We start from the raw sequence: 71,109 nt of genomic DNA, 5'->3' as shown, positions 1-71,109 counted from the left end.
CAGGAGGCAGCAGCGGTGGAACAGCCGCTGAGTGGACAGGTGGGACAGACCAGGTCAAAGTAGCAGCGGTGGAACAGCCCCTGAGTGGAGAGGTGGAGCAGCTGCTTGGTTTTGCAGAGCAGGATGCAGCAGCGGAGGTGGAACAGCCGCCGGATGGAGCAGAGCAGGAGGAAGGATCGGAGGTGGAGCAGCCACCGGGTGGAGCAGAGCAGGAGGTAGCAGCTAAGGGTGACACAGCCTGCGGGTAGAGCAGAACAGGACGCAGCATCGGAGGTGGGACAGCCGCCGGGTGGAGCAGAGCAGGACGCAGCAGCGGAGGTGGACCAGCCACCGTGTGGAGCAGAGCAGGAGGCAGCAGCGGTGGAACAGCCCCTGAGTGGAGAGGTGGAGCAGCTGCTTGGTTTTGCAGAGCAGGATGCAGCAGCGGAGGTGGAACAGCTACCGAATGGAGCAGAGCAGGATGCAGCAGCGGAGGTGGACCAGCCACCGGGTGGAGCAGAGCAGGAGGCAGCAGCGGTGGAACAGCCACTGAGTGGACAGGTGGGACAGACCAGGTCAAAGCAGCAGCGGTGGAACAGCCCCTGAGTGGAGACGTGGAGCAGCTGCTTGGTTTTCCAGACCAGGATGCAGCATCGGAGGTGGAACAGCCGCCGGGTGGAGCAGAGCAGGAGGCAGCAGCGGAGGTGGACCAGCCACCGGGTGGAGCAGAGCAGGAGGCAGGATCGGAGGTGGAGCAGCCGCCGGGTGGAGCAGAGAAGGATGCAGCATCGGAGGTGGAACAGCCGCCGGGTGGAGCAGAGCAGGATGCAGCAGCGGAGGTCGACCAGCCACCGGGTGGAGCAGAGCAGGAGGCAGCAGCGGTGGAACAGCCGCTGAGTGGACAGGTGGGACAGACCAGGTCAAAGTAGCAGCGGTGGAACAGCCCCTGAGTGGAGAGGTGGAGCAGCTGCTTGGTTTTGCAGAGCAGGATGCAGCAGCGGAGGTGGAACAGCCGCCGGATGGAGCAGAGCAGGAGGCAGGATCGGAGGTGGAGCAGCCGCCGGGTGGAGCAGAGCAGGAGGTAGCAGCTAAGGGTGACACAGCCTGCGGGTGGAGGAGAACAGGACGCAGCATCGGAGGTGGGACAGCCGCCGGGTGGAGCAGAGCAGGACGCAGCAGTGGAGGTGGACCAGCCACCGTGTGGAGCAGAGCAGGAGGCAGCAGCGGTGGAACAGCCCCTGAGTGGAGAGGTGGAGCAGCTGCTTGGTTTTGCAGAGCAGGATGCAGCAGCGGAGGTGGAACAGCCGCCGGGTGGAGCAGAGCAGGATGCAGCAGCGGAGGTGGACCAGCCACCGGGTGGAGCAGAGCAGGAGGCAGCAGCGGTGGAACAGCCGCTGAGTGGACAGGTGGGACAGACCAGGTCAAAGCAGCAGCGGTGGAACAGCCCCTGAGTGGAGACGTGGAGCAGCTGCTTGGTTTTCCAGACCAGGATGCAGCATCGGAGGTGGAACAGCCGCCGGGTGGAGAAGAGCAAGAGGCAGCAGCGGAGGTGGACCAGCCACCGGGTGGAGCAGAACAGGAGGCAGCAGCGGTGGAACAGCAACTGAGTGGACAGGTGGGACAGACCAGGTCAAAGCAGCAGCGGTGGAACAGCCCCTGAGTGGAGAAGTGGAGCAGCTGCTTGGTTTTGCAGAGCAGGCTTCAGCAGCGGAGGTGGACCAGCCACCGGGTGGAGCAGAGCAGGAGACAGCAGCGGTGGAACAGCCGCTTAGTGGACAGATGGGACAGACCAGGTCAAAGCAGCAGCAGTGGAACAGCCCCTGAGTGGAGAAGTGGAGCAGCTGCTTGGTTTTGCAGAGCAGGATTCAGCAGCGGAGGTGGGACAGCCGCCGGGTGGAGCAGACCAGGAGCCAGGATCGGAGGTGGTGGAGCAGAGCAGGATGCAGCAACGGAGGTTTTCCACCTGTCCACTCAGCAGCTGTTCCACCGCTGCTGCCTCCTGCTCTGCTCCACCCGAATGGTGTTCAACCTCTCCAGTCAGCACCAAAGCGGGAGGCAGCAGCGGAGATGGAACAGCCGCCGGGTGGAGCAGAGCAGGAGTCAGCAGTGGAGGTGGAGCAGCCGCTGGGTGGAGCAGAGCAGGATGCAGCATCGGAGGTGGAACAGCCGCCGGGTGGAGCAGAGCAGGAGACAGCCGCGGTGGAACAGCCGCTGAGTGGACAGGTGGGACAGACCAGGTGAAAGCAGCAGCGGTGGAACAGCCCCTGAGTGGAGACGTGGAGCAGCTGCTTGGTTTTCCAGACCAGGATGCAGCATCGGAGGTGGAACAGCCGCCGGGTGGAGCAGAGCAGGATGCAGCAGCGGTGGAACAGCCGCTGAGTGGACAGGTGGGACAGACCAGGTCAAAGCAGCAGCGGTGGAACAGCCCCTCAGTGGAGAGGTGGAGCAGCTGCTTGGTTTTGCAGAGCAGGATGCAGCAGCGGAGGTGGAACAGCCGCCGGATGGAGCAGACCAGGAGCCAGGATCGGAGGTGGTGGAGCAGAGCAGGATGCAGCAACGGAGGTTTTCCACCTGTCCACTCAGCGGCTGTTCCACCGCTGCTGCCTCCTGCTCTGCTCCACCCGAATGCTGTTCCACCTCTCCAGTCAGCAGCAAAGCGGGAGGCAGCAGCGGAGTTGGAACAGCCGCCGGGTGGAGCAGACCAGGATCCAGCATCGGTGGTGGGACAGCCGCCGGGTGGAGCAGAGCAGGATGCAGCAGCGGAGGTGGAACAGCCTCCGGGTGGACCAGAGCAGGATGCAGCAGCGGAGGTGGACCAGCCACCGGGTGGAGCAGAGCAGGAGGCAGCAGCGGTGGAACAGCCGCTGAGTGGACAGGTGGGACAGACCAGGTCAAAGCAGCAGCGGTGGAACAGCCCCTGAGTGGAGAGGTGGAGCAGCTGCTTGGTTTTGCAGAGCAGGATGCAGCAGCGGAGGTGGAACAGCCGCCGGATGGAGCAGAGCAGGAGGCAGGATCGGAGGTGGAGCAGCCGCCGGGTGGAGCAGAGCAGGATGCAGCATCGGAGGTGGAACAGCCACCGGATGGGGCAGAGCAGGGGGCAGGATCGGAGGTGGAGCAGCCGCCGTGCGGAGCAGAGCAGGATGCAGCAGCGGTGGAACAGCCCCTGAGTGGACAGGTGGGACAGACCAGGTAAAAGCAGCAGCGGTGGAACAGCCCCTGAGTGGAGTCGTGGAGCAGCTGCTTGGTTTTCCAGACCAGGATGCAGCATCGGAGGTGGACCAGCCACCGGGTGGAGCAGAGCAGGAGGCAACAGCGGTGGAACAGCCGCTGAGTGGACAGGTGGGACAGACCAGGTCAAAGCAGCAGCGGTGGAACAGCCCCTGAGTGGAGAGGTGGAGCAGCTGCTTGGTTTTGCAGAGCAGGATGCAGCAGCGGAGGTGGAACAGCCGCCGGATGGAGCAGAGCAGGAGGCAGGATCGGAGGTGGAGCAGCTGCCGGTGGAACAGGGCAGGAGGCAGCAGCGGAGGTGGGACAGCCGCCGGGTGGAGCAGACCAGGAGCCAGGATCGGAGGTGGTGGAGCAGAGCAGGATGCAGCAACGGAGGTTTTCAACCTGTCCACTTAGCGGCTGTTCCACCGCTGCTGCCTCCTGCTCTGCTCCACCCGAATGCTGTTCCACCTCTCCAGTCAGCAGCAAAGCGGGAGGCAGCAGCGGAGATGGAACAGCCACCGGGTGGAGCAGAGCAGGAGGCAGCAGCGGAGGTGGGACAGCGGCCGGGTGGACCAGAGCAGGATGCAGCATCGGAGGTGGACCAGCCACCGGGTGGAGCAGAGCAGGAGGCAGCAGCGGTGGAACAGCCGCTGAGTTGACAGGTGAGACAGACCAGGTCAAAGGAGCAGCGGTGGAACAGCCCCTGAGTGGAGAGGTGGAGCAGCTGCTTGGTTTTGCAGAGCAGGATGCAGCAGCGGAGGTGGAGCAGCCGCCGGGTGGAGCAGAGCAGGATGCAGCATCGGAGGTGGACCAGCCACCGGGTGGAGCAGAGCAGGAGGCAGCAGCGGTGGAACAGCCGCTGAGTGGACAGGTGGGACAGACCAGGTCAAAGCAGCAGCGGTGGAACAGCCCCTGAGTGGAGAGGTGGAGCAGCTGTTTGGTTTTGCAGAGCAGGATGCAGCAGCGGAGGTGGAACAGCCGCCGGATGGAGCAGAGCAGGAGGCAGGATCGGAGGTGGAGCAGCCGCCGGGTGGAGCAGAGCAGGATGCAGCATCGGAGGTGGAACAGCCGCCGGGTGGAGCAGAGCAGGATGCAGCAGCGGAGGTGGACCAGCCACCGGGTGGAGCAGAGCAGGAGACAGCAGCGGTGGAACAGCCGCTGAGTGGACAGGTGGGACAGACCAGGTCAAAGCAGCAGCGGTGGAACAGCCCCTGAGTGGAGAGGTGGAGCAGCTGCTTGGTTTTCCAGACCAGGATGCAGCATCGGAGGTGGAACAGCCGCCGGGTGGAGCAGAGCAGGAGGTAGCAGCTAAGGGTGACACAGCCTGCGGGTGGAGCAGAACAGGACGCAGCATCGGAGGTGGGACAGCCGCCGGTGGAACAGGGCAGGAGGCAGCAGCGGAGGTGGGACAGCCGCCGGGCGGAGCAGAGCAGGATGCAGCAGCTGAGTTGGAAAAGCCGCCGGGTGGAGCAGACCAGGATGCAGCATCGAAGGTGGACCAGCCACCGGGTGGAGCAGAGAAGGAGGCAGCAGCGGTGGAACAGCCGCTGAGTGGACAGGTGGGACAGAGCAGGTCAAAGCAGCAGCGGTGGAACAGCCCCTGAGTGGAGAGGTGGAGCAGCTGCTTGGTTTTGCAGAGCAGGATGCAGCAGCGGAGGTGGAACAGCCGCCGGATGGAGCAGAGCAGGAGGCAGGATCGGAGGTGGAGCAGCCGCCGGTGGAACAGGGCAGGAGACAGCAGCGGAGGTGGGACAGCCGCCGGGCGGAGCAGAGCAGGATGCAGCAGCTGAGTTGGAAAAGCCGCCGGGTGGAGCAGACCAGGATGCAGCATCGAAGGTGGACCAGCCACCGGGTGGAGCAGAGCAGGGGGCAGCAGCGGTGGAACAGCCGCTGAGTGGACAGGTGGGACAGACCAGGTCAAAGCAGCAGCGGTGGAACAGCCCCTGAGTGGAGAGGTGGAGCAGCTGCTTGGTTTTGCAGAGCAGGATGCAGCAGCGGAGGCGGGACACCCGCCGGGTGGAGCAGACCAGGAGCCAGGATCGGAGGTGGTGGAGCAGAGCAGGATGCAGCAACGGAGGTTTTCCACCTGTCCACTCAGCAGCTGTTCCACCGCTGCTGCCTCCTGCTCCGCTCCACCCGAATGCTGTTCAACCTCTCCAGTCAGCACCAACGCGGGAGGCAGCAGCGGAGATGGAACAGCCACCGGGTGGAGCAGACCGGGATGCAGCATCGGAGGTGGGACAGCCGCCGGGTGGAGCAGAGCAGGAGGCAGCAGCGGAGGTGGAGCAGCCGCCGGGTGGAGCAGAGCAGGATGCAGCATCGGAGGTGGAACAGCCGCCGGGTGGAGCAGAGCAGGAGCTAACAGCGGTGGACCAGCCGCTGAGTGGACAGGTGGGACAGACCAGGTCAAAGCAGCAGCGGTGAAACAGCCCCTGAGTGGAGAAGTGGAGCAGCTGCTTGGTTTTGCAGAGCAGAATGCAGCAGCGGAGGTGGACCAACCACCGGGTGGAGCAGAGCAGGAGGCAGGATCGGACGTGGAGCAGCCGCCGGGTGGAGCAGAGCAGGATGCAGCATCGGAGGTGGAACAGCCGCTGGGTGGAGCAGAGCAGGATGCAACAGCGGAGGTGGACCAGCCGCCGGGTGGAGCAGAGCAGGAGGTAGCAGCTCAGGGTGACACAGCCTGCGGGTGGAGCAGAACAGGACGCAGCATCGGAGGTGGGACAGCCGCCGGGTGGAGCAGAGCAGGACGCAGCAGCGGTGGAACAGCCGCTGAGTGGACAGGTGGGACAGACCAGGTCAAAGCAGCAGCGGTGGAACAGCCCCTGAGTGGAGAAGTGGAGCAGCTGCTTGGTTTTGCAGAGCAGGATGCAGCAGCGGAGGTGGACCAGCCACCGGGTGGAGCAGAGCAGGAGGCAGCAGCGGTGGAACAGCCGCTGAGTGGACAGGTGGGACAGACCAGGTCAAAGCAGCAGCGGTGGAACAGCCCCTGAGTGGAGAGGTGGAGCAGCTGCTTGGTTTTGCAGAGCAGGATGCAGCAGCGGAGGTTGGACAGCCGCCGGGTGGAGCAGACCAGGAGCCAGGATCGGAGGTGGTGGAGCAGAGCAGGATGCAGCAACGGAGGTTTTCCACCTGTCCACTCAGCGGCTGTTCCACCGCTGCTGCCTCCTGCTCTGCTCCACCCGAATGCTGTTCCACCTCTCCAGTCAGCAGCAAAGCGGGAGGCAGCAGCGGAGATGGAACAGCCGCCGGGTGGAGCAGACCAGGATGCAGCATCGGAGGTGGGACAGCCTCCGGGTGGACCAGAGCAGGATGCAGCAGCAGAGGTGGAACAGCCTCCGGGTGGACCAGAGCAGGATGCAGCAGCGGAGGTGGACCAGCCACCGGGTGGAGCAGAGCAGGAGGCAACAGCGGTGGAACAGCCGCTGAGTGGACAGGTGGGACAGACCAGGTCAAAGCAGCAGCGGTGGAACAGCCCCTGAGTGGAGAGGTGGAGCAGCTGCTTGGTTTTCCAGACCAGGATGCAGCATCGGAGGTGGAACAACCGCCGGGTGGAGCAGAGCAGGAGGTAGCAGCTAAGGGTGACACAGCCTGCGGGTGGAGCAGAACAGGACGCAGCATCTGAGGTGGACCAGCCACCGGGTGGAGCAGAGCAGGAGGCAGCAGCGGTGGAACAGCTGCTGAGTGGAGAGGTGGAGCAGCTGCTTGGTTTTGCAGAGCAGGATGCAGCAGCGGAGGTGGACCAGCCGCCGGATGGAGCACAGCAGGAGGCAGGATCGTAGGTGGAGCAGCCGCCGGTGGAACAGGGCAGGAGGCAGCAGCGGAGGTGGGACAGCCGCCGGGTGGAGCAGAGCAGGAGGCAGCAGCGGAGGTGGGACAGCCGCCGGGTGGACCAGAGCAGGATGCAGCAGCGGAGGTGGAACAGCCGCCAGATGGAGCAGAGCAGGAGGCAGGATCGGAAGTGGAGCAGCCGCCGGGTGGAGCAGAGCAGGATGCAGCATCGGAGGTGGACCAGCCACCGGGTGGAGCAGAGCAGGGGGCAGCAGCGGTGGAACAGCCGCTGAGTGGACAGGTGGGACAGACCAGGTCAAAGTAGCAGCGGTGAAACAGCCCCTGAGTGGAGAGGTGGAGCAGCTGCTTGGTTTTGCAGAGCAGGATGCAGCAGCGGAGGTGGAACAGCCGCCGGATGGAGCAGAGCAGGAGGCAGGATCGGAGGTGGAACAGCCGCCGGGCGGAGCAGAGCAGGATGCAGCAGCGGAGGTGGACCAGCCACCGGGTGGAGCAGAGCAGGAGACAGCAGCGGTGGAACAGCCGCTGAGTGGACAGGTGGGACAGACCAGGTCAAAGCAGCAGCGGTGGAACAGCCCCTGAGTGGAGACGTGGAGCAGCTGCTTGGTTTTCCAGACCAGGATGCAGCATCGGAGGTGGAACAGCCGCCGGGTGGAGCAGAGCAGGAGGTAGCAGCTAAGGGTGACACAGCCTGCGGGTGGAGCAGAACAGGAGGCAGCAGCGGTGGAACAGCCGCTGAGTGGACAGGTGGGAAAGACCAGGTCAAAGCAGCAGCGGTGGAAAGTCCCTGAGTGGAGAGGTGGAGCAGCTGCTTGGTTTTGCAGAGCAGGATGCAGCAGCGGAAGTGGAGCAGCCGCCGGGTGGAGCAGAGCAGGATGCAGCATCGGAGGTGGAACAGCCGCCGGGTGGAGCAGAGCAGGATGCAGCATCGGAGGTGGACCAGCCACTGGGTGGAGCAGAGCAGGAGGCAGCAGCGGTGGAAGAGCCGCTGAGTGGACAGGTGGGACAGACCAGGTCAAAGTAGCAGCGGTGAAACAGCCCCTGAGTGGAGAGGTGGAGCAGCTGCTTTGTTTTGCAGAGCAGGATGCAGCAGCGGAGGTGGAACAGCCGCCGGATGGAGCAGAGCAGGAGGCAGGATCGGAGGTGGAGCAGCCGCCGGGTGGAGCAGAGCAGGATGCAGCATCGGAGGTGGGACAGCCGCCGGGTGGAGCAGAGCAGGAGGCAGCAGCGGAGGTGGGACAGCCGCCGGGTGGACCAGAGCAGGATGCAGCAGCGGAGGTGGACCAGCCACCGGGTGGAGCAGAGCAGGAGGCAACAGCGGTGGAACAGCCGCTGAGTGGACAGGTGGGACAGACCAGGTCAAAGCAGCAGCGGTGGAACAGCCCCTGAGTGGAGAGGTGGAGCAGCTGCTTGGTTTTGCAGAGCAGAATGCAGCAGCGGAGGTGGACCAACCACCGGGTGGAGCAGAGCAGGAGGCAGGATCGGAGGTGGAGCAGCCGCCGGGTGGAGCAGAGCAGGATGCAGCATCGGAGGTGGAACAGCCACCGGGTGGAGCAGAGCAGGTGGCAGCAGCAGTGGAACAGCCGCTGAGTGGACAGGTGGGACAGACCAGGTCAAAGCAGCAGCGGTGGAACAGCCCCTGAGTGGAGAGATGGACCAGCTGCTTGGTTTTTCAGAGCAGGATGCAGCAGCGGAGGTGGAACAGCCGCTGGGTGGAACAGGGCAGGAGGCAGCAGCGGAGGTGGGACAGCCGCCGGGTGGAGCAGACCAGGAGCCAGGATCGGAGGTGGTGGAGCAGAGCAGGATGCAGCAACGGAGGTTTTCCACCTGTCCACTCAGCGGCTGTTCCACCGCTGCTGCCTCCTGCTCTGCTCCACCCGAATGCTGTTCCACCTCTCCAGTCAGCAGCAAAGCGGGAGACAGCAGCGGAGATGGAACAGCCGCCGGGTGGAGCAGACCAGGATGCAGCATCGGAGGTGGGACAGCCGCCGGGTGGAGCAGAGCAGGATGCAGCAGCGGAGGTGGAACAGCCTCCGGGTGGACCACAGCAGGACGCAGCAGCGGAGGTGGACCAGCCACTGGGTGGAGCAGAGCAGGAGGCAGCAGCGGTGGAACAGCCGCTGAGTGGAGAGGTGGAGCAGCTGCTTGGTTTTGCAGAGCAGGATGCAGCAGCGGAGGTGGAACAGCCGCCGGATGGAGCAGAGCAGGAGGCAGGATCGGAGGTGGAGCAGCCGCCGGGTGGAGCAGACCAGGATGCAGCATCGGAGGTGGGACAGCCTCCGGGTGGACCAGAGCAGGATGCAGCAGCAGAGGTGGAACAGCCTCCGGGTGGACCAGAGCAGGATGCAGCAGCGGAGGTGGACCAGCCACCGGGTGGAGCAGAGCAGGAGGCAACAGCGGTGGAACAGCCGCTGAGTGGACAGGTGGGACAGACCAGGTCAAAGCAGCAGCGGTGGAACAGCCCCTGAGTGGAGAGGTGGAGCAGCTGCTTGGTTTTCCAGACCAGGATGCAGCATCGGAGGTGGAACAACCGCCGGGTGGAGCAGAGCAGGAGGTAGCAGCTAAGGGTGACACAGCCTGCAGGTGGAGCAGAACAGGACGCAGCATCTGAGGTGGACCAGCCACCGGGTGGAGCAGAGCAGGAGGCAGCAGCGGTGGAACAGCTGCTGAGTGGAGAGGTGGAGCAGCTGCTTGGTTTTGCAGAGCAGGATGCAGCAGCGGAGGTGGACCAGCCGCCGGATGGAGCACAGCAGGAGGCAGGATCGTAGGTGGAGCAGCCGCCGGTGGAACAGGGCAGGAGGCAGCAGCGGAGGTGGGACAGCCGCCGGGTGGAGCAGAGCAGGAGGCAGCAGCGGAGGTGGGACAGCCGCCGGGTGGACCAGAGCAGGATGCAGCAGCGGAGGTGGAACAGCCGCCAGATGGAGCAGAGCAGGAGGCAGGATCGGAAGTGGAGCAGCCGCCGGGTGGAGCAGAGCAGGATGCAGCATCGGAGGTGGACCAGCCACCGGGTGGAGCAGAGCAGGGGGCAGCAGCGGTGGAACAGCCGCTGAGTGGACAGGTGGGACAGACCAGGTCAAAGTAGCAGCGGTGAAACAGCCCCTGAGTGGAGAGGTGGAGCAGCTGCTTGGTTTTGCAGAGCAGGATGCAGCAGCGGAGGTGGAACAGCCGCCGGATGGAGCAGAGCAGGAGGCAGGATCGGAGGTGGAACAGCCGCCGGGCGGAGCAGAGCAGGATGCAGCAGCGGAGGTGGACCAGCCACCGGGTGGAGCAGAGCAGGAGACAGCAGCGGTGGAACAGCCGCTGAGTGGACAGGTGGGACAGACCAGGTCAAAGCAGCAGCGGTGGAACAGCCCCTGAGTGGAGACGTGGAGCAGCTGCTTGGTTTTCCAGACCAGGATGCAGCATCGGAGGTGGAACAGCCGCCGGGTGGAGCAGAGCAGGAGGTAGCAGCTAAGGGTGACACAGCCTGCGGGTGGAGCAGAACAGGAGGCAGCAGCGGTGGAACAGCCGCTGAGTGGACAGGTGGGAAAGACCAGGTCAAAGCAGCAGCGGTGGAAAGTCCCTGAGTGGAGAGGTGGAGCAGCTGCTTGGTTTTGCAGAGCAGGATGCAGCAGCGGAAGTGGAGCAGCCGCCGGGTGGAGCAGAGCAGGATGCAGCATCGGAGGTGGAACAGCCGCCGGGTGGAGCAGAGCAGGATGCAGCATCGGAGGTGGACCAGCCACTGGGTGGAGCAGAGCAGGAGGCAGCAGCGGTGGAAGAGCCGCTGAGTGGACAGGTGGGACAGACCAGGTCAAAGTAGCAGCGGTGAAACAGCCCCTGAGTGGACAGGTTGAGCAGCTGCTTTGTTTTGCAGAGCAGGATGCAGCAGCGGAGGTGGAACAGCCGCCGGATGGAGCAGAGCAGGAGGCAGGATCGGAGGTGGAGCAGCCGCCGGGTGGAGCAGAGCAGGATGCAGCATCGGAGGTGGGACAGCCGCCGGGTGGAGCAGAGCAGGAGGCAGCAGCGGAGGTGGGACAGCCGCCGGGTGGACCAGAGCAGGATGCAGCAGCGGAGGTGGACCAGCCACCGGGTGGAGCAGAGCAGGAGGCAACAGCGGTGGAACAGCCGCTGAGTGGACAGGTGGGACAGACCAGGTCAAAGCAGCAGCGGTGGAACAGCCCCTGAGTGGAGAGGTGGAGCAGCTGCTTGGTTTTGCAGAGCAGAATGCAGCAGCGGAGGTGGACCAACCACCGGGTGGAGCAGAGCAGGAGGCAGGATCGGAGGTGGAGCAGCCGCCGGGTGGAGCAGAGCAGGATGCAGCATCGGAGGTGGAACAGCCACCGGGTGGAGCAGAGCAGGTGGCAGCAGCAGTGGAACAGCCGCTGAGTGGACAGGTGGGACAGACCAGGTCAAAGCAGCAGCGGTGGAACAGCCCCTGAGTGGAGAGATGGACCAGCTGCTTGGTTTTTCAGAGCAGGATGCAGCAGCGGAGGTGGAACAGCCGCTGGGTGGAACAGGGCAGGAGGCAGCAGCGGAGGTGGGACAGCCGCCGGGTGGAGCAGACCAGGAGCCAGGATCGGAGGTGGTGGAGCAGAGCAGGATGCAGCAACGGAGGTTTTCCACCTGTCCACTCAGCGGCTGTTCCACCGCTGCTGCCTCCTGCTCTGCTCCACCCGAATGCTGTTCCACCTCTCCAGTCAGCAGCAAAGCGGGAGACAGCAGCGGAGATGGAACAGCCGCCGGGTGGAGCAGACCAGGATGCAGCATCGGAGGTGGGACAGCCGCCGGGTGGAGCAGAGCAGGATGCAGCAGCGGAGGTGGAACAGCCTCCGGGTGGACCACAGCAGGACGCAGCAGCGGAGGTGGACCAGCCACTGGGTGGAGCAGAGCAGGAGGCAGCAGCGGTGGAACAGCCGCTGAGTGGAGAGGTGGAGCAGCTGCTTGGTTTTGCAGAGCAGGATGCAGCAGCGGAGGTGGAACAGCCGCCGGATGGAGCAGAGCAGGAGGCAGGATCGGAGGTGGAGCAGCCGCCGGGTGGAGCAGAGCAGGATCCAGCATCGGAGGTGGAACAGCCACCGGGTGGAGCAGAGCAGGAGGCAGCAGCAGTGGAACAGCCGCTGAGTGGAGAGGTGGAGCAGCTGCTTGGTTTTGCAGAGCAGGATGCAGCAGCGGAGGTGGGACAGCTGCCGGGCGGAGCAGAGCAGGATGCAGCAGCTGAGTTGGAAAAGCCGCCGGGTGGAGCAGACCAGGATGCAGCATCGAAGGTGGACCAGCCACCGGGTGGAACAGAGCAGGAGGCAGCAGCGGTGGAACAGCCGCTGAGTGGACAGGTGGGACAGACCAGGTCAAAGCAGCAGCGGTGGAACAGCCCCTGAGTGGAGAAGTGGAGCAGCTGCTTGGTTTTGCAGAGCAGGATGCAGCAGCGGAGGTGGAACAGCCGCCGGGTGGAGCAGAGCAGGATGCAGCAGCGGAGGTGGGACAGCCGCCGGGTGGAGCAGAGCAGGACGCAGCAGCGGAGGTGGACCAGCCACCGGGTGGAGCAGAGCAGGAGGCAGCAGCGGTGGAACAGCCGCTGAGTGAAGAAGTGGAGCAGCTGCTTGGTTTTGCAGAGCAGGATGCAGCAGCGGAGGTGGACCAGCCACCGGGTGGAGCAGAGCAGGAGGCAGCAGCGGTGGAACAGCCGCTGAGTGGACAGGTGGGACAGACCAGGTCAAAGCAGCAGCGGTGGAACAACCCCTGAGTGGAGAGGTGGAGCAGCTGCTTGGTTTTGCAGAGCAGGATGCAGCAGCGGAGGTGGACCAGCCGCCGGATGGAGCACAGCAGGAGGCATGATCGGAGGTGGAGCAGCCATTGGTGGAACAGGGCAGGAGGCAGCAGCGGAGGTGGGACAGCCGCCGGGTGGAGCAGAGCAGGAGGCAGCAGCGGAGGTGGGACAGCCGCCGGGTGGACCAGAGCAGGATGCAGCAGCGGAGGTGGAACAGCCTCCGGGTGGAGCAGAGCGGGAGGCAGCAGCGGTGGAACAGCCGCTGAGTGGAGAGGTGGAGCAGCTGCTTGGTTTTGCAGAGCAGGATGCAGCATCGGAGGTGGGACAGCCGCCGGGTGGACCAGAGCAGGAGGCAGGATCGGAAGTGGAGCAGCCGCCGGGTGGAGCAGAGCAGGATGCAGCATCGGAGGTGGACCAGCCACCGGGTGGAGCAGAGCAGGGGGCAGCAGCGGTGGAACAGCCGCTGAGTGGACAGGTGGGACAGACCAGGTCAAAGTAGCAGCGGTGAAACAGCCCGAGTGGAGAGGTGGAGCAGCTGCTTTGTTTTGCAGAGCAGGATGCAGCAGCGGAGGTGGAACAGCCACCGGGTGGAGCAGCGCAGGAGGTAGCAGCGGAGGTGCTCCACCTGTCCACTCAGCGGCTTTTCCACCGCTTCTGCCTCCTGTTCTTCTCAACCCGAATGCTGTTCCACCTCCACTGCAACTTCCTGTTATGCTCTACACGGCTGCTGTTCCACCTTTCTACTCAGCAGCAAAGCGGGATGCAGCAGCGGAGATGGAACAGCCACCAGGTGGAGTAGAGCAGGATGCAGCAGCCGAGTTGGAAAAGCCGCCGGGTGGACCAGAGCAGGATGCAGCATCGGAGGTGGGACAGCCGCCGGGTGGAGCAGAGCAGGAGGTAGCAGCGGAGGTGGAACAGCCGCTGAGTGGACAGGTGGAGCAGAGCAGGTCACAGCAGCAGCGGTGGAGCAGCAGTTTTAGGCTTCAGAGGGTTGAATAAAAGAGTGAATACAGAATTCATTGTAGGTCACATCTCAGCGCCACCTCCCCCATCCTCTACAATGATAGTGAAAACATGCAGCTCTTTTGTCCCATGAAGGAGCAATCAGGTCCACGAACAGATGTTAAGGCGGGGTTGTCATGGATCCCTTCACCTGATCAATAACTTTCACATCACATTAAAACACAGGTTCAGGTTGTTTTCCAATCACACACCTTTTTTAGCTGAACTCCTACTCTGAAAGTTAAAAAACCAACATAATGAACTTTTCCCACACTGTTAAGAAGTACTGAACACTTTGTTGTGTGCATAAAAACTTTTGTAGTATTTTTTTTCTAATCTTGATGATTTGTAAACTGTGACAAATAGATTCTTAATGAAAGGTAGAATATGACAGGATTATGGTAATTCCTGTTCAGTACCTGATGGCAATCCAACCAGTTATTGTAGTAATTGTGTTCAGTGGTTATTAAAGTGTCAGCAAGACACAAACGTGCCCAAAAAAAACAGGAAGAAAGAAACTGAACTGAATAATTATAATGTAGGATATTTGTCATTTCAACCATGAAGCATTTAAGGGATGCAAAGATCAGCAGTGGAAAAATGAAGCAGTCTAGTTTGGTTATTTATTGAGTTAAAGTGGAAAAAGTCCAGGTTAACCCTCTGAGTTTTTATTGCATTTTTACTCACTGTGGCTCATTTTTCACTGCAATATAAAATCATGCACTTCTATGGAAACAGAACAACCATGAAGGCAGAGAAAGATCTCAAAGATATGCTCTTAGAATTCACTAAATAATTAAAGAAGACAAAACAAAAGTTGAATATGTTTGATTATTACTTTTAAAAAATGAAAAATAAAAACGTAATTAAATGTACTATATTCTGTGCCCAGAGGTGTTACCAATACTGGAAAAAATTAAGACTCTGCACACTACAGATATTTAACTTCTACAGATATTTTAATTGGCTTTAATACTCGTCTCACTTCTGCTCTGCGTAAACACTTCCTGCAGTTCAACCAAAAACTTCCTGAGTTTTTGTCAAGTTTGCTGGTTTTCAGTTATCTCAGTTATCAGCTGCTCATCTGTTGTGTTGAGAAGTTCAGAATTTTTAGTTTTTCACAGGATCTGGCCAGATTAAACGGCTTATGTTTGGCGAATGTTTAAATGAGACATAAAGTGATTTCTGCGAAATATACCAATCAATTTTATGCTCACATTTATAGATATAAATATCTATGTATAACTTAAATATTTAGTTTTACTGTAAATACCACCAATTTGCAGCCACAGTTTTCCATCCACATTACAGATGAGTATTTCAAGGACCATCAGAAATATGAAAATCAAAGGATTCTTTTAGTTTTTGCAGTTTCTGGCTCTGATGGAGCGTACATGTGAAATGTTTTCCTTTATTTTCACTCCTACAGACGTCCATGCTGCTCTGTCTTAACTTGTCATGGTATGAAAATAATGATGTTTCTCTAACTTTTCCATCTATGAATGTTTATTTCCTCCTCGGTATTCCTTCTAACTACTGGATCCATTTAGTTTTATGAAAAGGAAAAGCACTCAGTAGACTGGGCAGCTCTAGATTTACTGAAGTTTATGAGTTAAGCCCACAGCAGCAGACAACCAAGACAATCGTGTCTCAGTCCTGTAAAAGCAGCAGATTCCATCGTTGGTACATTTAAATGTCTGGCATTAAGTCTAATCTACAGCTCCATCACGTTTAACTGTCAGACGTTCCTGTAGGGATGTGGCTGATTGCTATTCCCAAAGTGTGAGAAGGAGCTTTAACAGGACGGCTTTTCTTCTTCTTCTTGTGTGCTTTCAGATTCTCGAGCTGGAGAAGGAGCTCCCAGAACGGTGGACCATGCAGTCATCGGAGGAGTGGTGGCCGTCGTGGTGTTCGCCATGCTCTGTCTACTCATCGTCTTGGGACGCTACTTTGCGAGACACAAAGGTGAAAATACAGATTTATCACCAGTAGAGACACAATATTTCTGCTGAATATGGTGATAATATGAACTATAATGTCCATAATCTGGACTCTTCTCACAAACTTACTGCAGAAAAATGCATTCAGATGCTTGATAGTTGATTCGACCTGTTGGTCTAAAAGAAACTCTGGACAGTAGCGGTAATTATTCACCAGAGGAACAGAAGGCTGCAGAAATAATAGAAAGTACTTTCTGCAGCATACTTGTAGGAACAATATAGGATTCTCCTTAACCTTCTGAACCATACAGATCTCTGTGGGCTCGTTTTTCACCAACATATTAAATCCTTCACCAACACGGCTGGAAATAGACAGAATTCAGAATTGTGTTTTGTGCAGAAAAACACAGTTAGTAGGAAATTAATCTTTTTTTTTTCCTCGATTATTTATTTTACAAAAAATTAAAATGGGCACATACAATATTTTCCTAGTGACCAGGAATGTTACCCAGACTGGAAAAATCATGACTCTACATGCTGCAGATATTTACATTTGTTTGCTATCAGCTGGGTGTAAAAAGCTCATTATCACCCGTAAAATATAAGATTAACTCAAACCCTGTTACAATTTTTCAGTGTTTTAATTGCATTTAACCAAAAAAAAAAAAAGTCAGACAGGAAATGATAAATCTGGCAATATTATGTGTTTTATCTTCAAAAGTTTGGAAAAAATGTTAAAATTTTTGTCATGGGACTGTCGGTTTCATCTGGATCACTAATAGCTTCCTGGTTGAACCAAAGAGCACAGAATTATTATTATTATTATTTTTTTTTTTTAACAAAATCTGGTTTCAGCAAATGCCTTATTTTTCCCTAAATATGTAGAATAAAGTGTTTGATTAAAGAACCTGATTAAAAGCTTAGATTTGTCCAACTATAAGACACTGATGGGTAGTTCAAGGACTGTTGGAAAGTTTAAAATTATTTCTGTTTTAACCGTTTCTGGCTCTGATTAATTCTAGCAACTTTCTAAAAATCTGCTGTCCTTCAGGAGGTTCTGGAGCTCAGAGAGTTAAATCCTGGGTATTATTTTTTGAAATCATGTCATTTTTATAGATGCACATATTACATACCTCCTATAAACAGAATTTAAATGTACTGTTGATCATTAACATTTTTAAATCAGTACCTTTTAATAGCGGCTCACTGATTTCCTCTGAAGCACCCGCAGGCTGAAAGCTTGATCAAGTGAAGCCTCTTTACTTTTTTCCTTCAGACATCATTAGATGGATGTGATCCAAATGATGGAGAGACGGCTATTAAGGCTACGGGTTACTGATGATGAGTAAAATTACATTTTTCATGCAGTCCTGCTGAATAGTATAGCAAATCCTGTATGCCGCCCTCATAACAGAAATAATTAGAATCTATAACAAATTTCACACTTAGATATTTCTCATGCAGCAGGAAATGGAATCGGCCACATTAAGCACTTTAGAGGGGAAGTCGTGTAAATGAGGCAAATTAAAGGTGAATTATTATTTTATTTTAAGGTGAACTCAGTTTCCCATCAGATGTTTGTCCAGGAGTTAAAGTTCAAGCAAACATGTGAGCTGTTTGTGTGTGAGTGTCTGCAGTAATATTCCTGCTACATGTTTCAGCTTCACGTTGTCACGCCGTTAACTCCGACTGCCGATAAAGTTTAGCTTCTCTCCCATCAACCTGCTGGTCTGGATCTGGTCTCTGTCTGTCTCTGTGCAAAATGAACCAGATTAGTAAAGAAAAGCTTCCTGTGAGCCGCTGACAGAGTCTTCATGATCGATTAACGCTGAAGGCTGGAGGGACGGTCTGTTAGAGAAACTTATCCTGTGACTTTTAACGCCAGGTGTAGAAGTTACGGCAACCCAAAAATGTTGTTTCATTGTCTGACAAAAAATCCAAAAATTCTGAAAAAAATTCCCTAAATTTCAGAAAATTTGCAAAACCTTCAGGAAGAAAATTCCAATATTTCCTTAAAAGTTTCCCTTAAAAATTTTATTTAAAAAAAAAAAAAAAAAATCCACAAATTTGGCAAGAAAATTCTTGTAAATATTTTCAAAAAATGAGTAAAAATCTTCCCAAAAAATCCTAAAAATATCTAAAATGATTCCATATATATCAGTAAAGCTTCTAATATTTTCTTTAAGAACATTCACAAAAATATCAACCAAAATCCAGCAATTTTCGCTGGATTTTGGTTGATATTTTTGTGAATGTTCTTAAACATTTTTAGCATTTCTTTTTTCCACCAAAAAATGTTCAAAGATTTCCCAAAAATGTTGATTGGGCTGATTTGCTGTTGTCGCCTTCCTCTAGTGGATATTCAAGGAAATGCAGCCATAAGGGTCACTATAACACTGCAGCCTATCAGGTTCTGTTGTCATCTGAAGCTGCAGCAACTTTGCTAAGACGGAGATTGAGTAGGAAAGAAGCAAGAGCAGCTAGACGCTCAGAGAAGTCACAAACAAACCCCCAGGTTAGTCAAACTAAGTTTAAAGAGAAAGCAAAGGGGAGTGTAAAACGCTGCCCTCACACTTTAAAGACTGACATCCCTGTTCAACCTCGAGCCACCATACTCAGCGCTGTTTTCCAGTCTATTCAGGATCACCAAAGGCCCAACTAATGCCCTTTTCTCCACATTTAGACAGTTTACTTTCTGCATCCTGTCTGGTTCATGATTCTTGGCCAGATCTCAGCGCTAACTTTGGTTCATACAAAGTTATGGAAACTCAGTCAAACTATGAATCACAAGCTTCAACAAGCTGGAAATATCTTTTAATATTCACATCTGGATTATTGTCACAACGCTGTTTTCCTCTCAGGTTGTTCACAACACATTTTCACTAGGAAATACAACCGGATGCCAAGTTTACAAATGAAGCCGAGGTCACTTTGACTAATTGTTTAAGGTATGAGTGGTAAACGGTTAACGAGTTAAAGTGCCTGGAGGCCAGATATGAATATTCATGGCAGAATAATAATAATAATCACAAAGGAGAGAGATTTCCTGGCTTGTTTTGGTGGTCACACCTGTGCAGCACGATGATCAGACTGGAGCAGCCACTTAGAAAAGAATTATCAGTGACTTTTAATTGCCTCTGTTGGAAACTTTCCAATCATTCGTCAATAACACATTTATCTGAAGTGACCTATAACTCTGAGAAGAGCAAAGCTGTCTGAAAAATCACCTTAAATAATGCTTTTATCTTGTAAACATGTCCAAATGATGGTTTTTTTTTATATCCAAAAGACATATCATGAGAATAAAAAGCAGGCAGAACAATGGCTTAGCATGTCCACCTTGAAACTGCAGATGACAGTCCTGGAAACAACTAAATTACTGCAATATTACAGTTTTCCATTGTATAGAGTGACACAGAAACCATTTTAAGACTTGAATGGATTATTTTATTTGAAAAAAAACTCAAATGTGTAATCGGGATGCACAGAGATGAGATTTAGAGGTTAAATCAACAACCAGAGATGGTTTTAGAGGTTAAATCAACAACCAGAGATGGTTTTTAGAGGTTAAATCAACAACCAGAGATGGTTTTAGAGGTTAAATCAACAACCAGAGATGGTTTTAGAGGTTAAATCAACAACCAGAGATGGTTTTTAGAGGTTAAATCAACAGCCACAGATGAGTTTTAGAGGTTAAATCAACAACCAGAGATGGTTTTTAGAGGTTAAATCAACAACCAGAGATGGTTTTTAGAGGTTAAATCAACAGCCACAGATGAGTTTTAGAGGTTAAATCAACAACCAGAGATGGTTTTAGAGGTTAAATCAACAACCAGAGATGGTTTTTAGAGGTTAAATCAACAACCAGAGATGGTTTTTAGAGGTTAAATCAACAACCAGAGATGGTTTTTAGAGGTTAAATCAACAGCCACAGATGGTTTTTAGAGGTTAAATCAACAACCAGAGATGGTTTTTAGAGGTTAAATCAACAACCAGAGATGGTTTTTAGAGGTTAAATCAACAACCACAGATGGTTTTTAGAGGTTAAATCAACAACCAGAGATGGTTTTTAGAGGTTAAATCAACAGCCACAGATGGTTTTTAGAGGTTAAATCAACAACCAGAGATGGTTTTTAGAGGTTAAATCAACAGCCACAGATGAGTTTTAGAGGTTAAATCAACAACCAGAGATGGTTTTAGAGGTTAAATCAACAACCAGAGATGGTTTTTAGAGGTTAAATCAACAACCAGAGATGGTTTTAGAGGTTAAATCAACAGCCACAGATGGTTTTTAGAGGTTAAATCAACAACCAGAGATGGTTTTTAGAGGTTAAATCAACAACCAGAGATGGTTTTAGAGGTTAAATTAACAACCAGAGATGGTTTTAGAGGTTAAATCAACAACCAGAGATGGTTTTTAGAGGTTAAATCAACAACCAGAGATGGTTTTAGAGGTTAAATCAACAACCAGAGATGGTTTTTAGAGGTTAAATCAACAGCCACAGATGAGTTTTAGAGGTTAAATCAACAACCAGAGATGGTTTTTAGAGGTTAAATCAACAACCAGAGATGGTTTTTAGAGGTTAAACCAACAACCAGAGATGGTTGTAGAGGTTAAATCAACAACCAGAGATGAGTTTTAACTGGAAAATAGTGTCACATTACCACAAATTTCTGATAAGACTCTTCAAATTGACGTTGGAGAATCAAAAGTTTACCAGATATAGGTTGATGCCTGTCAGCAAACCAAGTTAAAATGTCAGATTAAACGAGAATCTCTACATATACCAGGTCACCATTCTTTTTTCCATTCTGAGCCCTTTGTTTTTTCAAAACAGCATCTGTGCTTTTATTTTTTTCCATGTTTGCCACTTCCCTTCCACATCCAGTCTAGAATATTACCATCATCACCAAACTCTGCTGTGAAGGGATGTGAATAAATCTTGTAAATTGGGTTTGAAGTGGCTGACTAGTTCCTTTTTTTTTCTTTTTCTGCTGAACTTGACAAGGTTAATTTGAAGGTGTGCACCAAGCTCTTCCCCACACTCGAGATCATTTCAAACCGTGATTTTCACGTGCCAATCGTCAGTTTAAAAAAAAAAAAGACAGAAAATGTTGTACAATTTGAATATTATAACTTGCTGGTGCTGGGGGTATGTAAATGCGGCACAGTGAAGGATTTGCATAATTAGGTGCTGCGAGATGGAGGGGCAGTTTTTTTTGTTTTTTTTTTTAAAGTTATTTTTTTGGCCTTTTATCAGCTTTATTGGATAGGTGCAGTGAGAGAGAGACAGGAAATGAGAGAAGAGTCAGGGGAAGATATGCAGCAAAGGGCCACGAGCGGGAATCGAACCCGGGCCAGCTGCGTCGGGGACCAGCCCTGTATATGGATCACCCACTCAACGCGTTGAGCTATACGAGTGCCCAAGGAGGGGCAGATTTTAATCTTTGGTATGATCTGAGCAGCAGGCTATTATCCAGTCCGTGACCCTGTCCTCCTCCTCATCCTCAGGTACCTACTTCACACATGAAGCCAAAGGAGCAGACGATGCAGCGGATGCAGATACAGCCATCATCAACGCAGAGGGCGGCCACACCAACTCGGACGAAAAGAAGGAGTACTACATCTAATCAAACAGGACCCCTCACTCTAGTGTCCTCCTTTGGACACTGAGCTGTTTTTCTGGGGATGGGGGGCAGGAGGACGAGGTGGGGGTTGATGGAGGGTTTAGTGAGAGTAGAGGGGTCAAGGAGAGAGGCATGGGTTTTAAAGGAAGGCCTGGTTTTAAGCCGTTGTTTAGTCTGCAGATGTAGATGGAATGTTTTGTGTGTTTAAAAAAAAAAATCCAAATCAAAAAAGGACAAAAAATGTTGGGGGTCCGGGGTTTTCGGTAACGGGGGTCAGGTCGGGGGTGGGAGGGTTCCAGAAATCACTGTAGAGAGCTTCACCATTCGACACCTCCCTAACTGCTGGTACGAATTTTATTTAGTTCAACCATTTGCAGAAAATTCTGTGCCTTGTTCTAAATGTTTTGGTTCTGTCCATACTTTGCATTTGTGTTGATCATCGTTCGCATAACCTCGTTGCTCCCGTCTCATCTCCCCACTCGTAATTATCAACGTGCTGTTGGCTTTTGTATGAGGGTAAAATTACACAGCCACTTTATTCATTTTCTCTAAATGTGTCGGCACACATGCATCCTCTCCCGCATAACAGAAACTCTTTCCAAGTATACTGTGATTTGTCTCAAGCCATTACTTCCCTCTCTTTTCCCTCAACTTTTGACAGCTCCAACAATGCATGGAATGCTTTACATATCATTGTACAATGGACATAAATGAGAGATGGGTTGGTTGTACTGGACCCCGACCACCACACATAATCAAAAAGAAGGCAGCAAAGGAAAATGGATCTTTACATTCTATCAGGCAAATTCCATTTTAAATCCATTTCAGAGCCTCAGTTTGTTGCTCAGAGCAGCTCTACCACTCTACTACTGTTACCTTTCTCAGTAAAGAGAAGGAGTGTATTGTTTTCCCCAGCATGCTGCCATTTCATTATTTTGATTTCTTCCTCTGTTTGGTTTTATTTTTCTTCCATTAGGCCGAGTGGAGAGCCTGTTTTCCCACCGGCTTTTATTGAGTTGTAATGATGAGTTTCAACTGATTTCCATCTGCTTTCACCCCAGAATATTTTTTCTTACAAATGGAAAAGTAAGAATATGTAAATTGTCTTAAAACAGTTTTTTGGCACATCCTCTGTAGTAAAAAGGCTTCGGGGGAGAAAAATATTTGGTGTTAATATTGGCCAATCAGCAGCCAAAGGATGCTGGTGTAGTGTACATAACTTTACAGAGAGGAGAAAACAGCCTTAACCAAACTCCAAGCGTTCAAATTTAAGTTAGGAACACATGAACATGAAAATCAATCACAGCGGTGCAGGTCCTCCCATCAGCGGTCCGTCACAGACACACTATCCAATGGAATCACAACTGTATTGTACACTAATTCTTACTAAGAAATATTTTTTACAACTTACTAGAATTACAATGGAGTACCTTTGTGGATTTTATTGTATCGCGCTCGTGAGTTTTGTCAAACTGTAAATCAAAGGAAACGTCTTCTAACTGAAATGCTCTGAGAGACAGGCCTCCATCACACATCTGAATATTTATGGTTTCGCTTGGATGCAGCAGCGTTTGAGCGCTTAAATGTTTGGTATCGTTTGCATGTATGTGCGTGCCGAAGCCCATTCTTTTTGCTTCTCTATCTTGCTTTCTGCATCATCTGCCAAAACTGAACTGGAGTCTGTTTTGCTGTGCCAGCTGGGGAGCACTGAGGATGCCAAAAGTAATTAATTGTCTGTAACATAACTTAATACATGTGTTGTTGCTCCATGGTGTTTATCCATGGTCTGCGTTAATGCCCTGGCTCCTTAACATGGTAGTGTGGGTCTACTGGCGGCGGTGCTTGTCATTATTATGTGTTCACACAGCAAGCAGCTCGCTTAATGAGTCCTTTCTCTATGTGACAGCTGTGAGGTCGCAGTTTTTCACCTCCAAAGTTTGAAACAGTGAAAGTGTGAATATCTCATCGGGAACATTTTATCAATGCAGCTGATAAACATATGGTCAACCCAACCATTCCTTGGCTGTTATTGGAGAAAGTACTTATCCCTGAGGTTTTTAGAATGTAAGTTAAAACACCAGAATCAATATGGCAACTGAAACATATCAATATCAACAGAAGTGACAGTTATTTATAAAGTTTGTCCATCATCTGCACAGAGTTAAATGTAAAAGCAGAAGCAGAATTTCATCTTTACAGAGTTTAATATGCCACAAAATTAAAAGTTTCCCAGTTTTGTTTTGAACATTTAGGCTATATTAAGTTTAGAAAAACACATTTTATGCAAATGACAATTCTTTCTGAGTATTAATCATCTCATATCAATTTAATCATTCTATGAGTTAATATTATTATTAATTGATATTGTTATTGAGTTGTTTACACTGCATGTTGATGAGCAGACAAGGTGTCGAACTTTACAGGACATAAAAGAGCGGTGTAGCTACCTGAATCAGAATTTTGTCAGTCGAACCAGATTTGGCCGTTCATTACAATGATATAAAATAATGGTTCACCATTTCCACAGTTCCCATTAATTGTCTGTGTCAGGATCCGTGCACTTCGTTCTGCTAGCTCGACACTGGGTTTCCAGAGACGCGTGTGTCCCTCATTCGCATAAAGTTGAGGTCCAGACTACTTCATGCAAACTCGACAATCCCGGAAACTCCAAAAACATTTTTAAACTAATTGTTGTTGAGCTAAAACTAAAACTGATGCACCTCAGAAACTAATTTTTGTGATTTTTTTCTTTGAGGGTTTCTGTGTTGGTCCTTTTTGACATCCAGGAGCAGACAAGTGAAAGCGCTGATCTAATCAGGTGCAGCCGGTGTTTCCACGGCTCCATGAAGGTGTAGCTTGTTTAGGTTTCCTGTTTCAGGGATGGAAAGTACATATCAACCATCCTGCCACCACTCAGTCATAAGAACGTTAAGCGTCCAGTCATGGTACTTGTCCACTGGCATGTTTTTGGACGCGAGGGACAACACTTGATCGGCACAACAGATGTTGTCCTCTCCTGCTATAACAATGATGAAAGATTTCTCTAAATCCCCATGACACATATCAGCATCGGTCAGCTCCACTGATTAAACTGACAGAACCTCAACACTACTTCTACTGCCACCCTATTTGAGATCTTTGAGACTTAGTGGTGTCGCTTGCTGTGTGGACACTCACAGCTGTGATTCAGTACTTGATTGCCACGTTAAAGCATTTGATTAGATTCTGTCAACTCAGACTGCAACACATTACCAATGTGATAGCTTTAATACATCATGGTCATCATGCATTAAGACAGCATTCAGTCTTTCCATACTGAGTGTTTGGGGTTTAAGGTTGTCGTGAGGCGTTAGTCAAGGTTCTTGTAAAATGCATTGTGCAAATTTCCCTTTCTTGAGCTTAGTGCATCTGTGCTTTTTAAATGTTTGTTTTTAATTTGCATTTTTAGAACACAGCATGTGGGCTGGGTGGAGCCGTGGTTATGTTTATGTTTTTTAGCTTTTCATTGGGTATGGCAGTTGTAGATGGGAGTTACAGGAGGGATGTTGTAGATGAAGATCGAAGATGCTGTGTCCACCTCTCTCCATCTGTACCTTCTGTTCATAGTTGAGTTTAAAAAGTTCACAAAGGAATCACCACTATGTTAGCACTGTATGCTGATGACACTGTTTTGTATGTGTTGAATGGATGGGGGGCTGCACAGTGGCGTAGTGGTTAGCACTTTCGCCTTGCAGCAAGAAGGTCCCTGGTTCGCGTCCCGGCTTTCCCGGGATCTTTCTGCATGGAGTTTGCATGTTCTCCCTGTGCATGCGTGGGTTTTCTCCGGGTACTCCGGCTTCCTCCCACAGTCCAAAAATATGCTGAGGTTAATTGATCATTCTAAATTGCCCGTAGGTGTGAATGTGAGAGTGATTGTTTGTCTCTGTATGTAGCCCTGTGACAGACTGGTGACCTGTCTAGGGTGTCCCCTGCCTTCACCTGAGTCAGCTGGGATAGACTCCAGCCCCCCCATGACCCTAGTGAGGATTAAGCGGTGTATAGATAATGGATGGATGGATGGATGAATGGATGGGTGGGGGTGGGCTGGGGTACCGATTAGGTTAGATGTTTCACGGTCTGGTGTCTGATGAAAACTATTAACCGACTTGTTATCGTTGCTTTATGAATCACAGAGCAGATGTCACTTCATCTGTAAGACTGAGATTGTGTGATTTGTATTTTACAGTGAGCACTATTTCGCTTCAGTGACACGTGGCAGCTTGCATTTAAATCAGACTGCAAAATATGTACTTGCCAATAAAGGAGTAGAACTGAATATTGTCTTCTCCCTTAAGGCTGTTACATTAATATTTTATTTGTGATTACGAAACCTTCCATTGTCTGCAATGCCAGGAGTGTTTTTTTTCCTGTGAGAGTTTTTGGTCCCCCACAGTTCCAATAGGAAGAGCAGCAAGAACAAAACAACATAAAAAATACATTTGAGTATCTTTAATTTTTTCTAAATTTGAAGTAGGTTATTGTGAGTGTCTTTTTTATTTTAAAATCAATGCCCAGTGATGTTTTAAAACATGGACCATGGTTTTCCAGTGTAACTGAGGTAGTTTTCTCCACATTCGATTCTTTTGATAACGTCCTGTCTCAGGTTCATGCGTTGCTGACCGATGTGACTGCATCTCAGGTAGAATGCAAAGTTTAGGCCCCACTTATCGACAACATGAAAGCAAGTACAATGCATTCATTCAAATCAAGTGCGACACATTATTTTAGGTCCAAGAAGCAAAATTGGTGAGATATTTTGAATATATGTTCCATCCATCCATCCATTATCTATACACCGCTTAATCCTCACTAGGGTCGCGGGGGGGCTGGAGTCTATCCCAGCTGACTCAGGTGAAGGCAGGGGACACCCTAGACAGGTCGCCAGTCTGTCGCAGGGCTACATATATAGACAAACAATCACTCTCACATTCACACCTACGGGCAATTTAGAATGATCAATTAACCTCAGCATATTTTTGGACTGTGGGAGGAAGCCGGAGTTGAATATATGTTGTACATGTTTTATTTATTTTTCTTAATATTTGGTGCACTGTAAAAGATGTGTTAAGTATTGCTTCGTGCTGACATAGGTCATAAAGAGTACAATGTTTATTGGAATGAAGCAGGATCAGAAACTTGTCGTGGCTGTACTACTGTCACTTTCAATGCACCACCGCCTTTTGAAACTCTGATTCCCAAAAAGTTTTGATTGTTTCACCAGTCATTGTTTTCAGATTGATTCTGTTTGTCTCTCTGCTGTACTTGGGAAATGTTAATGTGTATTAATGGAGAAAAGGAGTTCCACATTCCCATACACATTTTGTATTGGTTCATAAATAGACATTTTTACAAAACAATGATGAGTTCTTGTCTTAATAAAAGAGAAAAGATATTAATGTCCAAAATAATCAGTGTTGGTATTGTTTTTTACTCCAGATGTTAATATATTAACGTGATGCACCACAGAGAAAATGCAACGTAATATAAACACACAGTCACACATATTGTATTTTTTATCCACATTTACCATTTGCAGATGATGAGGCCTGACTTCATTTACCTTATTAAGCTCATTTACAGTTAGAAAAATCCCTTTTATTAACTGTTTACACCCGTCCATCCACCCCAACATCCTCCCTGTCTTCCTGCATTGACACAAAATGGGGAGATTGGTTAGTTTAACTCCTTGATGCCTGAATTTATTCACAATTACATAAAAACTTTTTTTCTGTGTTTTTGCGTTTCAGCTGATGCTAGAATGAGTGGAGAGTTTGATCATTTGTCTGTTACTCATAGAACAGATATATAATAATTAGGTCCCACTCCAACCGCTCCTACCAGAAACCAGAGCTTGCAAAAGGTTCCGAGGTACGTATTGAATATGCACAAACCAGCACTGGGGGAATGGATACGCTATCTCACTGCAGTCTGAATGAAAGTGGTATGATGCAAATTCGCGACGATAGACGTCAAGGGGTTAAACTGTTTTTTTCTGAAACTTCCATTGCATTTTTCCACAGTTAATGGACAACCCCAAAACTCTACACTCTCCCCAATGTTTTTTTTTTTACCTTAATAATATATTTATATGAGTGAAATAAGCAGTCAGCAGTATGAGGGAGCATTTCTACCAGTTTTAATGCATCCTAGTACAGTAGATGAAACTGGGAACGTAATAGATCTGCATACTGTCAAGGAAGCAACAATGTGAAGTTCTATTTCAGCCTTTTAAAAGCAGGTAGAGATTTATATCTAAATATGTAAGTTTATACACAGAGATGAGTTTTTAGGGGTTAAATAACTGATCGGAGAGAGTATGGTTGCCGAGCTTACACAGACTTCAGTTTATCTTCGTTAACTTACTTCAACCACCCTAATTATTATATGAAAATCTTCAGCATTGATATTTGGCATTCAGGCTTTAACTTCGTCGCTCCCCACAAAAGAAACGGCAAACTCTGCACAGCATGGATTTGGGAAGTGATGATAGTAGCTTCCCCGCCTGGAGGAACACAGACTCATGTGGTGCTTCTGAAAGCTGTCACTAGAGAGAAACGGCAGAATCAAGCTGAATGTTTGGAGTGTCGAAAAATTGTCATCATTCTGTTGTATAATGAACATTACGGTATTACAGGGACCAGTGGAGGGACTTGACTCTTTGGTCTCATTTTGAAAATGTCTCAAAAATACATCATTATCTACACAGGCTCAGCTTTAGTGAGCTGCATTGCTGAATATATCGAGTGTATTTGAATATCATGAGGAGACAAAGGAATAAGAAATGGGGTGGCTTTACATATCAACTTCCACTTACTCTTTGGTAATGCTGAAAGCTCTTTTTCAGTCTGAAGTGAACCTCGGCAAGTGCAGCTGTCATGAAATCTTTATCGTATGCATAAACCAGTGTGAACACGGAGTATGAAACAAGCAATCCTAATTAACACAAATAAAGGGTAATACCTTGAGGATCACCGTGAAAGCTTGAATAAATTTGACAAGATTTACACACCGAAAATCAATCTCTGCTTCCCTGCTTGATGAGTGTGCTGAACCTTTTAAACTAACATCTTAAATAAATGGAGATCATGTTCCCAACATAGTAGACGGAGTTGACGTGAGGTGAGCTATCTGTCATAGAAAAGTGTAATTCTCCATTCATATTTAATGTCCATGAGTCAGGCTTTACTTTAGACATTAACAGACTTGTAGTATTCAGTATTCAGTAGATGACTTGAGTAGAAGATGATATTATCTTTTTAATTACATTTTCACCTCAGGCTCTCATTATACCTCAAGTGCTGTACATAATGAGCCAACATCTTAAATAAGTAAAGGTGATACTGCTATTGATTAGAAAGTGAAGACCTGAGGCAAGCTATCATTCATAGAAAATGTACTTCTGAGTTCATGTTTAATGTGCATGCCAGTCGGTCTCTTATAGGCTCATTACTCAATATCCTCAAATAACTTAAATAGAAAGGAGTCCTATTCATTACACTTTAACTGAGTCTGTGCACAAATGGCTCCACTTAATAAAGCCCGAGTATAATCACTTTGCTGCATGTGTCCTTGGTGGTGGTGGTTTGTCTGCGGTAATGAAAAGGTCAGCGATGCAGTCGTGTCTCTTTGTGTTAACCTTGCAAGCTCAAAAGGTTAATATAGATATCCTGACATGAATAGTACATTATTTACCCATTACATGTGCACAGCAACTGCATTATTATCTGACTCATCGCAGCCAGCCAGAGTTCTAATGAACTCTGGTAAAAGGCGTCCATGTTTCCAATCACATATTATTCAGGGATTGGCTATTTAGCTCCTAGCCAGAGGCCTTTAAAATTAGGAGGCCATGAAGAGGCTCTGCAAAGCCAACCTTTACAGCCTTGTATCAACAGGTGAGCCAGAAGTGATTATAAATGATTTATTGATTGTGAGGGGCAGGAAGGAGCAGAGCTATAAACTCTGGTGTTAATAGCGAACCTTAAGGCTACTTAGGAAATTAGGCTGCCTGTAAGGGCAACAATTAAGCTACTTGTCTTTGCTCTGCAATCAGACCAGAGAATACTGAACATATACAGTCAATTCTACCTACAGGTGCAAATAATGTCACCTGAACCTGATGTGTCATTTTTGTTTATAATTAGAAAGTAGCTTATTAGGAATTGTTTAACCTATATGTGAAGGTTCCACATGGTGAAAATCCATTTTTGCTGTTTTTTGAGGCTGCTATAATGTGGAATGTGACATTTATTTCTATAAGCCCCCAGTCAGTTAGATAGCTTCCCAATTTTACAAGCTAGTCAGAATTTTTGTGCTTCATTGCAACTGTGGAGTCAACGGTTAGCTAACTCGCTGCCCGTTCAGAATGAGCAGCTTCCTCACAGTCAAGCAGATTTGTTGAGATAATTCTGCTCACTCTGAAAGGTCTCAGCCACAAGGAAAGCTCACCACATGTTCTGCTGACGGCTGCAAGAGCAAACACAAGAGTCTTCATGCACTCCAAGCATCTGAGGAACTGAAGACCCATCGGATTACTTTCAGTTTTGATGACAATGTCATCTCAACAATAGTAAAACCTTTACCCAGCATGTTAAAGTGGCTAACGTCACCATTAGTTAGGATATATAGCTCACAGGTCAGAACTCCGTGGAAACACTGAGGAACAATCAGAGATGGCTGAACATAAGAAACAAGGACTGGGAAGGTTTCTGTGTTTGCATGTTGCCTGCTGTGCCTCAGTGAAACCAAACTCATCTGTTTACTTCTCTCCTGCTCTCTGTGCTCACACATTCTGTATTTTAACGCTGGAACATTCCCAGTAAAGCTGTTAAAATATTTTACTTTTATGTTTTTGTTGTCAGACAACAGAACAAGCATGAAAGAGTGACTAAAATGCGCACTAATTCTGCCTTGCGATCAACTGTTTTACTGATCAATCACAGATGCAGAGAGAGTTTTCTTCCTGAAGTGGGTGGGGATACTGAAACGGCCCATTTAGAACAGGTCTAAAACCACGTTATACAGTCATTGTCAAGTCAAACTGGGAGAAGCTGAAACCTCATAGAAAGAAGAAGCTGAAGTCTGATAGAAAGAAGAAGCATTCACACAGGTGCTACACTCAGCTGGGGCGGAACCAATCTGCGGCTGCAGGTTTGCTACCTGCAGCATAAAAAGGGACACACGCAGCACTGACAAGGAACGGAGAATGAATGAGCTCCTCAAACAAAGTGGCTGTGAGCGTGATAATCTGCGGCAAACTGTGCAGGACTGCTTCATCTACAGAAATCTGTGTAGCAGCCGGTAAGAGCAGAATCATGGAAGTTCTGGGAGACTGTTTAACCTGCAGATGTGAGCCGCTGCAGAACGTGTTAGCTTTAGCATTAGCCACGGAGATCGGCGTCAGCCACAGTTAGTGATGGCTGATCGAGGCTTTGTTGAAGCTTCGACACTTCATTCAAAACATGGTTCATTACTCGAGGCCTCAATGACACACAGTGCTCGAGTAGGACATCTAGTGGTCAATAAAATGAAGTGCAATCAAGTTACCTGTAAATGATTGAAATAATACAATGTAAAACTGTTTCCTGATTTTGAAAAGCAAAGATATTTGAATAAGTTCATGCATTTAAAAAATATCAAACATGTAATTGCAAGTACAAATCTAGAAGAAATTTCTGCTGGAAACTAACTTTTGACACAGTAGATTTTGTTACAGTTTAGTGCTAGTGATGACATTATTTCATTTTTTTCTAACAAGAACCTTTATTCATTAAAAAAGCAAAACAGCAACAACAAAACCAAAGCTTGCCAGTCTGTGTAATTCACAAATATAATGAAAAAAAATCAGACATTTGGCAAGTGCTGATTATTCCCTATATAATATATCTCTGCAGAAGGTACAGTGTATATATAACCTTTTTTTATAAAGCAAATCAAAAAAAATCACTCATAGATTCATATCTTAGCAGAAGAAACAATTTCAATGAATATTCATTGGGCAAAAGAAAAAAAATTAGACATCATAATCACAACTATAAAGTTTCATCCTGTTACTAGATTTTTGCACAGCAACTGCATTATTATCTGACTCATCGCAGCCAGCCAGAGTTCTAATGAACTCTGGTAAAAGGCGTCCATGTTTCCAATCACATATTATTCAGGGACTGGCTATTTAGCTCCTAGCCAGAGGCCTTTAAAATTAGGAGGCCATGAAGAGGCTCTGCAAAGCCAACCTTTACAGCCTTGTATCAACAGGTGAGCCAGAAGTGATTATAAATGATTTATTGATTGTGAGGGGCAGGAAGGAGCAGAGCTATAAACTCTGGTGTTAATAGCGAACCTTAAGGCTACTTAGGAAATTAGGCTGCCTGTAAGGGCAACAATTAAGCTACTTGTCTTTGCTCTGCAATCAGACCAGAGAATACTGAACATATACAGTCAATTCTGCCTACAGGTGCAAATAATGTCACCTGAACCTGATGTGTCATTTTTGTTTATAATTAGAAAGTAGCTTATTAGGAATTGTTTAACCTATATGTGAAGGTTCCACATGGTGAAAATCCATTTTTGCTGTTTTTTGAGGCTGCTATAATGTGGAATGTGACATTTATTTCTATAAGCCCCCAGTCAGTTAGATAGCTTCCCAATTTTACAAGCTAGTCAGAATTTTTGTGCTTCATTGCAACTGTGGAGTCAACGGTTAGCTAACTCGCTGCCCGTTCAGAATGAGCAGCTTCCTCACAGTCAAGCAGATTTGTTGAGATAATTCTGCTCACTCTGAAAGGTCTCAGCCACAAGGAAAGCTCACCACATGTTCTGCTGACGGCTGCAAGAGCAAACACAAGAGTCTTCATGCACTCCAAGCATCTGAGGAACTGAAGACCCATCGGATTACTTTCAGTTTTGATGACAATGTCATCTCAACAATAGTAAAACCTTTACCCAGCATGTTAAAGTGGCTAACGTCACCATTAGTTAGGATATATAGCTCACAGGTCAGAACTCCGTGGAAACACTGAGGAACAATCAGAGATGGCTGAACATAAGAAACAAGGACTGGGAAGGTTTCTGTGTTTGCATGTTGCCTGCTGTGCCTCAGTGAAACCAAACTCATCTGTTTACTTCTCTCCTGCTCTCTGTGCTCACACATTCTGTATTTTAACGCTGGAACATTCCCAGTAAAGCTGTTAAAATATTTTACTTTTATGTTTTTGTTGTCAGACAACAGAACAAGCATGAAAGAGTGACTAAAATGCGCACTAATTCTGCCTTGCGATCAACTGTTTTACTGATCAATCACAGATGCAGAGAGAGTTTTCTTCCTGAAGTGGGTGGGGATACTGAAACGGCCCATTTAGAACAGGTCTAAAACCACGTTATACAGTCATTGTCAAGTCAAACTGGGAGAAGCTGAAACCTCATAGAAAGAAGAAGCTGAAGTCTGATAGAAAGAAGAAGCATTCACACAGGTGCTACACTCAGCTGGGGCGGAACCAATCTGCGGCTGCAGGTTTGCTACCTGCAGCATAAAAAGGGACACACGCAGCACTGACAAGGAACGGAGAATGAATGAGCTCCTCAAACAAAGTGGCTGTGAGCGTGATAATCTGCGGCAAACTGTGCAGGACTGCTTCATCTACAGAAATCTGTGTAGCAGCCGGTAAGAGCAGAATCATGGAAGTTCTGGGAGACTGTTTAACCTGCAGATGTGAGCCGCTGCAGAACGTGTTAGCTTTAGCATTAGCCACGGAGATCGGCGTCAGCCACAGTTAGTGATGGCTGATCGAGGCTTTGTTGAAGCTTCGACACTTCATTCAAAACATGGTTCATTACTCGAGGCCTCAATGACACACAGTGCTCGAGTAGGACATCTAGTGGTCAATAAAATGAAGTGCAATCAAGTTACCTGTAAATGATTGAAATAATACAATGTAAAACTGTTTCCTGATTTTGAAAAGCAAAGATATTTGAATAAGTTCATGCATTTAAAAAATATCAAACATGTAATTGCAAGTACAAATCTAGAAGAAATTTCTGCTGGAAACTAACTTTTGACACAGTAGATTTTGTTACAGTTTAGTGCTAGTGATGACATTATTTCATTTTTTTCTAACAAGAACCTTTATTCATTAAAAAAGCAAAACAGCAACAACAAAACCAAAGCTTGCCAGTCTATGTAATTCACAAATATAATGAAAAAAAAATCAGACATTTGGCAAGTGCTGATTATTCCCTATATAATATATCTCTGCAGAAGGTACAGTGTATATGTAACCTTTTTTTATAAAGCAAATCAAAAAAAATCACTCATAGATTCATATCTTAGCAGAAGAAACAATTTCAATGAATATTCATTGGGCAAAAGAAAAAAAATTAGACATCATAATCACAACTATAAAGTTTCATCCTGTTACTAGATTTAACAAATAAAATGATCAAGCACATAATCCTACAGTTCAGTTACTCCTGTCTACTAGATAGATAGATAGATAGATAGATAGATAGATAGATAGATAGATAGATAGATAGATAGATAGATAGATAGATAGATAGATAGATTAAACCTAGAATTCTAGAACTCGCACAACTCAACAGTGTCTCCAACATTTTGTAAAAGGTAAAAAGCACAACAGAGGCAGAGAGTTGCTTTTCTGTTCCTGTCACACCATAATACCATGGTGTTTTGATTGCTGTGTAAATTCAGGGGAATTTGGGAAGAGTTTCTTTCACTGAAAAAAAAATCTCCTAATTTTTTCATGTTGTCTGTTATGGAAAGTATTGGGAGGTAAAATGGGCTGCAGCAGGTGGTCTCTGGGAGCGAATATTTCTGGTCTGTGGATTAAACCGTCTAGGGGCTTCATCTTTCACTGACATGGCCTCATCAATGTCGTCCAAAAAAAAATGCATTTAGTGGAAATACATTATCTTCTGCAGCCCCGTTGAACCTTCTTTTCAGGTCCTGTCAGTGTGATTTTTGGCCACTTGTCACTCAGAAGAGCCTTCAGTTTGTCTCTGGCCTCTGATACAGCTGCAGTCATTTCTCATAGTACTGCACAGTGAAGTCATGGCTGCTGGCTGTGGTTTCACTCAGATGTGACCAGGAGGAGTAACTGCTCAGAAAATGGAGGTGATCCTCTGTTGATGACAGCTTCTCCAGCTCTGTGTCCTTCCTTCTCAGCTCACTGATCTCCTGCTGCATTTTCTCCTGAACCTCTGTGACTCGACTCTCATCAGTTTTCTGCTGGGATCTGATCTTCTGCTTCACTTCAGAGCTTTTCTTCTCAATCAGACAGATCAAGTCCGTGAAGATCCTTTCACTGTCACTCACAGCTTCATCAGCAGACGCTCCAATGGCCTCCAGCCTCTGTTGCATCACTTTAACATCTTTCTCTCTGTCCTGGATTCTCTGTTGAATGTTTCTCCGGTCCACTCCGAGCTCCGTCTGCCTCTCAGCCCTCTCTGCTGCAGCTGAGACTGTGTTGTGGCCTTTATGTTCATCCATGGAGCAGAGATAACAGATGCACTGTCGATCGGTGCGGCAGAAAATCTTCATCACCTCGTCGTGGCGAGGGCAGATGTTCTCCTGGAGCTTTGAAGTGGCTTTCTACCAGCTTGTGCTTCTTCAATGGAGCCACGTTGAAGTGAGGCTGGAGGTGCAGCTCGCAGTAAGAGGCCATACATGCCAGACAGGACTTGAAAGCTTTCATCTTTCTCCCAACACAGAAATCACAGGAAACGTCTGCAGGTTCAGCATAGGAATGATGAGGTGGAGCATCTGCAAGTCCTGCGTTTTTAGCTCCTCCACCAAATCAGCAAACATGGTGTTTTTCATCAGGACAGGCTTCGGTGTGAAACTCCGCCTGCACTGAGGGCAGCTGTATGTTCTCTTGTCAACCCAGAAGTTCTTAATGCAGCTCATGCAGTAGCTGTGCCCACAGGGAATTGTCACTGGATCCTTCAGAAGATCCAGACAGACGAACAGCTCAGTTTTTCTCGATCCATCTGAACTGCAGCCTGCGCCATTTCTCGTCTTGGTGAGTGAATGTTAAGTTTCACTTTCCACTACCAGAGAAAAGCTGTTGTCATTTCCTGGATGCTTGTTCACTGATATGCAGCGTATGGGGATAAGAGCTCTTGCATTTCATCACATGGAGTTTGCACCCATCTTTAAAAACTGTCAGGAAGGAGTGTTACGAAGTTGTGCTTCATTGCAGGAAAAGGTGCAGTTTAAAGCTGCAGCTTGTCTTAACCCTTTATTTATAGTCTTAGTCTTTCACATACCAAAGAATTATAACTTAATGCATTGACTCAAAACTATTCCCAGTGGAATATACTCCTGTTGCTAGTAATAGTAATGAAAACAGCAACTATTAAAATAAGCCTGACTTAAATGTCATCTTTTGTACACCAAATGCAATTTAAAGTGCTTTAAATTTCAGTTAAGAACTGAGCTTAGTCTGAAGCTAAAGACAAAATAACAATTTTAATACCTAATATTTGGCAGGAGTGTACAAACTTATAACCAGTGGCAGTAGAGCTGAACAAATTGAGGGTTGAAAGCAAATCTAAAAGAAGTCCAGACAAAATTTGCCACCGTTAGTGGATTCAAATCCAGCAGGAGGAATTATTTTTCAGTACTGAGCAATACTAGTGACCACATGACTTACATATGGAGCTGCAGATATTTCATTCTATACTCTGATCACGCCAAACAACCACAGCCTTCAGAAGTTTTGAAGTGTGACATGTCTTACAGGACAGGATATTCATGTACAAACTTGTACAGATTGTAGCAAAACTTGTGGTTTCATAGCCGTAAATTTACAGCACTAGACCCAGTGGAAGTCTAGAGAGACTACTTCAGAGAGAAGGCCGGTCCTTGTTCTAAGAGGAATATAAACAGAACAGTTTGATATATAGTAAGTCATAATTTTATTTATTTATTTACTTTTTACGAGACGTATCCCTATGCCCGGAAGCTGAATTGAGCGGTGCACCGTTTATTTTCTTCCGCCGCACCTCCAAACATCGGTTCCTATGAGCCTAGTAGCATCGCTTCATGGCTGAAGATGCCGTGACAGCCGTTAATATCCGCGTCTGTCTTGTTACATATTTGATAAATATGACGGGGATTTTAAACAAAATCTCGCCTGTTGTTAGTTTTATTATTTTTTGTACATTTTTCTGATGTTTTGAGGTCTGTGACAGCGCAAGGTAGAGACGTGAGCTAAACGGTGCTAGCAAAACACTGGCAGTTGAGACTGAACGTTGATATTTAGGCTAAAAGTTGATGCTAACAAAGCTGCTGTTGAAGTTTTTCTTCCAGCATTTGGCTCTGTTCGGTACCAAACTGGCTAATATGATTATAATAACCTCGAGATAATTTTGTACTCTGTTAAACAGATATTTATAACACGTTAAAATATTGTTTCATAAGTTGGGGGTTCACTCAAATAAATAGCTCACGGTAACTGGAAGCTAGCTGAAAACAACCGTTTTACAGTATCCGTCAAAATGTCGTAGTAATATACCTGTTAGTTGCCTTTTTATTAGCTGTATTTATGTAGAAATAAGCAAATCTACAACTAATCTTCACAGGGTTATAATATTTCAGTCTACTTTTATTTGAACAAATTTTTTAAATAATGTCGTAATCATAATAACTTTATTTGTGTTGCACATTTAAGAAGATCATTCACAAAATGCTTTGCTAGGTAGAACATAAAAATGACCAAAAAAAAAGTACAGAATGGATAGCTAATTAAAAGCTGGGGACAGTGTCACACAAGGGGGTTAAGAGAGAAGCTGAAGAGAAAATAAAAGAGAAATAGATTAAGATCAGGAGGTTGGAAAGAGGGACTACAAGCAGTGAACATTTTAAAAGGGATAAAAAGGCAGAGAGTGATAAAAGAGAACTTTACTTGAAGGCGAGTATATAAAAGTATGTTTTAAGAAGTGATTTAAAAGAAGTTACTGATTTGGCAAGCCTTACATATCAGAAAACTCCTAAATCACAAACTACAGTCTCCAGAATGACTAGACAGTTTCGTTAACACTTCTTTAAAACTGTTCAAATAAAAAAATCATCATTTTAACCTTTATGACTTCAGGATTGTATTAAAACTGTGTTGGCGTTAGCTTGACCTCATGTAGCCTGACAGTCAGAATGTATTGCAGTCCATTTTTTCATTCATTTATTCAACATTTTGTTTGAATCAGTATTCAAATTGGAGTTATAAATTGTGATTCAAAGGTCTGAAGTACGTCGTCATTTAATAGAATAACTGCAAAATAAGTTCAGAAATGTTAGAAATTTCTGTAGGGTGAACAATTTGGCAAAAATATGTAACTGTGAATGTATTTTTGGTCTAAGTTTTTAAAGCCATTCTTCAGTTAGGTATTAATGTAAAAGATGTAAAACATGATAGAGAATTGCCATGAGACACCACCTAAAACGTGGCTGTCCCATAAGGAGGACGACATCATTTTGTTAAACTGTAGACATGACTGTTGTAATTATGGGCCAAATGTGCTACAAAATGTACAAGGTGTAGTCATTAAATATTGATTAGGCTTATGTCAGTTGAACCATAGAGTGCACACCTGTATTATGTATTAATACATTAGCGTTGTGTACATTCATCAGTGGTCAAGAATAAACAGCCCATAAGTTTCAATCTGCTCCAATTAGATACAATCTTATTGCACTTTTTTCATTATTTATTAACTGCATTTTATTACTTGTTTTGTTTCAAACTGAAGTTCTGATTTGAAATAAAATAAATCTTCATGCTTACTTTCAGGTCACTGAGTGATTTTGGTGGGAGGTAAATGTCTGTTTATGTCAAAGAAAGGAGAGATTCTCTTCAGACAAACAGCCAAAAAGCTTATCTTCTGTGCAGTGAATTACACTTGACTTATAAAAGACAAATGGGGAAGGGCAGCCATGAGAGAAATTTCTTTTCTACTGAGCTTAACGTCAATTGTTGTTGATTTTCTTTCCCAGAGAATGACGAGTCACTGGAGCTCATGCTGTCGGAGGATACAGCGTCCGACTCAGAGAACAGCCCCAAGTTTGTGGAGTCAGAAGACCTGGACTCTCTGCCGAAGAGGCAGTTCAAGACAGCTGAGATCGCAGATGCTGTGATGGGGACTGAAACCCCCATCGACCCATCTGACATCGAGTCACTGTTCCCCAAGAATGTGAAAGACTTCAAGTCAGGCTTCTCTCCGCCCTGTGATGAGAACAGTGCTCAGTGCGGTTCACCTGCTCTGGATGCAAACGGAGCATCGCTAGAAGAGAAGGGCTCAGAATCACCACAGCAGGTTAGTATCTAGAAGCACAACAAACAGAAGAGTTGTTGTGAAATTGCAAAGTAAAGGGTAGAGTGGGATTTGAACAGAAACATATCTTCTATTCAACATTCACTGTAGGAATTCATTATTTTCCATCTATCTATCTAGTTCTATCGAGTTAGTGTTTAGGCTGCACAGTGGATTGGTGGTTAGCACTTTGGCCTTGCAGCTAGAAGATCCCCGGTTTGTGTCCCGGCTTTCCCAGGATCTTTCTGCATGGAGTTTGCATGTTCTCCCTATGCATGCGTGGCTTTTCTCCAGGTTCTCTGGCTTCCTCCCACAGTCCAAAAACATGCTGGGGTTAATTGGTGATTCTAAATTGTCCGTAGGTGTGAATGTGATTGTCTGTCTCTAAATGGAGGCCTGTGATGGACTGTTACATGTCCAGGTCAGTAGAGAAAGTAAATTAGATCACATAAATTACATTGTTAGAAGCTGACTACTCCTCGGTTGTTTACCTGCAGGTCACTCTCGACATAGTGCGTGCCGACGTCACGGCAACTGAGGAGCAGAACACCACCGAGGCCGCCAAGACGTACAAAGTGAACTGTGATAAGAGGAACATCACAGGAATGGACAACTTCACCGTTCAGGTCCTCAACGCTTCCCAGGTACTCATGCTGTCCTCTGGCTCTCACTTTTAACATTCTGAATGCTGTTTTTACACATTTTAGAAACATACCAGTGGTGTCCTGTTCATTCATATATGGTATATTCACACACTAGTATGTATTAAACTTGAAATAAATAAATAAAATTATATGAAATAAATATTGCCTGTTTAAATAAATAAAAAGAGACACACATAAATAAACTAATGGCAAGAACACACTTCCAGTGGAGAACAAGCTGGTAGGAACCATTCTTCATCATTTACGAAACTTTGCATAATTTCATTTGGTTTACAAGTATGATCATAAAATAGTACATTGTTGTTAAAATACAGTAAATCTTCAGCTTAGCTAATGTGGAGCTAACAAATTATGATGTCAGTGAGTAATTTTGTTTCCATTTTACGTGTAATGTAAGGTAAATGAGACACTTAGATAGGGTGTGCATTATTTAGAAAAGTGACTATTTTACTCGTACAATAGTGTGCACGGTGTGTGCAGTATTTAAAATATTTTTTCAGTTTTTAATTTATTTTTAAAAATTATTTAATTCTAAGACTTTCCACCTAAAGCTACTGCCTTCTGCCCAACTCCTAATGCATAAAGAACAAATGGAACTGCTAAACCCAACTGTCAAACTAAACTTTCAAATAAACGTTGTTGAGTGGAATCCAGTTAAAACTCTCTTAATGTGGGGAAGCTGCACAGACTTTTAGGACCTGCCTTGAAATGAACCATTCAGCTTTAAGTTACTAAACCCATCCCTCACTCTTTCCTCACCTCTGTCAGGACCTGATGGAGTTCCTCAACGCTAACGGCACAGAGTGCTCCGTGGTGCTCTTCTTCACCTCCTGGTGCCAGTTCTCAGCCAGCCTGGCCCCTCACTTCAACGCCCTGCCGCGGGTCTTTCCCAGCATGCATTTCTTGGCACTGGATGCCTCGCAGCACAGCAGGTGAATGGTTGCGTTTTTCTGCTTTTAAAATGTGAACGGGATTTCTGATTTTAATGAACCTTTGTCGTCTGTGGCTCAGTCAACCTTAGCCTGTATCTGGAAACAGAAATTTAAGTCATGTGTTTATAAACTAGTTAACTTGATAATTAGTCTAGGAATCCATCGATAAGGTTCTTCTGTGTAGAAAAACTGAAAATATGTGTCTAATATTGTACAGGTAAAGGTTTCTTAGTGCTTTTTGTGCTTTTCTGATCTGACTTAGGGCAAATTTATGGAAACCAAAATCTGTCCAAAGGTTTCTAACCTCATTTTGCAGCAAGAAGCTAGTTTTTCCTTTTTCAGTGTGTTTCATTTTTAAAGGCCTGCCAAGAGATGAAAATATCAAATTTTCACAGATTTAAAGTTCCTTCCTGGTTGGGAGCCATTGTCTTAGACAGTGCTGGCACTTTGTCCTGTGACTAAAATAGATAGTAGAACAAATGGCGACTAAACTGTTGATTAAGGTACCAGGAAGATCTAAACTTGGCTCTGCTTAAAATAATCAATTTTTCCTTTTTAGTTGACACTGCAACAGATATTTTGATTTTATTTGTATGTAAAAAATCCAAACACAGATCAACATAGAACACTGCCAACAGTAGCCTCAAAAAATTCAACACAAGTTGAGAAGTTTTCAACCAGAATTGAACATCATGTTGTTTATTACTCCACCAAGGAACCTGGCGGAGTTATGTGACAACTGGCGTACATTTGCCCTTCTGTGAATCTGTCTGTTAGCAGCATTACTCAAAAACAGACTAATGGGTTTGGATGGAATTTTCAGGGAAGGTCAGAAATGACACAAGGACCAAGTGATTAGATTTTGGCAGTGATGCGGCTTATAGTCTGGATCCACAGATTATTAAAGATTTCCGTATCATTGTGAGATAGCGACACGGCGTCACTGTAACTATGACAACAAGTGAACACTAGTGAACAGCCTTGGAGGAGGACTGCGCTCTCTGAGTGCCTTTCTTGTTTATTTTGTTGTAGTTGTTGTTTTGATTACTCTGTGTTAGTCCAGACCAGAGACTCAGGTGAATTCATTCTTGTCTCGTGTCCGTCTCCGTCCTCTACCAGCCTCTCCACGAGGTTCGGGACAGTGGCGGTGCCCAACATCCTGCTGTTCCAGGGAGCCAAACCCATGGCTCGCTTCAACCACACCGACAGAACACTGGAGACGCTCACCTCCTTCATCACTAACCAGACAGGTACAAATGCAGTGCAGACAGTCCAAAATAACGCAGTTCTAATTCACTCATAAATATATTTGTTCTCTTGCATTCATACAGATTTCAGATTTCTCCTGGCAGTGCTCCTTCTCAGGGAACACTCCCTCATTACTGACTTAGATTTAATTGGTCATTTAGTGTTTGCAGATCACCTTGTGAGTTTCCAGACATTCATCTGTGGACTGTCTTTGCTTCTGTTGCTGAAATACTTCTAGTGTTTTGTGCTCCTGTCACATTTTTATTCACTGTGGGCTCATTTTTCACTCCAGTATAAAATCCTGCACCTCTATGGAAAAAACACAACCATGGCTAGATCTAGAGGAAACTCAAAAATGTCTTTTGTGCAGTCTAACAAAGTTAAAATGCCATAAATCGTTAAAAGAGAAAAAAGTTTCTGTGACTACTAATTTTACAAAGGAAAAAAAAAGCTGCGATCAACATATGTTACATTTTTCTTTTTTTTTTTTTTTTTTTTTTTTTTTTTTCTAAGTGCCCACAGGTGTTACCAATACTTTAAAAATACTATATACTGGGGATATTTTGCTGCTTTTATTTTTAATTTGTTTCCACACTTGGTTCCTCTTTGCTCTGTGTAAAAACAGCCTGCAGTCCCTGAATTTTTGTCAAGTGAATTTTCATCACGGCAGAATTTCTCATAGCTTCCTGGATGTGTAGATGAACCATTTGTTTGGTTTGTTTTTTGTTTTTTTGTTCTGTTTTATGGAATTTGGTTTGAGGAAATAAGACATGCACCTGTCATGGTTTTAAGCTCAAGTTTCCGACCCAACAATACATCACAGATAAGTAATTCAAGCACCATCAGAAGGAAACAGCTGTAAGGTCAATAAACATTCATCCACAGTGACGTCTCTTTTTTGTCATGTATTAAAAGTCTGGCTAAAGTGCTACACCACCTCTCCTGCTACGGCTGAATACCTGACTCCTACGTGATTTAATGACTAAAACAACTGTAAAAATCTTTCTCTTGTAACTTATTGCTTCTCGGTCCACCTACAGGTGGCTGGGAGGTACATTTGAGACATGTAAAATAGATTTTTACTGTACAAAATCAAAATATTAATCCCACAGTGGGGAAATTTGCAGTTTCACAGGAACAAAGATTTGAGGAATGTAGCATAAAAATGAACCAAAATATTCATAGGTACTAGTTTTAAAAATAACTATTATCATAATTATGGCACATATCAGTGGTATTGCACAGATTTTTTGATGAGTAGAAATAGTGATTGACTGTTATTATTAACAAAATAGCATATATTCTAGTGTATGTAGAAAAATAGGTGTTGCACAGGATTTTAAAAGTGCAAAAATATTAATCATTCGTAGAATGTGTTGATATTTTACCAAAGAGATGTCATATTAATGTTATATTGGTGTAACCGGTGGCTTCTCTTCGCTGCGTTGTGTTAATTCAGGCAACAGAGATCTTTTTTTTCGTTTATTACAGCCCTTTACAGTCGATTAAAAAAAGACACAAAATCGTCCGTCACACAAGACTTGTACTCCAACAGAAATTAAATAATGCATAACCATATTAGAATGGGAAAGTGAACTCATAGGTAGAATTATATGACATTAAAACACACAAATTACAACTCTGCAATCTTGCTTTCCTCTCTCTCAAAACACAGAAACAAAACTGGGAGAGGTAAGGCGGGAAATAGTCATTTATAGGACTCCTGGGCGAAGGTTCCACACAACAACCGAGAGACAGACCAAACTTTGTGTAATTATAACAATAAACATAACGACAATAAAAGAACACTAAAATAAAATATATATTTCTAATACAATAATACGTATACATTTAACCTACAACCACTGCTGCAATTGGCACCCTCCAAAGATGTATTAAGGAGATCCAAAATAATAACAGCTAACAATAGAAATCAGTTTTCCTCATTTACTCAAGCATAATAGACATTTTTTTTATTTGTCACACAGTCAGAAATACCAGGAAAATGCATAGATAGTATCTGTCAAATAAGGTAACAGACTCATCACCTGTAAGGTCCAGTCTGATCTAGAAAGAAACCCTCCAGCATCACTCATTCAGTCAACAAATTCTGTCTGTTTTAGGGTTTGAGGCGGACCCCGACAGAAACGTGACGGATGCTGACCGCCTGGGCCCCCTCCCCAGCATCCCCATGAACAGCATCGACTGGCTGCTGGTCTTCTCCATCCTCTTCATCACAGGCTTCATGCTCTACGCCATCCTGTGCACCGACAGCATCCGATGGCTCATACCTGGACAGGAGCACGAGCATCAGGACTGAACACGGCCTGCCAGTCAGCAAGGATGCAAACTTATTTCATGAACAAGTTTAGTTTGTTAAAATTGCTAATAATTTGCTTGTGTTTTAAGTGTTTGGATGAAATTGAATATTTGCGTGATTTATAATAAACAATGTCATGATGTATGGGTTTCGAGGGACTTTGTCAGAGAAGGCAAAACTCTACTGTGCCTTTTAGTAGGTATTTAGCTGTAATCCTGAAGTCCAAAGTACAGAAAGAAGGATCATATTAGGTAGTAGCTGCAGAGAAAATGAAAGTCATCCTTAGATTGCACTTTTTTCCTCCATGACCCTGAAAGTATATGAGATAAAGCACATATTGCTTTTGCACATATTTACTCTAATTAATTGTATAACAATTGCCCTAATAAGTGAGCTTTGAGTCTTTTTATTCACCCTCATTACTGTTTGTCCTTGTGCCATACCCAGACTCCCTTTGAAAATGTGTCATTTTAATCAGGCAGTTGACCAAACAGCTATGGTAGAGTGTGAGAAGGTAGCAGGAGGACAGGCACAGAGCAGAGGAGGTGTTAACGCAGGTGGAGGACAGCTGGCCAAACGCAGGTTATGTCTGGATTAATATTTAGCCTGAGGGCGAGCAGCTCATGGCCCTGCAGCCGTGTGACCCGGCTGAGCAGCCTGAAGCTCTCCAGGAACAGCTCGTCCAAAATGGTGAGTCCTGCACTAATAGTCTGTTAGCATTAGCATTCATGAGGACGTTAACTGAGACTCAAGTGCGGTTTGAAGGCATGTAAACAGGTGTAATCTCACGAGACTAGACTGTACTGTTTCGAAAGCCACGGTGACCTCGTGCTATGCGAATGAAGCCGTATGCGGAACTCCATTGTAAAAACGCCAAATTAAAGGTTTATTTAATTGGACACGTACAATAGCACAAACTTTTAACACTTTGTGAAATGCTTTGGAATTATTCTTCAATTCGGCGTGATTAATTTGATAACACAACCGAATATTACCATAAAATTTTACATTTATGACGTCAGAGTTGCGCTTTCGCTCCGAACCTGTAGTTTGCCAACACTGCGGTATATTCTCACATTTGCTTCGCCATAAACTTGAAGATTTCATCATGAAGTGAGGATTAAGATGCCGAATCAAAGTAGTAGGTTCTCACAAGTCGAGCAAGGGCTGTATTCGTATTACTGTGAGTGTGTCATTTTGTCAATAAGAAACTAGCTAAAGATGTAAAGATTTTAAAGCAAATTTGGTGCGTGTGGTTTATTAAAAAATGTACACACTGAGAAATCGCGCCCAGTATTTAGGCAGTAATGTAAATGTCAGAGCAAAATAACTTTATTTTTGCCATCATATGGTGCTCATTTTTGGTGATAGACTGCCACCTTCTGGATGCAGCACAAATAGCACTCAGGTAAATTGGAATAAATATGACATCTGAATATATAAACACTACCTTTTAAAAAGGTGGATTAACATGTTAGATTAAAAAACAAGAGGAACTTGCCCCTAGAAACCCCAAGAACCCAGAAAATAATGAGATTTCTCAGTAATAATGCTGGGTCTGGAGATAGGATGATGTTAATTAAAGAATATTCCCATGGGATTGTCTCCAGTCGTCAGATGCCCACTGGCTCTCCCCTGCAGACCGGGAACAGCTGGTGATGGAGCTCCGGGCCTCAGGCTGGATGGAAGTGGAGGACCGTGATGCCATCTTCAAAGAGCTTCACTTTAAAACCTTCAATCAGGTCTGTGTGTTTGTGTATTTACCTCTGACTTGTTTAGAGGCATTTTTAAACCTCTGAGTTATTGATTATTTTATTATTGTTGTTAGTTTTAGTGCTTACAGTTAACTTTTAGACGATGCTGACAGGTGTGTCTGCTAAGAAAAGCGCTATTTGAGGTTATTGTTTTAGATAGAGCTCAACAGGTATTTAAATTAAAGGAAAATAGTGAGTATTTTAAAAAGAAAACACACCAAAATGAACACACACTGACACCAAAACACACACACAGAGGTAGCCGACATCTGCTTCAGTCTTTGCAGTTTTCTGTTCCAGGCGGCCAGCAGAGGATTTGATGAAGCTGTAATTTTTTTTTTTTTAAACTCCTTGCAGCAGTGGAAATCTGTCGTATGCTGGCTGGAGGTTTGTTTGACTAGAATCAGGTCGCAGACTGCCAGACGCAACTCGCTACACAACCGGAAACACACAAAATCATCTGTGTTTATGCGCTGATTGGTTGCAGGTTTAGCAGGGGGCAGGTTAATCCCTGCTTTTAATTGATTTCATTTGTTCCTACTGGATTGTTTTTGCTTCTACATCCAAAGTTAAACATTAATAACTACTGAAAGCTGGCTGCTCGTGAGTGAAGCCTTTATTCCTGCTCATTGTTATCTAATCAATAGGAGTGAATGGAGCTTTAAGAAGGGACAGATGGGGTATCTTTAATGGGAAAAGGCAGCAATAAGTCTTTTTTCTGCATATAAAGCGCCATATTGTAATGAAACATATATATATATATATATATATATATATATATATATATATATATATATATTAATATGTAAATGACTTAAAACACGGACCAGTAAAATCAGAGCATAATAACCTATAAATAACCACAACTCCAAATTTTTCCTTTAAGTGCAAAAATGTTCACATTTAAGGAATGATCTTTTTACAAAACATTAAGAACAACCTGAAATTTCTGAAGAAAAATAAGTTCAATTTCAGCAACATTATGCCTCAGTTTATCATTTACACATTACAACTTCCAGGTCACAGTGTTTCTAAAAAGGAACAAAACATTCAGTCACAGGTATCTGGAACTGAATGATATAATATTTTACTTGAAATCAACAAAAACAAGACAAAATATTACAAAAATAAGACGCAAAATGACAACCGAGACACAAGACGACAAAAAATTAGACAAACGACACAAAACAAAACAGAACAGAGACAAAAAATTTGACAAAAACTTACAAAGCAACAAAAAAAATGGACAAACGACAAAAACGAGGCAAAACATGACACAAATGAGACAAAAAATGACAAAAGCAAGAAACTGAATGACAAAAAAGTAGACGACACAAGCGAGACAAAAAACCACAAAACAATGAATAAAGCAAAAAAACAAAATGACAAAAATGAGACAAAAATCACAAGTGAGACAAAAACAAGACAAAATAGTACAAAAATGAGACACAAAATGACAAAAGAACAATGACCAATCTAACAATTTACTTTGTGATCAAGGTCTACAAATTATTGTACATTTATAGTTTTACATATTTACAATTTGCAGTTAAATATCTTTTCTCTGACACTTTACAAAGTCGTCCTGGAGGCCGGATTGGACCTTCTGGTGGGCCGGGTTTGGCCGCAGACCTCATGTTTGACAACCCTGATCTAGGACATCAAAAATATTGTGATAAATGTGGCTTTCTTTGTGTCATTGTTGGACAAAAATCTTGTTTGTTGAGCAAAATCACTTTTATATGAGGTATGCTTTGATAGAAGTGTCATGATATACAATGACACCAAATATGAAAATACATTTCTCTAGTTAGCAAAGAAAACATGCTACACATAATGCATGCTCCTTGACAACATATACGAGCAAACAATGTGATTTACACACACTTACAAATACATAAATCGTTACATATTACCAGAATTAAAGTTTTTCTGGTGCTTTGTGAAAGTTTTCCCAGTTTTTCCAGTCGTCAAACAGACCAAAGTCCTCAGTGCCTCACTTTTCAATATGTTTTCAACACAAGCAGCTGAACAAGAACTTTGCCTAAATAAAATAGTGTAAACTAAACACAGTGATGATTCATATGAGGGGATATTTAATCAGAGAATAACCAAACACAGTATGAATCTAAACAAGCACCGAATGCCAGATTGTTACTTTAGTCTACAGACACATCTTCAGTTTGTGCTCTGATTCCCAGCCCTGATCACATCTGGATACTTTAGGTTCTGGCAGTTGTTGCTCAGCTCTGTGCTCCATGTAAATTGTACCATTACACATGAGATCTTTGAGCATCCATTGAATTTTATTATTGTGAAAATATTTTAAATGCTTCTCAAGTCACACAAGGACACTCAGCAACAAAATGAATTAGATAAGTTGCAATTTTTGTCCATGTCTGTCCAGATAAGGGTCAAATGATAGGATTTTATCAGATTACCGGAGACCGATACTTAACAATTACAGTAGAAATGAAAATCTAGCTGTCAGAATGTAGAATAACAAACTTCGACACAAATGTCTCATTGAAACGTCTTTGTTTACGTACACCACTGTCCAAAAGTTTGGGGTCATCCAGGTAATTCCATGTTTTCCATGAAACTCCCACTTTTATCCATGTACTAACATAACTGCACAAGGGTTTTCTAATCATCAATGAGCCTTTCAACACCATTAGCTAACACAATGTAGCATTAGAACACAGGAGTGATGGTTGCTGGAAATGTTCCTCTGTACCTCTATGGAGATATTCCATTAAAAATCAGCTGTTTCCAGCTACAATAGTCATTTACTACATTAACAATGTCTAGACTGGATTCATCATTCATTTATTGTTATCTTCATTGAAAAAAATGCTTTTCTTTCAAAAATAAGGACTTTCTAAGTGACCCCAAACTTTCACAGTAGTGTATGTTTTACATGTGTTTACATGAAATATAATTTTTCAACATGTAGCCTGTCAGACATTACTTGAGATCACAGAGTGGAGACTACAGATCAAGAGATGCAGCTGCATCAGAGCCAAAGTGGTGCATTTTGAAATGAATTAATTTGATCAGGAATTAGTTTAAAAATAACAACAACGATAATTAGAAAACGCTGAATATTGATCCAGCTATTGGCCAGGCTGATAATTGGTCGACGTTCTATTTCGTGAAGAATTTGAAGGATTTTAATTAGTGGTGGGAAGCGATTAAAAAATGTCATCTAATTAATTACAGGCTTTGTAATTAATTAATCGCAATAATTGCAGTTTTGTCAAATAGCAATATTTGACACAATAAGTGAAGTTTTTGAATTCAAATAAAATTGTGGTTGACAGTTGAATCAATGAATAGACATATACGTGTTTATATTTTAAAATTTATTTTAAAAAAGGAAAATGGGACATATAGAAAAAAGTGATTTTGATAACTTAAAGCCCGAATTTAGTTGTTTTTTCTACTGTATGGCACATAAAATCAGCATAAGTAGTTCAAGGAGCTTCAGAAAGTTGAAAATTCAGAGATTCATTCTGTTTTCATCTTTTCTGGGTCTGATAAATGGTGTAATTTTGATGGTTCTTTTTATAGGAATATCAATTTTTATTTTTGTAATTTTTTACAAACAAAAAGTTTATAATTAAGTTATTAAAAGAGATATTTTTGTTGTTTAGGTTAATCCTCCTCCAAGGAGGCAGAGCCTCGACGGAGTAAAAACTTAAACCACAAAAATGTTTCATTTCTATTTATCTGCATTTTTCATCTGTCTGCTACATTCACAGATTACTGCAAATCTAAGTGCAATTATAGCGATTTTATTCAACATTTTAAGACTTTCTGTAAACTCAAGCACTGTCTAGAAAAGTGGTCTATTATGGGATGGCTACACCGTTAGCCGTTAGCATGACTCGTAGCTAACGTTAGCTCTGCTGCTAACAGCAACATGTTTTACATTGAGGTGATACCGTCAGCTTGAAGTGCTGCAGTGATCAGAAAACTCTTTGTTGTACAATTTACACACAACCAGGCTTTTATCCAAGCTGCCATCAGGAAGATTTTTAAAAGGAAACTTTCTGTCCAACAAGTTCAATCTGTTTACTAGTGCCTGACTTCACTCAGTACTTCCTGGGCTTCTTCTTCATGGCTACAAACAGACTTTAGGTTCATTACCGCCACCTACTGGGCTGGAGTGTTCATCAGAGCTACCGGTGTGGAAGAAATGAGGGAACTGAGGAGGCTGCAACTAATTGCGTTATTATTGCTAACACATTATTTTCGCGGTAATTAATTAATCGAAATTAACGTGTTAAAGTCCCTGCCCCAATTTTAATAGATTGGCATCCGATATTTTTCGACCAGAAAAGCGGTTTTGCAGAACATTACGATGGTACACTGAAGCTGACCTTTGACCTGCTGGATATAAAACATCATCGTTTTATCCCATTATTTATTTCTGTGGACTTTTTCAGAATTAATATATAAATTATTGACAGTATGCTTACAGTGATTTGATCTCTGACCTTTAGCCACACAAATCTCATCAGTTCGTTGGTGGATTCCAGTGAATATTTGTGCCATATTTGGATAAATTCCCTTAAGGAATGGACGAACAACCAGAAAATGTAATGCCTCCGACCACTGCTGGCATAGTGGAATACAAAACATTATATAAAAATTTGAAAAAATATGGAGTTGCTATATCTAGGACATGAAAAATCTGTTTTAAATGACTTCATATTTTAACTGTGCTTATGGATGATGATGAAAACTATGGAAGCAAATCTTTTCACAATATTTAAATGCACTAATCCTCGAAACATCAAAAATACACCGTGTTTCTGTTATGATGCCGTAAACTCAAGATTCTGTTACTATATTTTTTCGGAGCTTTTCACTTTGTCCCAAGTGAGGTGTTATTGTGATTCTGGTATATTATTTGGTCCTTAACACAAACGGGGGTCGTTGCTAAAGCTGCAGGATGTGAACAGACGCTCCAGAAACAGTTGGTCAGTGAACATTGACAGAGCATTTTATCACCGTTGTGTTTTCCTACAGATTTGTATTTGTGGTATGATTTTGTCGGGGGAAAATCTTCACAGTTTATATGTTATCTACTTAACTGGCAGCAGCCTTTGGAGTTAATTTAACATGCTTTATCTCGCTTGTACTGTTTGCCGTTTGCAGCTACAGTATCTTATAGTATCATGCATGGCAGCTGATAGCAGTTCCACCATCTTCTTGGGGTAAAATAAACACAAAAAGTTCAACGTAAATGCTTTTTGGCACAACACTGGTGAGCAGCTTGCCCCTTTTTGAGCCGAGTGTTGGGCGAAGTAAACTGCAACGTCTCAAGGCCACTTAGCGGACTTCCTCTAATCCTGTCATTAGTTGTTTTAGCCCCTAAGATAGTCTGTTTTTACACTTCCCCTTGTTTGAAGTGAGAGGGCGAGCACTGACCTCCCCCATCTGCTCCTCCTCGCCTCTAAAGCCTCTCCTCTTACCCCGACACGTCAGGCTGCATTACCCTGAGACACGCCAGGCGGCCAGTTGGCAGCAATTGGGGTTTTGATCAGAATCATTTCTTTCACAAACAATCAAATTGGTTAAAAAGTTTCATCTGGCTCACAAACCACTAACAACCCCGTCATTCCTTCTGGTAGATGTGCTTTGCATTCGCTATCTTTTCTGTCTTTGTCTGTCTCTCATTCCCACTCTGTGCCCCATGTTATTGGGGGAATGAGCTCATGTTGTTCCAATTTTTACATGCTGGCAAACCCTCCGTGTCTGTCGTTTCTTTTTCGCTCTCTTTTATTCCCTCTCCAGACACCCTCCAATCAATTCTCCGATGCCTTTTCGCAAACTCCCGAGCTCGTTTTTCATGGCTGCTCTTTAAAGGGGGCTTTTACTGGAGGGGAATGGACATGAGGAGCGACATGCTGGCTGATTTCCATTCTCCACTTATCTTCGAGTGATGGGGCTGGAAGAAATCAGATCCCCAAGAGTTTATAATGAGAATAACAAATCCCCTTTTCTGTGTTCAAACGCTTCTTCCAGCAGACTCTAGGGGGCGGTAGAGTGATACCCATGACTCCTATGAATCCGCAGTGGAGCTGAATACTTGAGGGCACAGTGCCACTCAGAGCTGCAAATGAACTTAAAAGGAACATGACAGCTGGACTTGCTTCTTTGAGTTTATTTTTCTTTGATTACAGCAAGTGGAAAGTGTTGTGATGCTGTTGTAAGCAGCTCAGTAATTTATTTGCGGCATGCGGGTACCCAGTGCGCTGTTAGCGGCCGTAGTCTGAGAGGTAACTGTCACTTATTTTCCTTGTCAAGTCCAGCCTATTTAATCAGGTTTGAGAGGTGAAATCCTCTCTCTGGAGCTGCTTCGGTCAGTGAGAATCCCTGCAATCACGTGTGGAAACATCTGTGTGTGTGTGTCTTTAATACTGTACATGTAGGTTGGAGTTGTGCGTGTTTTTAAGTCGCAGTCACTGATGTGCGTGGCAAGGCACAGCAGGCGTTTCTAAGCCCTTGGACCGCGCCGGGCTTTATGTCATGTATGTTTACAGATGACCATCTGCTACATATTTCGGTGAATGAGATGGAAACATTTATGCGACAGGAGTAGCCTTAAGATGCAGCATGTATAGAGAGGTGAGCTGTGCTTGCTCAACTGTTGTGTTGCGTTAGCTGAGGTTGACAACGATGGCATTCCTGCTTTGCCCACAGACATTCAGCCGTGCAGCGATGGCAAAGAAAATCATTCAAAAGCTGCATTTAGGACGGAAAAATGGACGGTCATTATCTCCCGTCTCACTTAACTAAAAGAGGGAGACTTTAAATTGGTAAATGACTGCATCCAGAGTGTTGTTATTTATGGGATAAACATGTGAATACAGAAATCCACAATGAAAAAATCTTTAAATTTCTAGATATTCAGAAATGATTTTTAATGATGGGTGCAGAAGTGATTAGTTCTAAGATTGACAATTGTGGTGATTTTTCCACAATTTTCTGACATTTTTAAAGATTTTTTTAAATTTATAGACGAACTATTTAGTCCACAAAGAACTGATAATGAAAATGTAGTCTTAACCAAGAGTTAAACTGGTTAACTTGGGTGAGATAGAACAAAGCAGTAAGGTACAGTTACTCTACAATTCAAGTTGGAGCCACGATACTGTGTACAAAACTGGTACATTAAGGGTTGAAATTTGTATTCATAAATTACATTTTCTGTGGAAGTTGTGTAAGAATTCATAACATTCATGGCAAAGTAATCAAATGTGGAAAAGAAAATCAGAATGGGATTGTAATATGAGAAAAATTTTGGTGGAAATAGTCATTTTTGTATGTTTTTCCACCAAAAAAAATGTTTTTTAAAATAATTTTTGCTGTGTTTTGTACCAATCGTGTTTTCTTTCAGTCTGGACAATATTGTCTTATTTAAAACGGTATGTTGTGCAGTTTTACCTTTAGCACAAAATTGCACGATTTCAATACAATTTTGATTGTTTGCTCAGCCCGACATGTTTGCTTTAAACACTGAGCAGTTTGTCCGTTGTATGGATTATATTGCTGCATTCATTTTTGTTTAGATTTTTAGAGACTATGGTGCATCCATGCATGAGATGGCAACTATAAATCTTAAAATCATCACATACTGATGCCATGGCGCAGTAAAACAACACAAAGCTGTGTTTGACATTGTCTTGATGTCATATTAACATATTATTTTATGTAATTATATTTCAAATGTGTGCAAAACAAACACAAAAAAAGAACATGACACAAAGTGGAGACAAACAAGATAGTTCACCACAGACAATAGCTGCAATACGAACACCGGAAAAAAGCTCCTAGACTTAAGTTCCAATTTGCAGCTGGAGGCAGCTGCTGCTGTGATTTCCGAGCAGAGCGGCGCTGTGTTCAGACTGCTCCCTCTGCTCCTTCCGCTCCGTCCTCGGAGGCTGATCCCCCCTTTTTATATTCAGTCAGGGGCTCCCTCTCCTCCAAATCTCCTCCAAGCCTCTGCCTGTCGTTATGGGCCTTGGTCTGCTTGTGTTGAATAAGTTGTCCTACAACTTAAACTGAGCCCCTGGGTAAACCGAACTCTCAGAGCCATCCCCCTGCTGCCACACACACACACACACACACACACACACACACACACTCACACTCAGCATGAATGCACAAACGCCAGACTGACGGGTTATTTTGCTGAGACTGGCCACTTTATTGATATTTGCTATATTATTTTGCCATATATTTGCAGAGTTTAAAAGGTTAAAGTATTCCAGTAACAGTAATGAAGTAATTTAACTTGGTGATTATCCATTTCTATTGCATTACCTCAGTACCAAATATTCAATTAAGAGAAAAGAAATCAACATTATGACTTATACTTAAGTGTTGCTTGTTCTATAATTACTATGCATGTGTGTGGCAGGATTTGCAACCTTCAGCCACCAGCTTAGTGTGTGAAAAGATAAACAGGATGTTATAAAATATGATAATTATTATAATTAATATCTGTACAATATCAACAGTAACTACGTGTATTTCTTATTAAGTTTTATTTTTCTAGTAATGTTTACTAACCGTTTACTACCCCCTTTTGCTACCGTAATGCTGCAAATTTCCTCACTGGAATTAATTAAACCTTACCTTATCTTATCTGAAGGTCTAATGATAATTTAATTCAATAGTAGTTTAATTCAATAGTTATTTCAGTGATGTAATGTTTAAAATAATCCAGCAGAGGAGAAGCTGGTGTCCCATTATAGAAGAATACCCGTAATAATAGATAATTAGCAATAATTGGCTCTTTATTAGTTTAGACATCATGTCCTAAAGGTTCAAAATGAATGTCTAGTCACAACTTATCAAGCTACAACAACTTATAGTACCCTAAAATGTCTTTTTTTTGTTATCAACTTACCTATTTCAGTATTTTCTTAGTTACTTTAGTGGTTAGAGGTCATATCTACTGTATATGGGAACCATCCATAAGGGCAATATTGTGATCACTGCAAAATATCCTGCAGAAAAATGTCTAAGAAAACAGATGCCAGGTCAGAAAAATATTTCTGACTTTAGCTGACAGGTCAGTTTTTCACTGAAAGTGGAAAAAGAAAGGTGCACTGTGTCATTTATGGTTACATCCTGATCCATCCTGTTACCATGTTGGGGATAATTTGGAATATACGAAGCCTAATTAGTAAAATTAGTACCGTTGTTCTTCGTGCGTAAATATGCACAACTCTATGGCTTTTGGAAATGGATCCTGCCGCTATTTAATGCAGTTGGTAAATATTTGTGTACATGTATAAGGAAATGAGGCAAAACTCACAATGAAAACGGTGACAACTATGTTAAAAGCACACAAAGTCTGACTTTTGTGCTCTGTGTGATGTTTATGGACTTGTGTTGCTGTTGTTTATTTGGTCACAGCAATGTTTAGCGCCAATATTGTCACAATTGTCAACCATAGCATTGTATTTTGTTACTCTCAGGCCTATTTAAAAAGGTATTTTAAAACTTTCCCTGCTAATAATCTTAATTTTTACTAAATGTGTTGGTAGTCTGATTTTGTCTAATTGTCTAATTCACATTCTATGAATTCTGTTTTGTCCCAAAGTCTCTATAATTGCACAATCTACCTATTGGTTTATTTTTTTTAATGAATTTGAGAGTGTGTTCAGTTATTTGTTCTATATGCTGTTCCCATCGTGTCCAACATTCTCTTAAGTATGGAAAGGGTGTGGTCGGTCAGCGTTTTGAGTTGGTTCAATGCTTTGGTGCTCCAGTGACAAAAATCCAATTCTGGTGGGAAAAAAGTTCAAAATGATTCAAAGACATTTCATAATTTGCAAAACCATCATTTTAATCTAGTCTAAGCCCTAATGTCTACTCACATGTACTTAGCCTGCACGATGCTCAGACCGTATCCTTACTCAGAGCGGAGGCCGGTTTATCGGCTCATCGGTGTTCGGTTCCCACCTCTGTCTTCAAAATGGAACTTTCCCTGGGAACTGGAGGCATCCTGCATTCATCTCGTCCTGTGAAAATGGCTGCAGGGAAGCTGTGAGGTGTGGCGCCCAGCGGAGGTGGTGAGATAATCTGGCTATCAGACCTTGGGTAAGCTAAGATGGCCCTGACGTCTGCTGCCTTTTGATGAGCCCAACGTCTTTTTAAGCCCTCGCTGGTAACCCTGCAGTTAAATGAGGGGTTTGCATAAGTTGGCTTTAGCGCCATGCTGGAGCATTACATGACACCCGTTACATAAATAGGAGCTGACGTGCGTGAAGAGTTGTTACACACGATGTTAGTCAGCGAATGAGTGTTCTCACTTTGGCAGAGTGTGTATTATCTTTGTCAGAGTATCAAATTGAAGCTCCTCTCTGTGTTTCTCAACTCTGAGAATGTTAATTTGAGAAGATTAATGCTGCTGATATCTAAGTACCATTAAATATTCCATGACCTGGCTGGTGTTACACCTGCCCAGCACAGCTCTTTCTAGTAGTGTTTGGCAGCTTCGCTTCATAATAATTTGATATTTGTTTTAAGTTACATGTCAACTTGGTGGGTAGTTGTGGAAGCTCGTGAAGAGCCGTTTGGGGAAAGAAGAGAAATGAGACATAAGAGGTGTGGTCATCATCATCATCACCGCAACGCTCAAATTGCAGCGTTCTTCGCTGCAGAGGAGCGAGCATTTTCCAGGGGGCTGACGGGGCGATGATGGGGCTGGCGGGGTAATCATCGGGTAGTCATGGCAGCGTGTAATGGAGGAGAGCGGCAGGTCGCACGCCGGGGAGGTTCACATGTGCACACTTGTACACGCATCAGTGTGAATGTGTGTCTGTCAGAGGCTAGCAAGGAGTACACACAATCTGCATGCACTTAGTCCTGGCAAGGCACAGCAGGCGTTTCTAAGCCCTTGGACCGCGCGGCGGTGGAAAGCCGATCTGTAAATAACAGACACATGTGTTTGAAACTGAGTCCCGTATTCCAGCCCTCAGCCGCAATGAGAGAGAGAACACCACTCTGCCCCGACGTCAAATTGTCTCATCCAGTGTTGTATGACAATCACGCTGTAATAGCACCAAAATGGCTCCTCAGAAGCGGGAGAGCGTGTGTGCGGGGGTCTGCTGTCGGGTGTTTCTGATTATTTGAGATGGGGGCCTGCGAAATGTCATGTCAAATTATCTGACTCTGACAGCTGCAGCCTGCCAGGCCAGTTGGAGCGAGCGGCTGGCGGAACGAAAGGACGGCTAGCTGACTGGCTGGCTGACCTGCTGGCTCGAGAAGTGTGGCCCGGACAATGCAAACCGGTAAACAAAGCGCTCTGAGACGGAGAGTCCTTGACCTCTGTTGACATAAGGCCTCAGCTGGGAGTGCAAGGTCGGTTTTAATTTCTGTTCGGCCCAAGTGGTGGGTGTTGAGATGACCCACGGTTGACAGACAGGCGGAGCGCTGCCACTTTTGCCTGCATTGTGTCCTGCTGCTCTGCTTACTGCCCCCGAGGGACCACCGCCTGCGAGAAAGGCCCGATATAGGGCACCGTTTTACCAGGATTTCACTTGTTTTTGGACATTCAACTCCAATTCATTTGTAGTGAGAGATTACTGCTTTTCTTTGGCCTTTCCTCTCCTCATTTTTGTCCTCGAGTCTTTTCTCAGGGTTCATGTTGCATAACTGGCATCTTCTGTTTCGCATTCCCTTCTCATCCAAATTACATTTTGCGCTGTGGTTCATTTGCACTTCATTGAGGTCTCAGCAGGGACATGTCATTTTTCAGAAAGTGTGATTCTACTTGTGATAAAAGCAGCGCAGCCTGCATATTATACAGCGCTTTGAAGTTTAGAAAATAAGCATAAGCTCTCGTTGGGGCACTGCCAGCTGAATTGATTCAAAATGTAAATACAAAACACACTTATTTGGGTGCTAATACATATTTTGCTTTTAATCATTGGTTTGCAAATCTGCAGAAATGTATCATACAGATGTCACCCCAGATGTTTGCAGTTACAGACCTGCCTTAATACCAGTAAGTTATTACTGTGTTGCTGTTATGTTGTTTTAAATTGATGTGACCTACTTGGCAGACATGCAGCGTTAAACCCACGCAGGTTTGAAAGGCATGTTATCTTAAAAAAAATCACCAAAAATTGCACCGTTTATCAGAGCCAGAAACTGTGAAAACAGAATCATTGGACTTTTAACTTTCCATTGGTCTTTGAACTACTCATCTGGTGGAAATCTCAGCTTAAAATTGTGATTTTTTTTCAAAATGACTTTATTGTACATGTGTCATTTAAAAAATTGGCAATTCTGCATTCAGCTGAACTGCAGGCAGTGTTTACGCAGAGCAGATAGGAGACCAGTCTGGAAACAAATTCAACAAAAACACAAAACAAAATGGTTTTTGTGAGGATGCCTCAAATTTCACTACTTTGTGGCACTGTTTCTAATTTATTTAAACACATCATATCCCTTATGGACATATTGGTGAAAAGCCAATATCGACTTACAATGTCAGATTAAGACAGTCAGAGAATTCCTCCTTGACGTTCATTCCATTTAAGTGAGCTTGTTATTGATGCCAGAGTCTAGATATTTGAACCAGAGTTACAGCAGTGAGTCTCTGGTGCCCCTGATGGTGGCATTGATTGAACTGATTTAACTGATTAAAGGTTTAATCCATCCATCCATCCATCCATCCATCCATCCATCCATGTCGCTGGCCCCTGTGCTGAGTATAGAATCCCAGTAAAATTTGTGTAGAACCACCACTGCATGCAACCAACCGACTGACCAACCGTGTAAAAAAACAAAAGTGTGATCAGTCAGGAGTGTCTTGAAAAGGAGCGAATTTCTGCTCCTCAACAGAAATTGACTGACTGAAAAAGCATCGTGGGACGACGTACAGGAAACATTTATTGTTCACACAGACTCCTTTTACCCGTCACTCAGTGTTCCTCGGCAGCAGATTAACCGGAGCTCGGCCCTGACAGAGAGGAGACATGTTTGGACAACACCTGACATGACAGGCTGCTTAACCATCTCCATTAGATCCAATGAAAGCTGAGAAAAAGCAGACCGCCTCACTCTCCAAATTGGTGCCAGCGGGGTCAAGTTGCAGGAATATGCCAATTACTTAAATTGATCAGGAGACGGTTTTCTTGATAACCAATTTGATCGAGCTGCCGATCGTGTTACACGCATCGGGCTGCACCGGGACCGAACAGGCCGTCTCCGAAATTGGCTGCAACACACCAGAAAGACTAAATGCAATTTCCTCTGCGAGAGTAATTCTGTTTCGTCATGTCAGGTGGTGGATGGGGCTGCGGTAAACAATGGCATTTCAGTTGATTTAATTAGGCAGAGAGGAAGCATTTAGGGGCTTAATTGAGATTGCAGTGGGAAATTGCTCTGAAATAGGTCTACCTGATTTTTTTCCCCCCTTCTCTTCACAGCGAGCATGACGAGGGATTTCACTCTGCTCTTTGTAGATAATTAGAATAACCGTAATCACTCCATGGATGGTCTGTGATTGGAGAGAGCCTCATGTGAAATATGAAGAGTGTGTATGTTAGCGTGTGCATGCGTGCTCTCATGTCCTTATGTGGGTGTGGATGTCTGCATGCATGCATTCAGGAGGCTTTATCTACATGAACGGAGGCATCGTCTTGTGCTTCTCTGTGCCTCAGATGGCAGCATTGCTCCTTTCTGCTGGACATGTCTCTGACTGCATGGTTCAGACCCTTTAAAACAGGTTTCTTCACGCAAAATGTACTGTAAAGCTGCAACAATTAGTCCATTAATTAGTCTATCGCCAGAAAATCACCAAAAGTGACTGCTGTCAAATGTAAATATTTTCAGGTTTTCTTCGTTTTCTGCGGTTCGAAACTGATTGTCATGTGTTTTTTGACCAAGCTAAATCAGCATTTTTTTGCTACAGTGTTGTGATAGAGCATTCTAAATTTTGCAACATTGCTTTCAGTAGAATTTTTGTGTGGTTTATTACTTCCACTAAATCTCTACATGAATACGGTGGTCCCTCCCCATATCACGGTTCAGCTTTTGCAGTCTCACTGCATCGCAGATTTTTTGCTATATTGCGGGATTTTGCGGTATATAGGTATTTTTACATATTTATTATTTTGGTGAGCTATGTTAAGAACAACACTGGAGAAAGGATGTCTGCCTTTTGAGCACTCTTTAGCTGCCAGATGCTTTTATTGTCAAAAATGCAGCAGGAAGTGATCAAACACACTTCACACTCACCGTCCTGACAACAGAACACTTAACCAAACTAACTAAGCTGACACAATGAAATACAAACACTAATAACACTGTAACGCTAACATAAACCACAATAACGACATTTAAACCCCCAACACACCAATCTCCCATGGTGCATTGCAGTACAACAGTTCAGTCATAGCGGCCGGCTTTGCGATCGCTACATTATTTTAAATATTTTTGTGGTAAAATAAGCATTTCTAGCCTTGTGTTTTAATTAATTAATGCTGCTTTACATTATATATGTGCATAATGGAAGCTTTACCACACAGCTGAGACTGAAACCACGTCTTTTGAAAATGTCCATCCACAAGGTCAACACAGCTTTGCTAGTTATGTACTTGAAGCAGTATTTAGCCTTTATATGCAGTATATAATGAGTATGCAACACATAATGTTGTTGTTTATACATATTTTAAAAGCTGGATTTAATAAATTCAGCCTTTTTTTCTATCCAATAACAAGGATTAAGCAATTATTGCAATAGCTGGCGAATAATGTAATAGTTAACAGCTAATCGGTTATTTCTTGCAGTGGAGTGGAAACTGGTGTGTAAACGCATAATGAAAGACAATACAGGAGAGTTACGATAGTTAAAAAGGACTTCATTGAATAAATGATGTCCACTGACAGATACTGTACTTTAGTTAGTCCTCTGATCCCTATAACCTGCCTTTTGAAAGTCATGTTGTCCTCAAAAAAATGACAAAAATCAGACTATTTGCATTAACCAGATTCTGTAGAAAGCATAAAATTAACAACTTAGTAACTCGGCTTTAGTCAACATTCACATCACAAAAATTCTGTGACTTCTCGGCTGAACTGCAGGCTGTGTTTACACAGAACAAATAGAAAACAAATATTGAGTGAAGTTAGATAGATTGAGAGCAAAATAAAACATTCTTGAGCACCAGAAGGAATGCACCGTGGCTGAAAAACGGTATACAGAGAAGCAAGTTGTCAGCGAGCTGTTGAAAGATGCATTCAGCACAGTGAAATATCCTTCTAGAGCTGAAAAATGTCTGGTTTGTAGGGGTTGTAAAAATGTAAGTTCTGAAATATGTATAGTATGTAGAGTCGCCACTTTCCCCAGATTGATAACACCTGTGTGCTTGAAAAAATGTTGAACATGTTGACTCCAGTTTTATTCAGTTTTTGTAAAAGAAATAATCAGAAAAATATTACTTTCGTGTTTTCTTTTAATAGTGATTTGGGGCAACATGACTTTGTCGCATGGTTGTGCAGGACTTTATACTGAAAAGCTCATCCATATTAAATAAAATTGGGACCCATTTAATGATATAACCCACTTATTCACAGAGAAAATTATCTTTTTTGAAAATGATGCTTTTGTGTCAAGTGTGCTGCTGCGAACTGGTGTAAAATAAGAGGTGGTTTTTAGAGGAAAACTAAAATATTTACTGAATGTGATGCAGAAGCAGTTTATTAATCTTTGTTAACTTGAACCAAGGGCATCAAACTCATTTTAGTTCAAGGGCCACATTCAATTTGATCTCAAGTGGGCTGGACCAGTAAAATCACAGCATAATAACCAATAAATAACCGCAACTTCAAATCTTTCCTTTGCTTGAGTACAAAAAAAGTACATTCAGAAAATGTTCGCATTTAAGCAATTATCTTTTTACAAAACATTACGGACAGCCTAAAAAACAAAAAAGAGACAAAAAATTAGACAAAAAGTTACAAATCTATCACAAAATGGACAAACGACACAAAACCAAGACACAAAACGACAAAAAACGATGCACAAACGACTAAAGCAACACAACACAAAATGACTAAAGTAAGACCAAAAACTCAAGTGAGACAAAAAGGAAACAACAAAAGTGAGAAACAAAACAACAAAAACATGAGACAAATGACAAAAGTCAGACAAAAAACAACAAAGACAGGACAGAATATTACAAAAATGAGACAAACTGCATTAAATTCAACCGTCACGAGGATTATAATGTTCAGTCTTTGTTAAAATAAAAGCAAATGATCCTTTTGAAGGCTGGTATACAGAGATATGTTTCTCATATTTTGTCCTTCCCTAGGGGGAGGCTGGAGTAGAATAAAAACTGGAGAAAAAATGACATAAAGAAGCATTGTTTCTGTTTGGAGAAATAACTTCCTGCCGTGTTTTTAATCATTGATTGTTTCTTCACCAACAGGCGTTTGGCTTCATGTCCCGGGTGGCTCTGCAGGCAGAGAAGATGAACCATCACCCAGAATGGTTCAATATTTATAATAAGGTAACCGCTTTCTCCACATGATAGCTCAAATCTAGCCTTGTAACAGTGATTGCCGAGTCATTTGCAGTGCTGTATTTGTGTAGTATCCATTACAGAAATCACAGCCTGTGGAATCAAACGGTGTCATCTTGGCTACTTGTCTGAGCTCCTGCCATATTTACAACACTGCGGCTGGTTTATAACAAATTACAGACACGCTGAGATCAATGGACCCTGGATAAAGTCAGATTTTTCATGTCAAACAATCACCGCTGGTTCTGGAGAGCTCTCCCCTCAATGCCCGAAACACACTCCGTTAGTCAGAGCGACAAAAAAAACCCCCAAAAAACGCAACAGCTTCACACTGTAATCCCATCGTTTTTCTTGCGAAAAGCTCTGCAAATATCTCTCCCTCCCCTCCTCACACACACTCCCTCACTTTCTCCGCCTCAAGAATAAAGTAGCGGTTGATATGACAAACCGAGTCCCCGAAAATCTCCCAGCATTAGGCTGTAGCCACTGAGTTACTGTGTGGTGGACCGGGCCGCTGTGAGAGGAATGCTGCTCCTAATCCACTCTTTATTAAAGTGGCTGCAGAGCGCTGCTACAGGTCTCTGGGCCCCTGCAGCACTTTCCAGCAGACATTTACACATAAATCCCACACCCACTGAGGTTCAGGTTGACAAAGTAGATGCTGTATGTTGAGCTGCTGCTAATATTCTCCAAAGTTCAATCATGTTCTGCGCTGTGTTTTCTTGGCTGTCCGTGTTAAAATGCGAGTTTTTTTTTTTTTTACTGGGCTACAATTGCTCTGCAGGGAGTAACCATATTTTAATTTTCTATAGGTGGAGCCGACCTCCTTTTAGTTTTAAATTCTTTGGAATGCAACTTACTGAGGTTCTCATTTCTTTGAACAAGTTGCAAATGCTTTGGTTCATCCATGCAAATGATTCTGTACAATTCTCTGCTGTTTCCTACATTATCAGCTGCTTATGTCATGTTGATCAGAATGTATTCTAATGGGTCTCTGTTGAATAGTCTCACCCCCCACAACATTTAGGCATTAGTTCATCGCATCAGTCTTTACATGCAAAATGGTTGAACAAGTTGTCAGAATATGTCAAGGATATTTCTATACATTTCCATTAGACTTTTTTCTAAATCGTCTTTCTAAAGGAACATCAGGAGGTGCAGGAAGACTGTAATGTAATTCCTACAACACTGCATGTACAGTTTTCCCTAAGGAGACTGTTCTATGTTCACATTTCTACTTTAGTTTTTTTGTTTTTTCTTTGTGCTATGCAGCTGTTTTCCTTTCTGTATCACAATGACGTGGTATGTCAACAAACTACAACACAAACAGTAAAAGCATAAATGTGAATCTTGTCCAGTCTCTTGCAATCAATCTCCCACATACACTAAGGTGTAACTTACAATTTACAATAATTGTCATCAAAACTTTAGCCATAGTTTCCATCAGAACATCCCTCCAGAGAACAGCTATAATGACAACATGACTAAACAATCTGACTGTGTGATCCACACAACGACACCAGGACTGATCATTCTGATGCCACTGACATGTTCACTAACACAGATATTTACTTTTGAGAGATGAACTAAGGATTTTGAGCAAGAGACTGGCTTTTGCAGGTAATCCATGGTGTTTTGCTATTTGTACGAATTGTTTTGAGAAATACACTTACTGTTTTGCAAATGTCGAGGATGATTCGAGAAATGTACCAAAGCGACTGAGAAAAACTGTAAAGCTACAGACACTGAAACTCCTTGTTTAGAACGGGACTAAAACCAGAGGTTGTAGTAAAATAACCAACTTTGCAATGTTTTGAGCTTAATTTAAAGTTTCTGGGGACATGTGAGACTCTCATTCGTTTGCTGAAAAGGACCTTTAATATCGGAACAAATGATGGTGTTTCAGCTCAGAGAGTCTTCATCAGGGGTGCAATGGAAGCTGGTACTGCATTTGAAAATCAGTAAAATCATTTGGCATGTAACACACATCAGGGGACTAGACAAAAAAAAAGAAAAACATTTATTATAATGACATCACACTACTTTCTAAATCTAAAAATAATGTAATCTGCTGTAGGTAGACAAACCCTAACCAGTGATGTATTTGTGTCTTCCAGGTTCAGATCACACTGACGACACACGACTGTGGAGGACTGTCGAAGCGGGACATCAAAATGGCCAAGTTTATTGACAAAGTTGCACTTTCCATGTGATGTTTTTATCTTTAGTTTAAGGTTAAATTCTGCTCCGTCACAGCTTTTCCACTTCTAACACCTGTTCTTCTCCTGCAAAGAATTATTCCTCACTAAAGAAATGCATTTTGTCTTCCACGTCATAAAATCTGTGAAAATTTGTGTCAGTTTGTGTACAGCATATTTTCTACAAACTTTCTGTAAAGAATAAAGCTTTTGTGAAACATTGTTGTCCCTGTGATTGATTTGCAGTGATGTAGTTCAGTCTGGACTTTTTAGGAAAACCCTCATCTGTGGTTTAAACTAACAGAGCAGCAGACCTCACTTCATCGTGGGCAACACTCTGTGTTTCTCTTGTTTTCTGCAGCGTTTATTTTCACACATGGAATTAAAATGGAGTGTAATTGCTGTGCAGCTCTCTGTCCAGTACTTGATCCAGAGGATACTTTCCCCCCGTCAGTCCTCCACCAGACCACATGTTCCTGTTTTGGCTCTGGAGAGACGAGCAGAATGAGGAAGGGGGTCAAAGTCAGTAGGAAGGGGATTTATTTGATTTACGATTTGGTAAGGGATGAGTCAGATCGGGCTGCTGTGTTTTCCTGACTGGAGGAGATCTGCAGCAAGAAAAGAGTGGAAGACAGTGGAAGGCAAATCAGGAGTCACAAATAGGCTTTTTTGGACTTTGACTCTGCAAAAGGGGAAATTAATGATACTCTTCTACCTCCCAAGAGCTGTAAGAATTCCCCAAACGTATATATTTGGAGTCATTTCACCTTTTTAGACGATACTGGAATATCCATATATTCACTTCTTTGCCAAGACTTACATGAGAAGATCATTTCTGCTTTAATGTTTGCATGTAAATATGAACTCACAGCCAGCAGCTTATTAGCAGAGAATGGAAGCAGGTGGAAACTGCAACTTTAAGGCTCCAATTAACATGTGATTTCTAGTCGCTGGTTTATTTCTTTGCCTGCATGGTTCAGAAATGTTGGTCAACAAGCGGAGACTCTATGATGTTGTTGCACTTGTTCAAGAAATAGTTTATTGTTGTTTTAATCTCATTTCTTTAACCTGACTTCAACCGGTCGTGTCTGCTAACTGATCTAACCTGAGCCTTAATCACAAATGTGAAAGAGGAGAAACTTTAAACACAACAGTGGCTCCGTGGAATCGATCTTCTCATTTAACTTTCATAATTTAATCACATTTATTGACATTATTTTGAGTCCATCTGACTCACATTAATCTGCACCCTGTGTACACTGTAAAAAAAAGTAAGTTTTTGACTGAATTTTTTTTTGTTTTTACAATTTACTGTTATTTGACAGATTTTCCCTGTTTTTTTTTTTTTTTTAAATTACAGATAAGTAAAATCACAGTAAAAAATTTTAATTTACCTGTTTTCATATTAATAAAAGAAATCTACATATGGACAAAAAGTAAATATTGTTTACATCAAAAATCTAAATTGTTATATATGAAAATGTGTTCAGTTGCAATGTTTAACTGTAAAATTACACTGTTTTTACTGTTTTTAAATCCTCATTTACAAATATTTGCAGGTACTTGAAAAAAATACATAGATTAAGGGTTAAAGTGATACATAAATTCTGTTATTTTAACTTTACAGATCTTTCTGTATATACTATAAAAACTAATCCAATCAAAAATCTCTATATTTTTAAATAGTAATTGTTCATACAACATTTGACTTTAAAATTACATATTTCTTATTTTGACTGTATTCGAATGAGAAAAATATATTTGTATTTAAGAAATATTTGCCGTTATTTGTAAGAAAAAATATGCTTAATAGGCCTTGCTTTTTCTTATTAGCTGTTTATTTTTACTTATGTCATTATTTTATTATTATGTTTATTTATTACAGGTTTTCCCTGCTAAATTACAGATATTATCTGGTAATGTCAGGGAAAAAATTTTAAATTTACAGGTTGACTGCGAAAACAAACAAAGTGGCCAAAACTGTACACAATGTCCACATCAAAAATCTGTATTTTTACTATTATGATACCACTATTTATTTATTCTTTTACAATATATATATTCATAAAATTACAATATTTTACTATATTAAAATCAAGTGAGAAAAGTTATTTTAGAGATATTGTTTATTTATTTATTTATTTACATTTTTAACATGTTTTTTGCACCATTGCTGCCAGATTTTCCCTGTTATTTACAGATTTATTTTTAAAAATATATATCTTTATACTGTAGTTTCTGTTTGTTTTTGTCTTTGCTCAGGATGTTTTTTCTAGCCCTCTACTAACATGGTAACTTGAATCTCATGTTCTGTAGGTTTGCATTAGATTATATAATTTGTCAGATTTTACCATTGTGTTCCCCATTCACAGTGAAGGCCATCCGGCCCACACACATGCTGGTGAGGTTAAAGCACATGTTCAAAGTTAGACGTATATCATGTTGCAAAGATGATTTGTGAGCACTTAAACCACCCTCCGGTCATTCGTTCGTCTCTATAGTCAAGTTCTGAATAGAATTAGACGAGCGTTGCATCTGTTGTGTGTTAAATTGAACAACAGCGACCCCTCAAAGTGCAGGACGACTGCAAGGCTGGAAACAATAGCAGAGAATTCAAATGTTTTTAATGTTACTGACACAAACCACATTGTGTCTGTATACACTGGACTGTGGAGCTCATCTGTGTTGTCTCAAGTGAACGCAGCAGCTCCTGTTATGTGGAGGTGTGTGTGGCGGAGGATATGCCAGCAGAGAGGTTGGATTGGGAAAATGTTAACAGAGTTAGAAGGAATAAAAATATCACTCTGTGACAGTTTTACAAAAGATTAATCTGGAGTTACTGGGATGCTGTTAGGTGCATGCTTCCCCACAACTCCACCCTCTGCACAGAATATAGTCACTGTTTCTCTGTAGAGACCAAACTGATATCTATCCTCCATAAAACTCCTGGTCAGTAGTGTTTCAGTGTTACTGAGGAAGGATTTCCTATTGCAGTCCATTACAATACGTGTAACTGAAAAAAGTAATGATGTTACTGTAACACATTACCAAGTAATATGTTTCACCTCCAAGTCTGAGGCCATGGTTCTCTGCTGGAAACCGTTGGATTGCTCACTCCAGGTTGGGGGGGAGTTGCTTCCCCAAGCAAAGGAGTTCAAGCATCTCAGGATCTTGTTCACGATTGATGGGAAAATGGAGCAAGTGATGAACAGGTGGATTGGTGCGGCGGCAGCAGAAATGTGGGGTTGTACCAAACCGTCGCGAAGCTCTCAATTTACCATCCATCTACGTTCCAACCCTCCCCTATGGTCATGAGCTCTGGGTAGTGACCCAAAGAATGACACTGTGGATACTAGCAGCTGAAATGAGCTTCCTCTGTAGGGTGGCTGGACTCAGCCTTAGAGATCGACAGGTTTCCATTGTGTCGACTAAAGCAGAATCTCACAGTGTTTCAACCCCAGTATGAAGTAGAATGTGATGATGATCTCTATCAGACTGTGTCAGTGATCCTCAATTTATCCATTCTTAGCATTATTAGAACTGAAGTTTTCATGTTATAATGGTTAAAAATGCATTATATTGTCTTAGGTTTGTGTGTCTAAATAACAGCTGATGCATTTTTCTGTTTCTAATTTGGCAGCAATATGCTTCCATATGGATTAACTAAGTGAATGATCTGATATTTATTTCAGCACCACAAGCTTCTCCAACTGCGAGTCCACGTTCAGCCCTCTGAGGAGCTGAGGTCCGGGGCCTCTAAGTGACCAGACAGCTGTGGCTCTGAGGTCCAGATGTGGCCCCTTCAGATAATTGGCCTCAGCTGATGGCCAGGAGCAGCAGGCAGCCAAGCCAGGCCTCCCATTAGCGAGCTCCCTGGATTCTGGCTCCTTAATCCGTTTTCAGCTTCACCTCCTAATTCTGCAGCACCAGCAGAAGACAGACAAGAAGGAATGAGGAAGAAAGAAGAAGCAGAGAAAGTGGGGATGAGAAGAGGCTGCAGAGGTGGAGGGGAGTAAATGACAAACAGAGGAGAGCGGAAAGGGATAGAGCTGAGAATAGATGGGGCAGGTGGGGGGTGAGGTTTTTTTTTGGTTTTTTTTGAGGAGACCTTGAGATGGAAAAAATAATAATTCTCCCCAACATAAATGTCTAATACCCCTGAGAGCAACAAAAGGAGATGGAGTGGGGTTTTCATCAGTGAGTGAGAAAAGAAACCTCCAGCAGCAGAGAGGCTTTCTGGGCTTTTTCCAAGTCGCTGCTGTGCATGATAGCAGCTCATATTTCTCCTGCAGTGTGTGAACTACAGTTTCACTCCCTGGCCAGGTGGGGATGAGGCAGTTGCAATGTGATCCTGATACAGATAACAAGGTCAGCCGAAGATGGTCCCGGAGCCTCCAGACGGAGAGCAGAGGCCAGCGGTTAACACATGTCTGCTGCAGAACTCACCTCTGATAGTAATCACAGCCAGAGCTCGATGCCAAGAAGCAAACAGGAGCTTAACATCAGCTCAGACATTTGTACGGCATTTGCTGTTTGATCACATGCAACCCGTTTCCATGCCACTGCTCTCATGTGTTTGAACAGAAACACATTGTTGTCTGTTTTGCTGATAAATGGCAGTTTCACGCTGTCTTCCTCCATTTAAAAGACAAATTATCAGTGCTACATTTTTTTTCAGAAAGGAAAACAGATTTTGACTGGATATAAGGGATTGCAGTAATGGATGTCCTACTGATTCCAAAGAGAAGGGAAGAATCAGCAGCAGGAGCTCAGAAATCCATTGCAAATGTTGCTGTTCTGTGAAAACCATTCACTACTGTTCAAAAAATTTGGAGTCACTTAGAAATGTCCTTATTTTCAAAAGAAAAGCATTTTTTTCAATGAAGATAACATTAAATGAATGATAAATCCAGTGTAGACATTGTTAATGTAGTAAATGACTATTCTAGCTGATTTTTAATGGAATATCTCCATAGAGGTACAGAGGAACATTTCCAGCAACCATCACTCCTGTGTTCTAATGCTACATTGTGTTAGCTAATGGTGTTGAAAGGCTCATTGATGATTAGAAACCCTTGTGCAGTTATGTTAGCACATGGATAAAAGTGGGAGTTTTCGTGGAAACATGAAGTTGTCTGGGTGACCCCAAACTTTTGAACAGTAGTGTACTACATAATTATTTTACTTATTATTGCTTATAATCGCTTGTATTTGTTACACTTGCTGTGTATTGACTTGTGACACCTTGTACAGTTTTTTAGCTGCAATAACACAATGGAACACTGTTTTTTTTCCTTCTAAAATGTCTCAAATACAATAACATAACGTAACACTGTGTGTCCTACAGTTTGGGTACATTTATCCGTCACACCATACCTGTATATAGTCTTCATTATATCTTTATTTTTATCCTTTAGTGTTTCTTGTGTTGTTTATTTACTATCTTGATCTGTATGTAGCTCCTGTAATGTGTGGATGAGGATCAATAACATTTATCTTATCTTTTCTTATCTTTTTTAAAACCTCTTTTCAAAAATGGTCTATTTGTCAGGGTTGAATGTTCTGCAAAACTCCAGGTATGTGAAAACCAGATTCTAATTCCAATACGTGGCTCTGATGTACAACAGAAATGACTGTTAACTTAATCCGGGGCTTTTAAAAAAATATTCTAATAAAATTGTTCCTTTTCTTTAGATCAGAGGCATCATAAAACATAAAGACGCCGATGGTTAGAAACCTTCATTCAGTCAAGTTAAAGAAACTTCTCATAGTTTGTTTCCAACTTTGTGGCAACAGTTTGAAGGAAAATCCATTCTTGTTGAACTATGACAGTTACCCTCACATACAGTGATGTCCAAAAAAGAAAATGGCATTCCCAGCCCGGTGCAGAAGAACTTAATTGAGTCCCGACCTCAGACTCATCCAGCACCTTCAGGATGGATTTTTTTGTTCTGACTGTGAGCCTCATGGCCAAATATTAGTCTCACTCAAACTCCTGTGGCTGAACTAGAGCAAATTTCCACAGCCAGAATCCCAAATCTTAAAATAGAAGCCTTCTCAGAAGAGGATAGACTCTTATAACAACAGGTTAATGCCCACAGTTATTAACCTGCATGCCCACAACAGTCATATTGGGATGTAATGTCCATATTTCCACATATTTTGATGGTATTGGTGCTTTTTCATCTACATCCCTGACAGTAACTGTACTCGCACTGCTGTTAAGGAGGTAGTTTACTATACGTTGGACCTGTTCCTTCACATAGTGTTCATTCATTCTTCACTCAGCCACCCACAGCTTTTCTCTGGTGTGTTTTAGGCACAGACACACAAAAACTGGGCTGTGAAGTTTCTGCAGCTCGACTCAACTCGGTCTTTAATCCCAAAATGACTGTCATGTGTCAGCGTTGTCAGAAACGTCACCGAACTGAGACACAGTCGTGAAGGTAATGGCATCATTTTCCCAGGACACGTATAATTACAGTAATTCATGTTTGTTGTACTTGGGCTTGCAACAGCATGCACTTATCGACCAAATGCGCTGTTAAATGTGTGATCCAATATTTTGTAATAACCCTCCAGCTCCATAAATCACAGCATAATTTGCAGTGTGGCACAAATGTTGGCTCCTTGTATCACTTAATATTAGACTCAGCTTCAGGCTGATTAGATTAAAATACACTCAAGATACAAGATAACATGTCTGCATGCTGTTAATGTGGGAAATGCAATGAAAAACCAGAGGAGGAAGGGAGGAAAATAAGCAACAACTGGGCTGCTA

At 43.8% G+C, this 71,109-nt stretch overlaps 3 protein-coding genes and 1 pseudogene across 4 annotated transcripts; 3 read left to right on the top strand and 1 right to left on the bottom strand.

The window, feature by feature from the left end:
* The first annotated feature begins 14,118 nt into the window (after nt 1-14,118).
* Nucleotides 14,119-21,419, top strand: LOC129350551 (cell adhesion molecule 1-like). The gene is made up of 3 exons (XM_055017425.1): nt 14,119-14,145; nt 15,523-15,685; nt 21,173-21,419. Exons 1-3 carry the CDS (start codon nt 14,119-14,121, stop codon nt 21,289-21,291), a joined length of 309 nt encoding a protein of 102 aa, XP_054873400.1. The 3' UTR covers nt 21,292-21,419.
* Nucleotides 21,420-32,880: 11,461 nt separating this feature from the next.
* Nucleotides 32,881-43,956, top strand: txndc15 (thioredoxin domain containing 15). Of its 2 annotated transcripts, none has more exons than XM_023271206.3 (6): nt 32,881-32,986; nt 38,333-38,652; nt 39,147-39,293; nt 40,083-40,246; nt 41,366-41,496; nt 43,618-43,956. In XM_023271206.3, exons 1-6 carry the CDS (start codon nt 32,896-32,898, stop codon nt 43,812-43,814), a joined length of 1,050 nt encoding a protein of 349 aa, XP_023126974.2. In that variant the 5' UTR covers nt 32,881-32,895; the 3' UTR covers nt 43,815-43,956. The 2 variants fall into 2 exon arrangements, with proteins under 2 accessions (XP_023126974.2, XP_023126966.2); XM_023271198.3 differs by lacking the exon at nt 32,881-32,986 and adding an exon at nt 36,455-36,540.
* On the bottom strand, nt 34,361-35,349 carry LOC129350508 (E3 ubiquitin/ISG15 ligase TRIM25-like; annotated as a pseudogene).
* Nucleotides 43,957-44,315: 359 nt separating the features above from the next.
* On the top strand, nt 44,316-64,546 carry LOC111569201 (pterin-4-alpha-carbinolamine dehydratase 2-like). Its single transcript, XM_023271218.3, has 4 exons — nt 44,316-44,504; nt 45,425-45,556; nt 62,038-62,118; nt 64,248-64,546. Exons 1-4 carry the CDS (start codon nt 44,400-44,402, stop codon nt 64,341-64,343), a joined length of 414 nt encoding a protein of 137 aa, XP_023126986.2. The 5' UTR covers nt 44,316-44,399; the 3' UTR covers nt 64,344-64,546.
* The last annotated feature ends 6,563 nt before the right edge of the window (nt 64,547-71,109 follow it).

The sequence above is a fragment of the Amphiprion ocellaris genome, chromosome 14 (genome assembly GCF_022539595.1).
Source record: "Amphiprion ocellaris isolate individual 3 ecotype Okinawa chromosome 14, ASM2253959v1, whole genome shotgun sequence".
NCBI classification, from domain to species: domain Eukaryota; kingdom Metazoa; phylum Chordata; class Actinopteri; family Pomacentridae; genus Amphiprion; species Amphiprion ocellaris.
The sequence above is the reverse complement of the archived record's forward strand: the minus strand, read 5'-3'. Positions and strand labels throughout refer to the sequence as shown.

Bases quoted from the DNA above. Each gene is read 5' to 3' on its own strand.
- LOC129350551 (XM_055017425.1), top strand. From the start codon at position 14,119: ATGGTAATTCCTGTTCAGTACCTGATG. The intron at 14,146-15,522 runs GCAATCCAACCA...GAGCTTTAACAG, and splicing joins TTCCTGTTCAGTACCTGATG to GACGGCTTTTCTTCTTCTTC. The intron at 15,686-21,172 runs GTGAAAATACAG...CCTCATCCTCAG, and splicing joins CTACTTTGCGAGACACAAAG to GTACCTACTTCACACATGAA.
- txndc15 (XM_023271206.3), top strand. From the start codon at position 32,896: ATGAGCTCCTCAAACAAAGTGGCTGTGAGCGTGATAATCTGCGGCAAA. The intron at 39,294-40,082 runs GTACTCATGCTG...CACCTCTGTCAG, and splicing joins AGGTCCTCAACGCTTCCCAG to GACCTGATGGAGTTCCTCAA. The intron at 41,497-43,617 runs GTACAAATGCAG...TGTCTGTTTTAG, and splicing joins CTTCATCACTAACCAGACAG to GGTTTGAGGCGGACCCCGAC.
- LOC111569201 (XM_023271218.3), top strand. From the start codon at position 44,400: ATGTCTGGATTAATATTTAGCCTGAGGGCGAGCAGCTCATGGCCCTGC. The intron at 45,557-62,037 runs GTCTGTGTGTTT...CTTCACCAACAG, and splicing joins ACTTTAAAACCTTCAATCAG to GCGTTTGGCTTCATGTCCCG. The intron at 62,119-64,247 runs GTAACCGCTTTC...TGTGTCTTCCAG, and splicing joins GGTTCAATATTTATAATAAG to GTTCAGATCACACTGACGAC.